At 35.5% G+C, this 72,089-nt stretch overlaps 3 protein-coding genes, 2 long non-coding RNA genes and 1 other non-coding gene across 9 annotated transcripts; 5 read left to right on the top strand and 1 right to left on the bottom strand.

Annotated features, from left to right (window-relative positions):
• Positions 1-10,217: 10,217 nt before the first annotated feature.
• LOC131655998 (uncharacterized) lies at positions 10,218-12,667 on the top strand. The gene is made up of 5 exons (XR_009299940.1): positions 10,218-10,732; positions 11,420-11,725; positions 11,968-12,127; positions 12,424-12,491; positions 12,583-12,667. It is a non-coding gene; the product is annotated as an uncharacterized LOC131655998 (long non-coding RNA).
• Positions 12,668-13,026: 359 nt separating this feature from the next.
• On the top strand, positions 13,027-15,461 carry LOC131655997 (uncharacterized). Its single transcript, XR_009299939.1, has 5 exons — positions 13,027-13,527; positions 14,215-14,520; positions 14,762-14,921; positions 15,218-15,285; positions 15,377-15,461. It is a non-coding gene; the product is annotated as an uncharacterized LOC131655997 (long non-coding RNA).
• Positions 15,462-23,986: 8,525 nt separating this feature from the next.
• Positions 23,987-24,983, top strand: LOC131655996 (NDR1/HIN1-like protein 13). Its single transcript, XM_058925786.1, has one exon. It carries the CDS (start codon positions 24,024-24,026, stop codon positions 24,876-24,878), a length of 855 nt encoding a protein of 284 aa, XP_058781769.1. The 5' UTR covers positions 23,987-24,023; the 3' UTR covers positions 24,879-24,983.
• A 16,601-nt stretch (positions 24,984-41,584) lies between these two features.
• Positions 41,585-45,875, top strand: LOC131655995 (uncharacterized). The gene is made up of 10 exons (XM_058925785.1): positions 41,585-41,721; positions 41,892-42,017; positions 42,449-42,585; positions 42,968-43,034; positions 43,485-43,537; positions 44,734-44,788; positions 44,873-44,947; positions 45,039-45,156; positions 45,320-45,366; positions 45,472-45,875. The coding sequence occupies exons 2-10, from the start codon at positions 41,922-41,924 to the stop codon at positions 45,574-45,576; spliced, it is 753 nt and encodes a 250-aa protein (XP_058781768.1). The 5' UTR covers positions 41,585-41,721; positions 41,892-41,921; the 3' UTR covers positions 45,577-45,875.
• Positions 45,876-63,799: 17,924 nt separating this feature from the next.
• Positions 63,800-63,883, top strand: TRNAL-CAA (transfer RNA leucine (anticodon CAA)). Its single transcript has one exon. It is a non-coding gene; the product is annotated as a tRNA-Leu (tRNA).
• Positions 63,884-63,921: 38 nt separating this feature from the next.
• Positions 63,922-68,408, bottom strand: LOC131661727 (protein ROLLING AND ERECT LEAF 2-like). Of its 4 annotated transcripts, none has more exons than XM_058931333.1 (6): positions 68,230-68,408; positions 66,412-67,571; positions 66,118-66,189; positions 65,550-65,764; positions 65,069-65,292; positions 63,922-64,984 (listed from the first exon to the last, which is right to left on the bottom strand). In XM_058931333.1, exons 2-6 carry the CDS (start codon positions 67,520-67,522, stop codon positions 64,231-64,233), a joined length of 2,376 nt encoding a protein of 791 aa, XP_058787316.1. In that variant the 5' UTR covers positions 67,523-67,571; positions 68,230-68,408; the 3' UTR covers positions 63,922-64,230. The 4 variants fall into 4 exon arrangements, with proteins under 4 accessions (XP_058787316.1, XP_058787314.1, XP_058787317.1 ...); XM_058931331.1 differs by having other exon boundaries at positions 66,412-67,564; positions 68,230-68,407; XM_058931334.1 differs by lacking the exon at positions 68,230-68,408 and adding an exon at positions 68,061-68,202 and having other exon boundaries at positions 66,412-67,564.
• Positions 68,409-72,089: the final 3,681 nt, after the last annotated feature.

Genomic DNA, 72,089 nt, shown 5'->3' with positions numbered 1-72,089 from the left:
AGTAAACCATTCAGGGCCTATCGTTCTGTGTACAAATGGGGCCATAGAAGGATCGAACTGGTCACGCCGAGCAAACATCATCGAATACGCCAGGAAATGTTCATGAAGCTTTCCCATTTCTTCTTTTGGAGTTAGGTAAGCTAACCTGGTCCCCTCTATAGTTCGATTTTTGATTGTGCTATCCTCCTCATTGACATCTCCTCGAAAGGGAAGATGAGTTTTGAATGTAGCATTAAGCCACAATTGCAATAGCCATAAGGGACCAGCGTAAAGTAAACTACCAGATTTGAAATTCTTGGTAAGGTTTGCAGCTTCACTAAGGTTTTCATAAAGAGACCCTAGAAGTAGTTGGCTGAGGTTGAGCTTTTTCCCAGCATGCAATTGATTAGCCATGCAAAGGTACCTTTTCGCAACTTGGATAGACCTTGAACAAAAGGCACATCGTGAAATCCATAATGCTAGAAAAGCAATATGCTCTTCATCAGATACTGTCGCTTCAGTGGTAATATGATGCTTCTGGATGAATGCCGTATAAGTGACTTGCGAATCGTTAAAACCAATAGTGCCATTGTCCATCTCATTGGGGTCGAAGGTTTCACCAGTTGGTCGAAGTCCTGTAATAGCGGCCACGTCGAAAAGCGTGGGGGTAACCATTCCACATGGGAGATGGAAGGTGTTGTGAGAAGCATCCCAAAAATGAACCGCTGCTACTAACATGGGTTGGTTGTATTCTAAACCCGTTCTTGACAGTTGGATCAAATCGTATATTCCTAATGTTTTCCAGAAGGATCCTTTTTGTTTCTCTACCCTTTCTAGCCAGGCATAGTACAAGTCAGGATCTTTGGCTAAAGGGATTGACCTAAACACTTTTACAGAATTGGTCATATAGTTTAACCTAATTTTGTTTAAAGCTAAAGGGATTGTGGTTGAAGTTTCCTCAATATTAGCAGATTTGTCTAAAGGAGAGCGACCGTCTTCATCTATCTTAACTTTGCTAACTAATGGTCTAGTCTTGTAGTAAGCAGGAAAAAACTTATTCATAGATTGGATATTTTCACTCGGTAACGGACCCATAAAAGCAAGAGTTTTTCCAGAAAGTTCAAAGGGAATGATTACCTGGGAAGCGTAAATAGCGCGTATCTCTTCAGTGTTAGGGTTTGGAACGAACTCTCGTTCCCCAGAACGTGTTGTTGATTGGAGCTTCAAAGCGGGTTGAAGAACATTTGAAGATGAAGCCATGAAGAAATTTTTGATTAAAAGAACAAGATTCTGAAAAGAGTGAAGATGTTTAAATTTTTTGGTGAAGAAGATGAATGAAAGGCGGTATAGAGACACAAGATCAAGTATTTAAAGGTTTAACGGAAACCTTTTTAAAATCTTTTGGGTAAAACCCGAGAGACACGTGGCGGCTGGTGATTTAATCCAACGGCGGTCAAATGAGTTAGCTTCACTCCTAGTATGTAGGAGTAATGATCAGGAAGTAAGGTTAAAACGTGGGAATGTAGGTTATGAGAAGACATCTTTGAAAATGACAAGACGTTTCGGAAATAGTGTTATCAGTGATTATGACGCTAGTCAGCAGTCTTGGAACTTTCAAGGATCATAAAAACGAAATCTTATAATGGCAAGAAACGCCTATTTCTGTTGATTCTCGAAACAGGCATTTATTGGGGGCAATTTGTTAGCTGAAGATTTCGTTTTATGTTGTTTATCCTTCGAAGGAGTTGAGAATCGAAGGAAAGATGGTTACTGATGACCATCCCTTAAAAAATGGCTACTGATGGTCATGCTTCGGAAAAATAAAGACTTCTAAGTTCGATGAAGATAAGTGAACGCTGAAAGATTAATGAAAGCATATGTCTTCGGGACTTAGACAAAATTCATAGAATATGTATTCAAGTATTACTACTTAGCGTGTTTTTTAGTAGTGTTTGTTTAATACACTGCCACGCGTCGAAGATGGACTCAGGCGGGAAGATTTGAAATTCGAAGACGGTTTCGTAACCGTTCAACAACAGATGGCTTCGCTGGAAGTTCTGATGAGAAACGTGGCAGCAGATTAGTGTAGGACCGTTAAGGTCGAAACTAGTATAAATAGGGGTCTTTATGTTAGGATTCCGTGTGTTCATTTTGTACAAATCACTCACATATTTACTCAAGTATCAAGCGTTAAGAGAAAGAGTTCGCTGAGAAAATGTACGTATGACACCACCATTTTAATACATGTGTATTATCTTTTTGTTTTTATCTTTCAGAATTACTGCATTTCGTTTACTTCTTGCCATTTACGTTTCTGCATCTTTACTTTAACGTCATTTACTTTCGAATTACTTTCATGCTATTTACTTTCAAAGTCTTTTATATTTCTGCAGTTTAAGATTCTTTACGTTTCAATTGTCTTTTTAATTTTTTATGTCATGTCACTTCGATGAAGTCACATTTATATGTAACAAAGTGATTGTCAAGACTATTTGTTCTGTTAATCGAACAACGCTTATTGAAGAAGACAAAATAATGAATATGGCTCGAACAAACATTGATAACAATCTTCTTGACTATGTGTCCTAGGATCAATCTAGTCGATCCTGCAAGTAACCAAATCATATTTATTATAGTTTGGAAGACTAGCGGTTGTTTACCGGAAATCACCGTAAACAGGCGGCCACCCCAAGCTATGTGGCCCCCGCCCCTAAAGCCCACATCATAAATATTATTTTAACACAAAGTGGGGGTGTGGGGCGCCCACCCCTTAAGCTTATGGCCCCGTCACAAGTTGTTTTTACTTGTTCAAAATTCTTCCACGTTTATGTGCATAACGGTGCTTTTTAGCTTCCTCTTTTCTCCGAAGAATTCTCAGGAACCGATTCTTCAGACGACATTCTCCTCTCCTAAATTCTCTCAAGGGAGTTACAAACTCTGGCTATAAAAAAGAAGCAGAAAATTCATTAAGGGGTTCAGATGTTTACACCCAGTTTTGGCAATACCGTTGTTCAGAGCAATTCCTTCTAGTTTTCCTCAAGCATTTCAAACCCATAATCCAACCTTGCAATAGATTTCTACACTGGAAATTTATAGCCTGTTTAGTTTTATTTCAGACTTCCAAATTTTGATTTAGGTTTTTACTGTTATTTAATTTTTCTGCAATTGTTTTTGTACTCGGAGGAGAAGCGAGATCCTACCAGCCTGTGGAGGACTGCCGATTGATACTCGAAGTACCGTTTCAAGTCTTGTTCAATTTTATTTCCAAATTCAAATTTTATATGTTTTTACTGTTTTATTTTGTAATTGGAATTATGTTTGGATTTCTGTTTGTTTACTGTTACTCCAGTTCTGTATCAAACACTGTGTCTAGCTAAACCTAATAACTCTGGTATGTAAGTCATAAACCGAAGGGATTCGGTAACGAATTGGCACTGATATTTTATAAAACAATTCTTTTTTTGGTTTGATTTCCATTATTAATATTAAAAATTGTTTTGTTACGAGAGTAAAAAGACAAAATAGAAGTTAAAATTAATAAGAACGAGAGTTTGAGATTTTAACCGGACAGTGGGAATAAGACATTAACTTTAAATACAGCGAGAGCGCTTTAAAGTTAACTGAACTCTATTTGTTTTCAAAAATTATTTTTGGGTTTTAAATGAGACAGCGAGAGCAATCATCTAGGTCTAATTATATAATCGGAATCAATAAACACGAGAGTGTGAGACAAAGAATTTTAAACCAATAGTTCTCACTGAAATATGTTTGTAATATTTAAAGTAGTGCCAATAAGTTACTGAACCCATGAAGTCAGACAATTACATACCGGTGTTCATCTCTAATTAATTCAGAACCCTAATTAATCCTTTTTCCCTATAATCACCAACTGAATATTATTAGCGCTAGATTTACATAGTAACACTAGATAACGATAAGTTTGATTTTTGGTCCCTTGGGTTCGATAATCTTTAAAACTACGTGATACGACTGTGCACTTGCAGTCACGAATCTATAGACATACTAAGTCCCGACCAAAAACCAAATTAAACTTAAATGCAAATGGAAGTTAGATGCAAAATTTGAATTTGAATAACATCTAACACCATCCCTTAATTCGTATTCAGTCAATTAAATCCAACAACACCAATTACATCCCTCAAATTGATGAAGTGTTCAATTTTTATTGTCTTGGTCAGCACATCTGTAAGTTGCTTCTGAGTACTACAGTGAACAACTTCAAGCACTCCATTATGAACTTGATTTCGCAGAAAATGATACTTAGTATTTATATGCTTGCTTCTCCCATGCAACATTGGGTTCTTGACAAGGTTTATTACTGACTAGTTATCAATCATAAGCTTGACTGGTTTGCTCACATTAAACTTCATTTTTTGCAGCAAATTCATTAGTAAAACAGCTTGACAAGCTAACAAAGCTACATCAATGTATTCAGTTTCACAGGTTGACAATGCAACCATTGGTTGTTTCTTGAAACACCGAGATATGGGAGCACCTAAATACATAAACATGGAACCTACAATGCTTCTTTTGTTAACTTTGTCTCCACACCAGCCAGAGTTTGAATAGAAAATGAGCTCAGCAACATTTAACATTATATATGGAAACTTAATTACATGCTTTAGAGTTTCCTTTACATACTTGAGGATTCTGACTGCAGCTTGGTAATGTGACCACTTTGGTTTACTCATAAACCTACCCATCATTCCAATTACATAACATATGTCAGGTATGGTATTGCATAACATACTTCAGATGGATCACAGTTTGCTTTCTTCTAGTCCATTTCTCCAAAGGAAATACTTTCTTTAGCTTCTTAGTTGGACAGCTATTGAGCACATAAGTTGCAGTAGCAATAGCTTCTCCCCATAATGTGTGAGGCAAATTCTTTTCTTTCAACATGCTTCTGGTCATGTCAAGCAGTGTTCTATTTCTTATTTCAGTAAGACCGTTATGTTATAGAGTGTATGGAGCAGTCACCTAATGCTCGATACTATTCTCCTCACAAGACTTCTTGAACTCTCCAGAGTTGAACTCACCTCCACCATCAATTCTGAGGATTTTCAACATTTCTCCACTTTGATTTTTGGCCTTCACTTTAAACTTATTGAACTCAACAAGCACCTCATGTTTGAACTTTATCAGTGATACCCATGTATTTTTTTTAGTAAATTCGTCCACAAATGACATAAAGTACTTGTTCCCTCCTAGTGAAGGTACTCCAAAATATACCACATACATTAGAATGCACCACACCGAGAGCATGAGTTGCTCATGGAGGCAATTCTGATGAGAAAAGAAACCTTAGTTGCTTGCCTTTCATGCATACATCACATGATTTCTCTGGTGCCACAATCTTTAGAATTCCAAGTATTTGATTATTTGAATTTAGATACCCTAAGCTTTTGAAGTTCAGATATCTCAATCTCTTTTGCCACATCTCACTCTCCTTTATAACATTTGTTGCACTAAGTTATTGTGTGTCTACTGCTTCAACATTCACTTTGAATTTTCTATTTCTTCCTAGTTCAGACTGCATAATTAGCTTCTGATTACAGTCATACAACTTCAAGAGATTGTCCTTCATGGTTATTAAAAACCTTTTACAATTAGCTGACCTACACTCATCAAATTGCTATTCATGCCAGGAACATACCATACATCCTTGATCATAGCAGCTTTGCCATTCTAGAACTTCACTCTGACATTTTTCATTCCTTCAGCGTTCAAATACTTATCATCAACACATTTGATCTTGGTATTTCTACCAGAGTCTAAATCAACAAGCCATTGCTTGTTTCCAATTAGATGATTTGAGCAATTAGTGTCCATATACCACAAGTCTACCATGTTTTCACCTTCATTCTTGGATGTCACCAATAGCACAAGTTCATCCTCTGAATCTACTCTGGCTATATTTGCTTGTTCACACTTGTTTTCTTTATTTTACCAGCAATCAGAAGCAATGTGGCCAAATCTGTTACAGTTGTAGCACTGAAAATTTCTCTTATCAAACTTTTCTTTTCCCTTTTTGAACATTCTTTTGTTTCTTCTCTTCTGAAGAAGAAGCTTTTGACTTCTGAACATTATTTTTCTTATTTTCTAGAAATATGTGCTTCTTGTTCTTTTAAACAAAAGAAGCCTTCAGATCCTGTTCAGACTCCCTTTTGGAGTTTCTTTCAGTCAAATGCAACTCTTGTGCCTTTAAACTCTTATGAAGTTTCTCAACTCCCATGGTGCTAGTGTCTTTAAGATATTCTATGGATACAACTATGTAATCAAACTGAGGAGTAAGGGATCTGAGTATCTTTTCAATGATTAATTGTTTTGAAATATTTTCTGCACAAGCCTTCACCTTATTCGTCATTTGAGTCACTTTGGAGATGTAATGTGGTACCTTCTCGTTGTTCTTCGAGTTGAAATTCATCAATAAATTGTTCACTATAATAATAATATATTACATAATTTTTTTAAACGAATAAAATATTATATTCAATAATCGTTTTATTTTTGTATAGCATAAATATCTTAATAAACAATATATATGAATTTAAAAAATATATAAAAAATTATCTTAATAGTTTGTAAAAATATCAGTTTTTTTTACAACAACTTAACAAATTTGTAATTAAAAATATTTTTCAGAATGGTTTAATTATCTCAAAAATTGAAATAAATATAACTAAAAAATTATTAAAATTAATTTGATTATACTTCCAAAATATTTTATTTAAAATTAAATTATTATTAAATTTTCTTTATTTTCAAAATTGTTTATTATTATTGTCAAAATATTTCTGATGGGTATTTTGATAGAATTTTTTAAAAAGAACAATTGAATAAATATTTTGTAAACAAAACAAAATTTCAATATTATACATATCATGACTAAATAGATTTTTTTTTCTTAATATGTATTAGAATAATTAAAAAGCAACATAAATTTATAATTTTTAAATTAATGAATTTATGATTTAAACTAAAACTCCAAGTATATAATAATAATAATAATAATAATAATAATAATAATAATAATAATAATAATAATAATAAGGGTTAAATACCTTTTACCCCCTGTCAAATGAGCGTGTTTTGGTTTTGTCCCCCTAAAAATATTTTTTTATTGCACGGACCTTACCATATTTTTTTATTGCACTTTGCACCCTGATCCATGTTTTTACCTAAGATCACAAGTTACCATCCTACGTGTTTGTTACATTGTTAATGAATGTTTTAAATTTGTCACGTTGCTCTGATTATAAAAGGCATGGTCCTAAAGTAGGAATTTAAATGTCTCAATTCACCCCCTAGAAAAGCTAGGGTTTATTTGCAGACAAAATAGAAACTTGAAAATGGCAAAGAAGCCGACGCAGTCAAGCCAGTCGAAGAAATCAAAGGTAGCAAAGCAAGCGAACGAAGCTACAAAAGCAATTAAACGGACATACATGAAGAAGAAGAAGAAGAAGAAGAAGAAAAAGAAAAAGAAGAAGTATATGAACCTCGAAAGGTTCATTTTTTTATCCGTGTATTTCCAGGTCACAAATAGTCTTCGAAGGTTAGGTCTTAATCCGTTTTTTCTTTAAAAATTTCAGAATAAGCAATTATTCAGTGTTGTTTTCCATCATGGAGGGGAATTTGTGAGCATGAATGAGGGGTTATGATTTACAAGGGAGGTGTGACGACATTAGTTAGTAACATTCACATTGATAAGATTACAACGGATAGCGTTAAGAAGATGTTGAATGGGTGGGGTTACAATCAAGGGACATATATGGTATGGACTAAGGTTATTGAAATTGATTTGAACTTTTTCCATATTAGGAGAGATGATGATTGTTACGATTTTGCTGCATATTCTTGTGCCAATGAGGTTGAGGATGAAATCTTTATGGAGCATGATGTAGTAAATATTTCAGTGTCAGTAAGAAGTCCTAGATGTGTGAATGAAATAGTTAAAATGGATAGATGTGATGAAGATGGAGTAGAAAGGTGTGAGGATAGTGAGGATGAACGTGCCACTGCCTTGCTTGATAGGTTTGAAGGCATTGATGTTATTGTACCTATTAATGAAGCACCTTCCTCGGTTGGGTTTATGAGTGGTTCAAAAAAGAAAGAAGTGGAAGATGATGATGAATATGTAAGTGATGAATTGGATAGCTCAGACCCTGATATACCAGATGAGGAGAAAGTACCAAAGTTTAAAAATTATAAGAAGGAGCATTTCAATAAGAATTTTAAATTTGAATGGGGTATGGAATTCAGTTGTCTTGATGACATTAGAGAAGCAATACGTGAGTGGTCAGTATTGAATAATAGGAAAATAAATTTTCTGAAAAACGAGAGCTACAGGGTAAGGGTAGAATGTAGAGTCAAATGTGGATTTTTAATACTTTGTTCAAAAGTGGGCCATAAGCACACTTTTGCTATAAAAACAATATTTGACAAACACACATGTGCTAGGATTTTAGATAACAGATTTGCAAGCTCGAGGTGGGTGGCTAAAGTTATGGTTAAAAATATGCAAACATGTGAGAATGTTAGGATATGTGACATAATTCAAGACATGAGGCAGAATTTTTCTATTGGTATTATTGTGGCTAGGGCATGGAAGGTAAAGCTCATAGCAAAGAGGATTATAGAGGGAGATGCAGACAAGCAATATGCTAATTTGAGGAGGTATGCAACTGAGTTACATAGAGTTAATCCTGGGAATACTTTGAGTATTACTCTCAACAGACCAAATCTATCCATACAACCAAGGTTTGGGGCTTTTTATTTTTGTTTTGATGGTTGCAAAAAGGGTTTCACTAATGGTTGCAGACCCTTTGTTTGGGTAGATGGTTGTCATTTAAAAACTAAATATAGGGGTCAGTTGCTAATTGCTATGGGTAGGGGCCCTAATGACCAGTATTTTCCTTTAGCATTTGGGGTAGTTGAAATAGAAACAAAGGAGACATGGAGATGGTTTATTGACCTGTTGATGGGATACATTGGGCTGGACAAGAGATATGTTTTTATATCTGATCAACAAAAGGTCAATGGTATTACCTCTATCTGTTAGTAAAATTCCATGTTATTTATGTACTGATATGAGTTTGTTTTTACAGGGACTAGTTTCTGTTTTTGAAGAGATGAATGAAAGGGTAGAACATAGGTTGTGCCTGAGGCATCTGTATGCAAATTTCAAAAAAAAAATGGTGGGGGAGCTTTGATTAGAGACTTGATGATGGGGGCTGCAAAAGCAACATACTACCAAGGATGGTTGACCAAGATGAATGAGGTTAAGGAAGTTGACCCAAAGGCATGGAGTTGGCTCATGGGAGTTCCTCCCAAAAGTTGGTATAAGCATGCTTTCAATTTTTATCCAAAGTGTGATGTTCTTATGAATAACATTTCTAAGTCTTTCAATGCAACAATATTAGCTGCTAGGGATAAACCATTTTTGACCATGTCAGAACGGATTAGAAAATATTTAATGAATAGGTGCTCAACTTCTATATTGAAACTGGAAAAATGGCCACACAAGGTGATGTCAATTCCTAGGAAAAGACTAGACAATAAGGTTGTCATGAATGGCCAATGGTTTCCTATTTGGGCAATGAATGAACAATTTCAAGTAACACACTCTTTCAATACTCAGGAATTTATATATGATATTTCCGAAAGGTCATGTACATGAAACCTCTGGGAATTGATTGGCATTCCTTGTAGGCATGCTATAGCAGCATTAGGTTTTAGACAACAAAACCCTGAGGATTTTGTGGATGCATGTTACTCTAGAGAAAAATATAAAATGTGTTATGGTTTTGCTTTCAGTCCAAATAATGGTCAGGATATGTGGCCTGAGGTAGAATTAGAAGAATTGTTGCCACCAATGTTTAAAAAAGATCCAGGGAAGCCTAGAAAGCTAAGGATTAGAGAGAGTGGTGAAGAGGGTGCAAGAAGAAGGTTGTCAAATGTTTCTTATAGATGTACAAAATGTGACAAGTTTGGTCACAATGTACAATCATGTAAAGCACTACTCAAGATCCAAATGGTCTCAAAAGAAAGGTATACACTACAAGAAATTATCCATTTTGCGACAACTGCATTGCGACACTTGAGAAAAACTGCCCTTATTCCATATCTAGGACGGTTGTTGCAACAGTTGTAAGCAACTGCCTCAAAGTTTTTAAAACAAAATTAGGTCCTTTTCACTTTAAGATCCACGACGGTTACCCAAACTGCCTCTGCCTAGGTATTAGGACGGTCTTCAAGTGCTTATAGGCCAACTGTCGCTATTTTTATGAATAATTGGAAATAGTAATCCACCTCTTCAAATCCTGCGGCAGTTGCACGAACTGACCTCACTCATTATCCGCGACCGTTCACCTACTACCGTCGTATTACACGTAAATTAAAAGAGTGTTTCAACATAATTTGGTGCCCGCCTAAACGTTTTTATTTTTTTGTTTTTTCACATATCTTTCAAAAGCCCTAAATCATCTCTCTAGTACGATTGAATCAACAAAATCCCAAAATTTATATTCCTCTTAAATCTCTTTCGTTCTTCTTTAGCATATCAAGTCTGTCCTCTCATTATATCAAATCTCTTCACCTCCTTCTGCTTTTGACGCAACTGGAAAGAAAGCCGTCGGTGAGAAAATCCAGGTTTTCCTCTTCTTTCTTTCGGATTTTCTTTCCCCTCTCCCGGTGTTGCTTTGTGGCGCCCGCGACCATGCGGTTCCATACGGTAAGCGGCCAGGATAGCACCATGTAGTTGTAGAGCTTCACTCCACCTAGCGAGTGCATACTAATGCCGCGATTTGTAGTTTCGAATTGGTATGCAATATATAAAACTTCAGCATCTTCAGTTTTACAGTCATGAACTAAATTTGCTAGATTCTTCATACTAAACCAATAAAATATCAGTTTTATTTTTCGTCAATCGAGGTACTCTTTTCTACCCATCTCTTTATATATAGTTGTCCGAAATTCAACATGTTATTGTAACAAATAGAATTAGAAATGTTTATTATGTGCACTCGCAAGCTGTTTGTGAGAATGTCTCAATGAGTTTCACACGATTATTGTTTTAAATGTTTGTATATTCTGCAAAGCTCGTTGCCATGACTGTGACATGCCTAATTGCCTATTGTGTTAAAGTCTCACAAGCAGAGAAGAAACAACGAGTTCTGAATTTGGTTGTGGATGATAAAACTAAATATTAAGAATATTGATGCCGCTTGTGTATTGGAGTATCAATTTTACATGTGTAGTCTTTATGTGGGAACCATTTTTTTCTATATGTAAGCTTTTGCTGCAAGATTTGATATGGTCTATGTGTGATAAATCATTAGTTTTCAATCTGTGATATGGTCTTTATGTGTCGTGTTTAATTGATATGGTTTTCATTTGATATGGTTTTTATGTTTTTCAGCTACTCTGGTGGTCTCTGAGCACTAACATATATATTAATCTTTATGCGCTAATATCTTGCCGCCGGGAGAGGGGAAGGAAAACTCGGACAAAAGAAGAAGAAGAAAACATGGATTATCCTCACATTTGTAACACTCGACACCAAATATGCATGAAGCATCCCAAGATAAACACATCTGCTCCGTTATTATTATCACAAACCATACAACATGGGAACATATGTTGTAAGTTTGCTATGAATCTAAAGGGATGATGAGATAAATGAACGCAACTTTGATGCGCTGAAAATTAGCTCTATAAAGTTTAGGTCAGCTCTAACGAGGGGAACTCCGCCCAACCCCATTTCTCCTTTTAGTAATTTTAGACTGTGATTCACCAATTTATCCTTCAATTGTGAATTTGTTACCCTATCTTTTGATTTTAAACTTATCTATCGATTCTTGTTTGGTTTGAACTGGTATATAGATCTCTAACTGGCACCTATATATGAGTGTTGTTTTCTATTCACACACAGTGACAAATAATTTTTTTTTTCATGTACATTTGTAGATCTAATACATCATATCTTGCTCAAAGAAGAATTCCATATTTCAAAGAAGCAAGGAACTTACTCACATGTTGGGTTTTCTTTTGAAGCAAATGTCAAAGAAGAATTCCATATTTCAGATGCTGATGATGATGAAGATGCAGCATATTTTTGATCTAGAAGGTATAGCATTAGCAATTCACAATCAAATTAATTTTCCATATAACTCACTCTTGTGAAGGGAATTCTCCACCGCGATCTCCTACATCTGGAGTTGATACACTAAACCGGTTGGAGCATTGGACCTTTATTTATTGCCAAGATAGATTGGACACTCTTTTCTCCGAGCAGCATATAACCCATGGTGTTTCCTGAGCTAATTTTTTCTGGTTCATAATAGATCTAGGATTGTCAAGGTAGCTAATAGAAAAATGGATGATGCTTCCTATTTGAACTCTCAATGTTCTACTGTCTTGCAGGTTATAATCTGATTGCATACTCAAGGCATTGCATGTCAATCCCGCTTCTGGTGTATCTATTAATAAAGGTGATGAAGTCTTGAAGCCATCTTTACGGTATATACTGTAGCTCCATGGAAATATTAAAATTATTTTATCTGAACCTCTACTGTCTTGCAGGTTATCATCGTCACATTACATGTTGATCCTGCTTCCGGTGTATCTATTGATAAAGGTGCTAAAGTCTTGAAGCCATCTGTAAGGTATATACAATCACTCTGCACTTTGGGCACCAATATTCCCTAAACAAATAAAAAACATAAGCATCAACCAAGTTCGAAACTTTCACAATGCATTCAAACACAGTATAGACCCTAAACCCTATCTAATGATTCTAACAATCATAAACTCACTATCTTAATACATCTACTACATCACATAATCAATATTACGAATCAAACATTTGAAAACTGCTTATAAACTGAACAATCATTACAAGAAACTGCCCTTATTCCATATCTAGGACGGTTGTTGCAACAGTTGTAAGCAACTGCCTCAAAGTTTTTAAAACAAAATTAGGTCCTTTTCACTTTAAGATCCACGACGGTTACCCAAACTGCCTCTGCCTAGGTATTAGGACGGTCTTCAAGTGCTTATAGGCCAACTGTCGCTATTTTTATGAATAATTGGAAATAGTAATCCACCTCTTCAAATCCTGCGGCAGTTGCACGAACTGACCTCACTCATTATCCGCGACCGTTCACCTACTACCGTCGTATTACACGTAAATTAAAAGAGTGTTTCAACATAATTTGGTGCCCGCCTAAACGTTTTTATTTTTTTGTTTTTTCACATATCTTTCAAAAGCCCTAAATCATCTCTCTAGTACGATTGAATCAACAAAATCCCAAAATTTATATTCCTCTTAAATCTCTTTCGTTCTTCTTTAGCATATCAAGTCTGTCCTCTCATTATATCAAATCTCTTCACCTCCTTCTGCTTTTGACGCAACTGGAAAGAAAGCCGTCGGTGAGAAAATCCAGGTTTTCCTCTTCTTTCTTTCGGATTTTCTTTCCCCTCTCCCGGTGTTGCTTTGTGGCGCCCGCGACCATGCGGTTCCATACGGTAAGCGGCCAGGATAGCACCATGTAGTTGTAGAGCTTCACTCCACCTAGCGAGTGCATACTAATGCCGCGATTTGTAGTTTCGAATTGGTATGCAATATATAAAACTTCAGCATCTTCAGTTTTACAGTCATGAACTAAATTTGCTAGATTCTTCATACTAAACCAATAAAATATCAGTTTTATTTTTCGTCAATCGAGGTACTCTTTTCTACCCATCTCTTTATATATAGTTGTCCGAAATTCAACATGTTATTGTAACAAATAGAATTAGAAATGTTTATTATGTGCACTCGCAAGCTGTTTGTGAGAATGTCTCAATGAGTTTCACACGATTATTGTTTTAAATGTTTGTATATTCTGCAAAGCTCGTTGCCATGACTGTGACATGCCTAATTGCCTATTGTGTTAAAGTCTCACAAGCAGAGAAGAAACAACGAGTTCTGAATTTGGTTGTGGATGATAAAACTAAATATTAAGAATATTGATGCCGCTTGTGTATTGGAGTATCAATTTTACATGTGTAGTCTTTATGTGGGAACCATTTTTTTCTATATGTAAGCTTTTGCTGCAAGATTTGATATGGTCTATGTGTGATAAATCATTAGTTTTCAATCTGTGATATGGTCTTTATGTGTCGTGTTTAATTGATATGGTTTTCATTTGATATGGTTTTTATGTTTTTCAGCTACTCTGGTGGTCTCTGAGCACTAACATATATATTAATCTTTATGCGCTAATATCTTGCCGCCGGGAGAGGGGAAGGAAAACTCGGACAAAAGAAGAAGAAGAAAACATGGATTATCCTCACATTTGTAACACTCGACACCAAATATGCATGAAGCATCCCAAGATAAACACATCTGCTCCGTTATTATTATCACAAACCATACAACATGGGAACATATGTTGTAAGTTTGCTATGAATCTAAAGGGATGATGAGATAAATGAACGCAACTTTGATGCGCTGAAAATTAGCTCTATAAAGTTTAGGTCAGCTCTAACGAGGGGAACTCCGCCCAACCCCATTTCTCCTTTTAGTAATTTTAGACTGTGATTCACCAATTTATCCTTCAATTGTGAATTTGTTACCCTATCTTTTGATTTTAAACTTATCTATCGATTCTTGTTTGGTTTGAACTGGTATATAGATCTCTAACTGGCACCTATATATGAGTGTTGTTTTCTATTCACACACAGTGACAAATAATTTTTTTTTCATGTACATTTGTAGATCTAATACATCATATCTTGCTCAAAGAAGAATTCCATATTTCAAAGAAGCAAGGAACTTACTCACATGTTGGGTTTTCTTTTGAAGCAAATGTCAAAGAAGAATTCCATATTTCAGATGCTGATGATGATGAAGATGCAGCATATTTTTGATCTAGAAGGTATAGCATTAGCAATTCACAATCAAATTAATTTTCCATATAACTCACTCTTGTGAAGGGAATTCTCCACCGCGATCTCCTACATCTGGAGTTGATACACTAAACCGGTTGGAGCATTGGACCTTTATTTATTGCCAAGATAGATTGGACACTCTTTTCTCCGAGCAGCATATAACCCATAGTGTTTCCTGAGCTAATTTTTTCTGGTTCATAATAGATCTAGGATTGTCAAGGTAGCTAATAGAAAAATGGATGATGCTTCCTATTTGAACTCTCAATGTTCTACTGTCTTGCAGGTTATAATCTGATTGCATACTCAAGGCATTGCATGTCAATCCCGCTTCTGGTGTATCTATTAATAAAGGTGATGAAGTCTTGAAGCCATCTTTACGGTATATACTGTAGCTCCATGGAAATATTAAAATTATTTTATCTGAACCTCTACTGTCTTGCAGGTTATCATCGTCACATTACATGTTGATCCTGCTTCCGGTGTATCTATTGATAAAGGTGCTAAAGTCTTGAAGCCATCTGTAAGGTATATACAATCACTCTGCACTTTGGGCACCAATATTCCCTAAACAAATAAAAAACATAAGCATCAACCAAGTTCGAAACTTTCACAATGCATTCAAACACAGTATAGACCCTAAACCCTATCTAATGATTCTAACAATCATAAACTCACTATCTTAATACATCTACTACATCACATAATCAATATTACGAATCAAACATTTGAAAACTGCTTATAAACTGAACAATCATTACAAGAAACTGCCCTTATTCCATATCTAGGACGGTTGTTGCAACAGTTGTAAGCAACTGCCTCAAAGTTTTTAAAACAAAATTAGGTCCTTTTCACTTTAAGATCCACGACGGTTACCCAAACTGCCTCTGCCTAGGTATTAGGACGGTCTTCAAGTGCTTATAGGCCAACTGTCGCTATTTTTATGAATAATTGGAAATAGTAATCCACCTCTTCAAATCCTGCGGCAGTTGCACGAACTGACCTCACTCATTATCCGCGACCGTTCACCTACTACCGTCGTATTACACGTAAATTAAAAGAGTGTTTCAACATAATTTGGTGCCCGCCTAAACGTTTTTATTTTTTTGTTTTTTCACATATCTTTCAAAAGCCCTAAATCATCTCTCTAGTACGATTGAATCAACAAAATCCCAAAATTTATATTCCTCTTAAATCTCTTTCGTTCTTCTTTAGCATATCAAGTCTGTCCTCTCATTATATCAAATCTCTTCACCTCCTTCTGCTTTTGACGCAACTGGAAAGAAAGCCGTCGGTGAGAAAATCCAGGTTTTCCTCTTCTTTCTTTCGGATTTTCTTTCCCCTCTCCCGGTGTTGCTTTGTGGCGCCCGCGACCATGCGGTTCCATACGGTAAGCGGCCAGGATAGCACCATGTAGTTGTAGAGCTTCACTCCACCTAGCGAGTGCATATAACCCATAGTGTTTCCTGAGCTAATTTTTTCTGGTTCATAATAGATCTAGGATTGTCAAGGTAGCTAATAGAAAAATGGATGATGCTTCCTATTTGAACTCTCAATGTTCTACTGTCTTGCAGGTTATAATCTGATTGCATACTCAAGGCATTGCATGTCAATCCCGCTTCTGGTGTATCTATTAATAAAGGTGATGAAGTCTTGAAGCCATCTTTACGGTATATACTGTAGCTCCATGGAAATATTAAAATTATTTTATCTGAACCTCTACTGTCTTGCAGGTTATCATCGTCACATTACATGTTGATCCTGCTTCCGGTGTATCTATTGATAAAGGTGCTAAAGTCTTGAAGCCATCTGTAAGGTATATACAATCACTCAACCACTTACTGTTACTGTTTGTTTTGTTTGTTTGTGGACATTGTTGAGTGTTCTTTATGTTTCTAATATCAGCGATGACTTCATTCACATATGCTAAGATTCTAACGTATTAGGTGAATTAGTGCTTCTATATGTGTGGTGGGTCAAGATGGATTCTTATATTTTCAAACTAAGTGGGCTCCCAGATGGGTAGTGATTATGCACTTTGAATTCTCATAGATCTTTATTAGTTCTAACTTCTAATTAGTCAACCACAATATATAATAGACTTTTTGCAAATGAACTGCTCTTTTTGATAAACACTTGTAGGTAGGACAATAGATGACTCCAACCCTTTGGCTTCTAACTAAATGATTCTGAAATTCTATAAGATTTTGAAATTCTGCTACCACAATACACACAAATCCTCATGAAGTGATTGAGAACAAGAGAACAAATTAACATAGTGATTGTTTATTTTTAAAGGACATCACTAATTCTTTCTCTCAGATGATGATGGTAGCTATGTTGAAAAATATTGATTTTTGATTTTAAAATATGGACATATCAATTCCTCCCAATATCATTGAGCAGACAAATGTGAACATATCAGCCCAATAATAATCTTTCCTAAGACATTTACCAACCTCCAATTGAGAGGGAATAGCCTTCAACTTTCCAGGTGACATCAAATGGGGCACTTGCAGAAAAGATAACCTTATTTTCTTTTCATCTAGACTGACATTTTTAAGTGGTTTGTTTTTAACTTGAACAGTATATCTTTTGTATTTTATATTGCCACACATCATTTTATTAATACATAAATAGTTATTGATGTATGTTATATGTAAGGAACTTGAAATTCCTCGTATTGCTTCAGGACATTGCAAGGAAAATTTATATACCTTTTTTTCATCATAAATGCCATTTTTTTCTTTCACATTTCTAATCCTATAGATTTAAATGACTAGGTTGAAGTTGTTTCACTTTCTAGCTATGAAGAAAAGGAAGAGCAATTTAAAAAGCATGTATGTTTCTACCTAATTTCTCTATATTCCTTAGATAATATTTGTAATAAGAGCTTTACGAGGTTATAAATTTCATCTAAGTTGAATAATGCATACAATTTATGAATGAACTTTTCTGGTATTGAGTAAAACAGCCATTTCAAGTTATCCACATTCTCTGGCAGATGAATATTTTGGTTTTTTGGCAGGTTTTGATGCAGACTCGTAACGAGAAGACGCGAACTAGAATATTGGGCCTGAGGATTATTAAACATTTTGTAGATAACTTGAAAGAAGAATATTTAGTATTATTAGCGGAAACAATCCCCCACCTTGGTGAACTTCATGAGGATGTGGAGCTTTGAGTTAAATCTCTTGCTCAAGAAATTCTACAGGAAATGAAGTCTATGAGTGGGGAGAGCCTTCGGCAATACTTATGATCTTTAGATTAGGAAGATAGTTTTCAGTTGTGATGTGATGAGTGTGAGCAGAAATGTGTAATCAAATATAGAGAAATCGTATTGTAGTTCAATGTACATTATGTCCGTTTTAAAGGAAGGTGTCATTTTTTTTATACTAATAAAAGTTAAGTTCAATTATTTTTTTGACATTATAATGCTTATTTGATATTAGAAGAATAAAATAATAATAATTAAAAAAAAACTGTCGCAACCCAAACTGAAAAAAGAATTCAAATTGATAATCACGACAGTTTTTAACTGTCGCGAACATGAACAAAAAATAAAATATATTTACGACGGTTTTTAACCGTCGCGAACAATAACATTAACAAAAAATCAAACATATTCACGACGGTTTTTAACCGTCGCCATTTCTAGTTTAAGTCAGTTCCAACCTGTCGTGAACTAGCGCGACGGTTGGTACGACGGTTTTGACAACCGTCGCGAAACAGGTTGGGGACACACGATTCTGCGACTGTGCTGCAACCGTCGTAGATTGTAAATTGCAGCGGTTTTAACCGTCGTAATCTGCCAAAATAGCCGTCGCAATCTGCCAATTTTCTTGTAGTGATAATATATATGTCATATAACTGTCTACTTATTATGAGTGTATGATACATATGTATGTTATGCCATATAAATGTATTTGTGCTGTTTTTTGATAGAAAAAGGTCAACACACACCCAACTCAAACTGCCACAAGTCAAACTGATAGAGATGTTACAACTCAAACTGATGGAAATCTAACTGATGTCACTCAAACTGCTGCAAGTCAAACCGATGTCGTTCCAACTACTGCAAATCAAAATGATGTCACTTCAACTAATGCAACTCAAACTGATGTCTTTACAACTGATTCCACTCAAACTGCTGCAAATCCATATGATGCCACTCCAACTGATGCAACTCAAACTGATGTCAATCCAAATGATGCAACTTAAATTGCTGCAACTCAAACTACTGCATCTCAAGTAATTGATACTTTGATGGCATAACTGATGACATAATTTCAAGCCTACCAGACTTCAACACATCTCAGGCACCTACTAAAGTATGCAAAGCTACCAAAACAACAACAAAAAAAGGGAAAGAGGTGAAGCCATTGAAAAGGAGGTCTAGTGAGAGGATTAAGATCAACTGGTTTAAAATACCAAAACCATTCACAGGGCCTAGATCAAGCAGTGACCAGCGTATGTCTCTAAAAGATGAAGAAGAGGGAAGAGGTTCACAAAGAGCAAGGAAGAAACTTAGGAAATAGAATGTTATGACTTTATTATGAATATGTTATGATTTGTATGTTGGAACCTTTTAAGTGTTTTAAATATGCTCAGACCTTATGTATTGTCCAATATTTTATGTACTACATTTTGCTTATGGCCAATGTAAGGCTTATGTGTAATGCTCAGACCTTATGTAATATCTACTACATTTTGGGAAAGACTTATGTCCAATGTTATGTACTGAATTATTCCTTCTGTCATTATTATGCCTTCTGTCATTATTATGGCTTCATTTCAACATTTATCAACTCATTGAAAACATCATATTACATAACTTGTAAACCCAACTATCTGGTATACAACAACATATTAATTTGAAAACAACATATTGCATTAATAAACTTAACTGAATTTTACATAACTTATAACAACAAAACCCATGATAGCCTTTTACAATAAAATAACAAAATCCTAATTCTACATTTTTGTTACATAAACTTGTACACCACTACCTACAAGAACCAACACAACCATAAGGCCAGTTTCATTTGAAAGTTCTTCTTCTGCATAATGGCAAACTTCAACTTGGCTTTTTCTAGCTTTTTTGCTGTGAATTCAAACATCACTGTTGAAGCAAGCATATCGACAAGCAACAAAAGATTTGGAAATATTCATCTGGGATTTATCGTGTCCACAGAGATAGTGGAATGCCATTCAACAATTTATGTGGTTTCGAGCTTCGGTTTGAATGAACAAAAAGGTAAAAAGATATAGACAGGAAAAAATAAACACATTCTTAAAAGAGAAATAACTTATCAGGAATGCAAATATACTCACTCGTCACAAACTTAAGCTTATCGACCAGTTATACTCAACCCACGATACTCATCTATATCATCACGTATCTCTCGCATCAGCGTCCATCTTTGGAGCACCTACAAGATCAACTCACAACCAAGGTTATCTCTAACGCAAAGTCACAAGAACATTTGTATTCTTGCGTCGGCGATCTCTCGCACGCCGCTCAAACACGTAAGCATTAAGGACAAATACAAACAGCGAATGTTAGCTCTAAATCTATCTCTAGAGTTCAGAAACTAACAGATAAGCATCCTAGATAAAGATTCAAGAATTTTATCTCTAAAGCAACCTAAATCCCTAGCACAAAGCAAAAATCCAAGACAACAATCAACACAGATTTGTAAAGCAAGTTTTATATAACGCCATGAGCGATAAATATACATAAGATTCGAGTAACTATACAAACAAAACCCAACACAAAATAAATACACAAAGAAGATAAGAGAATAGCTAAACCAAACATCTCGCGGGTTGTCAGCTCCGATTTATGAGAAATCCACCTCCGATCATTCAAGTGCATGACCCAGTGTTGTTTTCTAAGCTAATCCTAATTTAAGAATGGAGGTGATGAATTTGGGACCAAAAAATCCCCAAACCCATAACCTAAAAAATGTGATTTTTGCCCCTTTTAACGAGCTGCTGTCTCAGGCAATCTTTCTTAGCGAGCTTAGCTCGCTAAGCGAGTAGCAGAAAAAACCAAATTTTGTTTTTGCCATAACTTGAGAACCGTAACTCCGAATTGCGTCTGGTTCGAAGCGTTGGAAAGTTTATTCAATGCTCTATCTAACAATGAATAAATGGAAACCAAATTGATGATTTTTCTCATCCTTATTTTGAGCCTATGGAAGCGCGCTTGAAGGTGGCTAAGCGAGCTTCTGCATGATTTTCATTTTATTGCTCCAAAACTGCGAAATCAAAGTCGTGCCTTATACACTTTATTCCTCGAGGCTCCGATATGCATAAATACCTATAAAACAAAGGAAAAACTATCAAACGGTACACAAAATGAATCAAAACTCAAGAATATGAATATTTACACAAAAGTTGGGATTTTATTACCAAAATCAAAAGAATAGAATCGATAAGTGCCACAATTATATAGTCAAAATAACGATATTTTGCCACTTATCACCAATGCCACATCACATTTCTTACATTCACCAATATCACTCTTTGTGCATTCATTCATGGCTAAAGCAAGTTCATCATCCCATATAAACAAGTTACAGCAATTCAGATTCTGCAAACACAAAACACATATAATTTAATGGAATAAAAATTGTATTCAAATTATATACGTAAATCACGAAACTCCTTACCCCGGCATTACGATATTTCCAAAACTTCTTATTTCTGTTTTGCACTGTATTCACGACCCACATCTTCATAGGCTGACGACAACCACACTTGGGAACGCTTGAAATCTCATAGGAATTGTTGCTTCCACGGCTGTTACTTGGATCCATGTCTCGCAGTTGACGAAGTAGAAGACGAAAACACAACCTTAGGCTAGTTGACAATAAAGAGGATGATGAACTGGTGACGGTGTAAAAGACGGAAACTTAACCTAGGTTTCCTGAGTTTTGAATTGGAAAAAATGGAGTTGTGAACGAGGAAGAATAAGTGATGTCATTCCAACGTGGCAAATGTAACTGACACGTAGGATGGTAACTTGTGATCTTAGGTAAAAACATGGATCAGGGTGTAAAGTGTTGGAATATTTATTTGGTAAGGTCTGCGCAATAAAAAAATATTTTAAGGAGGTAAAATCAAAATACGCTGATTTGGCATAGGGTAAAAGGTATTTAACTATAATAATAATAATAATAATAATAATAATAATAATAATAATAATAATAATAATAATGGAATAAATAATAGAGATATCGTGAATATTAAACAAGGAAATAAATTATATTGATTAAATAAAATAAATTCAAAATTAAAAGATAAATATGAGTGTTTGGATTTTAAAAAAGGAATAGACAAGATTTGGTATCAAAATCAACTAATCCTAGCTCATATTTTAAATTGCTTATTAAAAAAACTCATATTTTAAATAATTTTAACTTTTTACTTAGTTTATTAAATAAAAAAAGTTTTCGTTTAAATTTTATTAGAAAATAATCTCTTTTTTTAATCAAAAAGGTGAATGTATTAATTATATATATAATAGAAAATAATTTTATTACTTCGTCAATAAGATATTAGTCCATTTAAATACATTTTATATATATATATATATATATATATATATATATATATATATATATATATATATATATATATATATATATATATATATATATATATATATATATATATATATATATATATATATATATATATATATGAGGAGGGATCAAATTACACCCGAAGAGTTACACCACGAGTTACACTCGTTCAATAACCACATCTCGAATTAATATTTTTTTAAATTCAACCGTTGGATTGAAACATAATATCATATAGATCATACCTATAAAGTTTGAGCTTAATTTATAATGATTTACTATGTCATTGAATTACATCAAAATTAACGTTATATGAAAGCTCATTTTGACGTTAATCTTTGGATATCTTGATGATATAGTAAATCATTATAGATTAAGCTCAAACTTTATAGGTATGATCTATATGATATTATGTTTCAATCCAACGGTTAAATTTAAAAAATATTAATTCGAGATGTAGTTATTGAACGAGTGTAACTCGTGGTGTAACTCTTCGGGTGTAATTTGATCCCTCCTCTATATATATATATATATATATATATATATATATATATATATATATATATATATATATATATATATATATATATATATATATATATATATATATATATATATATATATATATATACACATTGAGATTAAATTTAATTATTTATTTACCTTCAATTTCCTATTAATTTTGATTTCATAAAAATAATACATTTGTATCTATCTCTTACAAATGACATGTCATTATGCATCATCAACTTTAAATATAAAAATGTACGATGGAATCAAAACTATCTAAATTTAAAATTTAGAAACTATTTATGTGAATAAAATAAAATAAAATAAATCATAACTATAGTTTTATTGATAAAATAAAATGATTATTTATAAAAATTTAACAAATTAATCAAATAAATATCTAAAATTTATTTTTAATATTAAGGAAAATCAATTAAATTTAATTAATTAAAGAGACCAATAGATATGTACCGACTATCATCCAATAAAAGTATAATACATTGTATTATTAAAGTAATTTTAAAATTTAAGTATAACTCAATTATAAAAAAAATATTAATATAACTTAATTGAATACATGTGGTTGATTGGTTGTAAATATAAAATAGTTTTAAAATTTAAATATAACTCATCAATGATTTTATTGCTGACTGTGTATATTTTTTTCTCTTAATTAAAAGTCAGATACTATGATTTGCTTTCAAAGAACAAAAATTCTTCTATATTCGGAAATATTTTAAACAAACATGTGAAATTGAGATTAGAACTTTGCACCTTTATTGTTTATTTTTGTTAAAAAAATATACTAATAGAAAAAAAATCATAAAAATATAAAAGAAAGGAAAAAAAATCAAAAGTGTAAAGATATGTCTGTATTTCCGCGTAGTGCAGAGCATTGATTATACGCGGACACGGTTTCTTTTTCTTTTCATATTTAAAGACTTCACAACTACCGAAATGTGCAAACCACTACACTAACCCCAATCAATGGCTGATCGAGTTCACCCAAACACCTCTCCACCCTCAAACGACTCTAAAACGACGTCGTCTGAGAAAACCACCCCAATGGCTGATCGAGTTCATCCAAAAACGACGTCGTCTGAGAAACCCGCTACCAAAGAAGCTCCATCCGCTCCCAAAGAGGCTCCACCGCTAGGAGCCTATGTCGTCCAGTTACCAAAAGAGCAGGTCTACCGCTACCCTCCGCCGGAGAATGCCGTTCGTTTTGCTAACTACACTCGCCGGAAAAATAGAAGATGCCGCTGCTGTTGTTGTCTCTGTTGGTTCATCGGCATCATTGTAGCTTTAGCCGTGCTTCTCGCCATTGCCGCCGGTGTTTTCTACTTGGTGTTCCGGCCGGAAGCTCCTAATTATTCAATCAAACGCGTCTCCGTCAAGGGAATGAACCTCACCTCGCAGTCTCCGATCTCGCCGGAGTTTGACGTCTCTGTTAACGCTGATAACGGTAACCGTAAGATCGGAATCTACTACAACAAGGATAGCACTGTTGAACTGTTTTACAGAGACGTTAACCTCTGTAACGGCGCAATACCGACTTTCTATCAGCCGTCGAATAATGTAACGGTGTTTCAGACGGTGTTGAAGGGTAAAGGCGTGATGGTTGCTGGATCTGATCGGAAAGCGTTACTGAATGCTGTTAAGAAACAGAGCGTGCCGTTAACATTGAAGCTGAGGGTTCCGGTGAAATTCAAAGTGGGATCTGTGAAGACATGGACGTTCAACGTTAAGGTTCACTGTGTTGTGACGGTGGATGAGTTAACGGAGAAAGCGGAGATTGTTAATAGAGATTGCAGTTACGGATTGGATGTTTGGAAATGGTGATGAAATTCATTATTTGAATTTAGCCATTTAGGGATTAGGATGAAAGCGTTTAGAGATTATACTTTTTGGTTTGGTATTTTTTTTTCAATGCGTTTTTTTCCGACAGATATTGTGAATTTTTATTACGACTTTGCTAATATTTTTATTTTTTTCCGCTGATATAATTAACCAATTTGATTTTCGTTGAATATAATAAAAACTCTTTTTTGACAGAATAAAAACTTTTATTAAGAAATTCCGCTTTTCAGGTTTATCTTTTAAAATTGTCCACTCCAGTCTCCAGATCTATTTCCTTTGATCTTAGTCCCACGGTTGAAGATAAATAAATTTACTTTCCATTTTATTTTATAACTAAAAAATATTAAACAATATTAATCTTGTAATCGAACCAATTTGATTATAATCAAATTATTATAGATATAATTGGATCATTATAGACATTTATTATAGATATAATCAAATTAATCAAATTATTGTAGATATTTGGCTGATTGACCGCATCAAATTGCGTTCTAATATGAGACATGGATTACTTTGTTAAAAAAACGACACATGTCATTCTTTAATGAATTTAATTGAAATTCAATTACAGTCTATAAATAATTAATTTTTTTAATTCATAAACATATAAGACCTATTAAAATTGTTTGGTGAAAGAATAAATATTAAAATTGGATCAAAAGTAATTTAGCCCAATTTTTTTTTTTTAAAAGGAGTGCAAAAACAAGTACAAAAAATTATTCCGAAAAATTATTCCAACGATTTCTTAGGGTCTAAGGAAAGATTCAACCAGCCCTTTTGAGATAGTCCAACGGTATTTAGATCAATATATCTTAGGCTTAAAAAAAAAAGAGATCCTATCTTCCACCCTCACAACTACTATACATAACATTTTTTTTTATTTTTTTACATTTCACTCAAAATTATATTTTTTTTGTTTTTTTAATTGATATAAAACTAAATATTTTTAAAATCAAACACAGTACCATACAAACACAAATCATTAAAAAAAAATAGTAATAACTTTATCAATTAACTACTTAAGATTAGTTCATGCCTCCAATATTTTTAAAATGCTTAGAAATTTTTTAAAACTCAAAAGGTGATCATGTGCACAGTTTCTCTAATTTCATTGGGGAAGATGATGCACACCCTTTTGAATTCATAGGTCCTATGATGGTTGGCTCGAATCTGATAGCATGCTTGTCATGTAAGCATTTTTCAATGCTGCTCTTGTTATTAATGTTGTTTTGTGTTTTTTTATGTGCATCTAGCAAGTATTTATGGTTCTTTAATTATCACTTAATATTAAGTAATGTGGTTGGGCCTAACTCAACCCTACAAAACCAGATAGTAGGGTAAGGATTGTTCCCACTTATAAACACATGAGACCATATATTGTCTGATGTGTGACTGTTAACACACTCTCTCACGCCCAAGACTAGACAATTGGAGCGTGGAAGTAAATGATGGGTGGCCCAATAGCGGAAACCTGATAGTTTGTGGCCCACCAGATCTTAAACCAGACTCTGATACCATGTTAGAAAATGTGGTTGGAGTTAACTCAACCCTACAAAATCGACTAGTAGGGTGGGGATTGTCCCTACTTATAAACACATGTTCAGGCCATATATTGTTTGATGTACTCTTAACACTTAAAGCTTCGAGAAATGGTTAGTTATTAAGTTCTCCAAACCTATGTTAATTAATTGATGTTTTTGTTGATAACTGTTGTTAGTGAGTTTGTTATATCATATGCGATTTCTTGTTTCACTAACCCCTCATTGAACTTGCATTCATTTAAATATATTTTTAAGATAATAATTAAATAAATTAAATTATTCTTGAAAATCAACTTAAACAATCCAATGTTTTTTCAAATTGTATTCTTCTTGTAAACCATAATTTCCCCTTTAGCGTATAGAATCTCATTCAATGCCACAAACTCTTCAAAATAAGGTTGAGAAATGAATGTCAGTTTGTGTCTTTCACACAAATTTTGATGTTTGAAAAATAAACTAGATAAAAGAGGAAATCAAATTTTGTGTGAAAGATTCGTATTGACATCCTTTCATCAACATTACTTTGAAGAATTTGGGATTGAATTAAATCCTATAGGCTAAAGAGGGAATCATGATTTACAAGAGGCATGCAATTCGAAAAACATTGGATCGTTTAATTTGTTTTTCAAGAATAATTTAAATTTTTTTATTATTATCTCAAAAATTTATTTGAATGGATGTATATGGTTAATGAGGGGCAGGGAAAAACAAGTAATCTCATATTTTATAATAAAATCTTACATATACCACAACGGTTGGAACTTATAACCGTGGTGAAATATTATTTTTTATGCGCTTTAATTTTGTTTGTAGCTAGGTATCAAACCCATGATACTATATTTATGGCAACAGTTGTTTACATAAACCGTTGTGATAGATAGCGTGTTACATAGTTTATCACAACGATCACGCACCAGTGGCTGAAACAACAAACTTATGATCACACGCTACTTCACAACAATATGTCAAGCTTGATGGTACCCCTTTTCCAATCGTTGTAAAAAGGATTTTCTATAGTAGTGATTAAAGAAGATGGAGGTCTTCAATGGCTTCCAAAGCTCTTTAAATTGTCACTTTCGTATTTATGGTCGTCACTTTCTCTCTCAAAATTGGAACCCTACAAAAGTAGCCAACATTCTCTATTTAAAATTGCAAAACGTGTAAGAATTTTTCGCAGCATCGCACCAAGATGGGACTTTCATCGCGCCATGATGAGATGCATCCCGTGCACGTGAAATTTAGAAGCTAAAGTTGTTTTTTCTTATCTTTTTCTTTAGAATTTTCCCGAGTCCCAATTCTTCCACTCTTTGCAGTTTTTGCTTTATTCTTCATACTTTGGCTTCACTTTTGATCCAATTTCATCTGAATTTGCTCGTAAAGATCATGTTATGAATATTGTTATCACCAACGTTGCATTGCGATATGGATAAGATGAAGACGAGAATCAGTGGTTATCATGCAACCCATCATATGCTTTTTTTATTGTTGTTTTGTTTCATTTGGATTTAGTTGTATTTTGCGTATAAAATTATCATGTATTTAGATTGACATGTTACATTACATGTGATTTTATATTTTTTTCTTTCAATTATTTTTTGAAGTTTAGTTATTATTTATGTTGATGTATTTTATAAGTGTTTTGATCAAATAAATGAACTCTAATATTGTAATACATAATTTTAGATTCTATAATTCATACTCATTCACAAGGGTTTTGACCTAGTTGGATTTTATAATTTGGACCCATACTGAAGTTTTTTTGACATGCGCTCAGTTCTACAATTTGAACCCTTAAAATTGTCTAAATTATATAATCCTTAACATATCATTTACTTCTATTACATGAAATAGATTGCACTGACACTTTTTATGGACTATATAATGCACAAAAATTGTATAAAATGACGTGTTTGATTTATTTGCAGTTCACATTAGAAAAACAATAAACTCATTTTACCCATATTCAGTTAGAATAAACTCTAACATAGTTATACTTTACTATAATAAGGGGACACATCCCTATTTGTTTAGAATAAATGTCGATGTTACACTTTCTGATATGGAGCACCAACTATATGAAATGAATCCATGTCTCAACCACTGCGGCACAAGAATGGTGATCAAGGTTGAGTATTGTTGTTCGTCATTTGATGTTGATAAATGTATTTGCTTCACCAACATACAACTACAATATGACGAAGATGTGAGAATCATATTTGTAATATTTAGTTAGTATTGTTCCTTGCGACCTATCTAATTAGACGCTGCCCTAATAACATATCTTGATGTTATTTGTTTAAGTATGATTCGTTTAAGGAGATTTAATGAGATCATGGCGTGCATACTTTTTTAATAAGGTCTAAAATATATTAAAAATAAAATAAAAGAGTACGAAGAGGAGGGGGACAAATCCAAAACCCTCAAGAATAACAAAGCGAAAAGGAAAAATAAAAAGATAGACAACAAAAACACATGAGATAACTCATGTCAAAGAAACCAGTGAGGCGTACGATTGAAGGCACCCACCTTGAAACCTTTGCATGCCTCAGGCGGTTTCTTCTTGTTCTTGCATTTTCTTGGAACTACCAATTAAAATGATTGACTTGAATTTTGATCCAAATAAACAATCTCATCTCTCTTATCCATGTTAGCCCAAAATTCCCTTAGAAAATTCATTGCTTGTTGGGCATCTGAATCTGAATCTCCATCGTGATTTTTGTCAATGTTACCTTGATCAATTGTATATATATATAAGCTAAACCATGCAAATTTTTATTACCTTGGGCACCCAATTCTCCTTGATGCAAGGCATCAATACTCACAACATCATCATCTGTTAGAACAAGATTTGTTCTGATCAATATTCTTAGTTTTGATGATAACAAGGATATGAATTTTGTGTGAGATAATGTGGTACTCTAATACATTGCAATTTCCCTTTCAGGAAATATATAAAGAGTATGCACAAATCAGCGCTTAGAAGCTTTGTCTCAGAAGGTTCAGCATGCAACGTCAGAACATGGTCTGGCAAGACATCAGAAGATGGTCAAGGCAGAATCAGAACATGGGTCTATGGAAGCATCAGAAGAACTTGAGATCAGAAGCAGAAGCACTGAAGTTCTCATGGTATCACGCTCAGAAGCACTTCAAGGTCAGAAGACAAGAAGATGTTATGCACCAAGCTGTTTGACTCTGATGATATTCAAACGTTTTATTCATAAACATCAGATCAGAAGAAAGTACAGGTGGCAGGCTACGCTGACTGACAAAAGGAACGTTGGAAGCTATTAAAGGCAACGTCAGTAGACACAGCGTGAACAAGGCTCGAGGTAGTTGACAAAAGCGTGAAACATTAAATGCAATGCTGTACGGAAGACGCAAAGCATTAAATGCTCCCAACGGTCATCTTCTCAAGTGCCTATAAATATGAAGTTCTGATGAGAAGCAAGGTTACCAATTCTGAACAAACCTATTCTGAAAAACTTGCTGAAACGCTGTTCAAATTCAAAGCTCAGAAACTTCATCTTCATCAAAGCTCACTACATTGCTGTTGTAATATATTAGTGAGATTAAGCTTAAACGTTAAGAGAAATATCATTGTTGTGATTATAGCTTTTCAGAAGCATTGTAATACTCTTAGAATTGATTACATTAATTTGTAAGTAACTAGAGTGATCAAGTGTTGATCAGGATACTCTTGGAAGTCTTAGCTTGTGTCTAAGCAGTTGTAATTAGAGTGATCACGTGGTGGTCAGGATACTCTAAGAAAGTCTTAGCTTGTGTCTAAGCATTTGTTCCTAGAGTGATCAAGTTGTGATCAGGATACTCTAGAAGACTTAGTCGTGGGCTAAGTGGAAAACCAGTGTAATCTGTTGCGATTAGTGGATTAAATCCTCAGGTGAGGTAAATCACTCCGTGGGGGTGAACTGGAGTAGTTTAGTTAACAACAAACCAGGATAAAAATAACTGTGCAATTTGTTTTTATCGTTCAAGTTTTTAAGACTACACTTATTCAAACCCCCCCCTTTCTAAGTGTTTTTCTATCCTTCAATTGGCATCAGAGCGCCGGTTCTAAGGTGCAAGCACTTAACCGTGTTTAGAAAAGATTCAGGAAGAGAAAAACGCTTCAGTAAAAGATGGCTGGTGAAGTTCAAACAAATCCAACTGCATCTACATCTGGCTCTGCTGAGCAATACAATGGTAACAATGGTTATACTAGACCATCAGTATTTGATGGTGAAAACTTTGAATACTGGAAAGATAAACTGGAAAGTTACTTTCTTGGTCTAGATGGTGAATTATGGGATCTTCTGATAGATGGTTACAAACATCCAGTGAAAGCCAGTGGCGTAAGGCTTACAAGGCAAGAAATGGATGATGATCAAAAGAAGATTTTCAAGAATCATCGTAAATGTAGGACTGTTTTGCTGAATGCTATCTCTCATGCTGAGTATGAGAAGATATCTAACAGGGAAACTGCCCATGATATATATGAGTCATTGAAAATGACCCATGAGAGAAATGCTCAAGTCAAGGAGACTAAAGCTCTTTCTCTAATCCAGAAATATGAAGCCTTCAAGATGGAGGATGATGAAGATATTGAGAAGGTGTTATCAAGATTTCAAACTCTAACTGCTGGATTGAGAGTTCTGGATAAAGGCTACACCAAGGCTGATCATGTAAAGAAGATTATCAGAAGCTTACCCAGAAGATGGGGCCCAATGGTGACTGCATTTAAGATTGCGAAGAATTTGAATGAAGTTTCTTTGGAAGAGCTGATCAGTGCCCTGAGGAGACATAAGATTGAACTTGATGCAAATGAACCTCAGAAGAAAGGTAAGTCTATTGCGTTAAAATCAAATGTTAAAAAATGTACTAACGCTTTTCAGGCTAGAGAAGAAGATCCTGAAGAATCAGAATCTGAAGAAGAAGATGAACTGCCCATGATCTCCAGAAGGGTAAACCAACTCTGGAAGAGCAAGCAAAGGAAGTTCAGAGGCTTCAGAAGTTCAAAGAGATTTGAACGAGGAGAATCTTCTGGTGACAGAAGATCTGACAAGAAGAAGGTTGTCTGCTATGAGTGCAATGAGCCTGGACATTACAAGAACGAGTGTCCAGAACTTCAGAAGGAGAATCCCAAGAAGAAGTTTCATAAGAAGAAAGGTCTTATGGCAACATGGGATGATTCTGAATCAGAATCAGAATCAGACTCTGAAGGAGAGCAGGCCAACTTCGCGTTGATGGCTACAGAAGATGATGGATCAGAATCTACATCAGAATCAGATTCTGAAGAGGTATTTTCTGAACTATCTAGAGAAGAGTTAGTTTCCAGTTTAACAGAACTTCTGGAACTCAAGGCTCATCTTAGTATCAAATACAAAAAGCTGAAAAAGCAGTTTGAATTTGAAATTAAGAAGTTGGAATTGGAAAATTATGAACTGAAGGAAAAAGTTTTAAATCTATCCAAAGATAGTGGATCTCCTTCTGAATCAGAAAAATCCATTCCTAGCATGAACCATATTCTGAAAGAATATGACTCGAGCTTCAGAAAGTTTTTATCTAGAAGTATTGGCAGAAGTCATCTTGCTTCTATGATATATGGTGTTTCTGGAAACAGAAGGTTTGGTTTTGGCTATGAGGGTGATACCTCACATAAATTTGAACCTATTGATGATCTGAAGATCACATACACGCCATTGTATGATCAGTTCAAATATGGCCATGCACATGATATTAGGCTCACTTCACATGCACAGAAGTTTAACACTGTTCACACCAAGAAGCTTGTGACACATCCTAAGAAATATCATGCTAACAAACCTAAAGAATATCATGCTGTTCCTCCTGTTAAATATTTTGCTAAACCCAAGTTCAATCAGAACTTGAGGAGAACTAACAAGAAAGGACCCAAGAAATTGTGGGTACCTAAGGAGAAGATAATTTCTGTTGCAGATATCCTTGGCAGCAAAGAGGACAAAAAGCAAAATGTCATGGTACCTGGACTCTGGGTGCTCGCGACACATGACGGGAAGAAGGTCTACATTCCAAGACCTGGTGCTTAAACCATGTGGAGAAGTCAAGTTTGGAGGAGATCAGAAGGGCAAAATCATTGGCTCTGGAACTATAAGTCTTGGTAACTCTCCTTCCATAACTAATGTACTTCTTGTTGAAGGATTAACACATAACTTATTGCCCATAAGTCAATTAAGTGACAATGGTTATGATATAATCTTCAATCAAAAGTCTTGCAAGGCTGTAAGTCAGAAGGATGGCTCAATCCTATTTACAGGCAAGAGGAAGAACAACATTTATAAGATTGATCTTTCTGATCTTGAGAAGCAGAAGGTGACTTGTCTTATGTCTGTTTCTGAAGAGCAATGGGTCTGGCACAGAAGATTAGGTCATGCTAGTTTGAGAAAGATTTCTCAGATTAACAAACTAAATCTGGTCAGAGGACTCCCCAATCTGAAATTCAAATCAGATGCTCTTTGTGAAGCATGTCAGAAGGGCAAGTTCTCCAGACCTGCATTCAAGTCTAAGAATGTTGTTTCTACCTCAAGGCCGTTAGAACTCTTGCACATTGATCTGTTTGGCCCAGTCAAAACAGCATCTGTCAGAGGGAAGAAATATGGATTAGTCATCGTTGATGATTATAGCCGCTGGACTTGGGTAAAGTTCTTGAAACACAAGGATGAGTCTCATTCAGTGTTCTTTGAATTATGCACTCAGATCCAATCTGAGAAAGAGTGTAAAATCCTAAAGGTTAGAAGTGATCATGGTGGTGGATTTGAGAACAAATTCTTTGAGGAGTTCTTCAAAGAAAATGGTATTGCCCATGATTTCTCTTGTCCTAGAAATCCACAACAAAATGGAGTTGTAGAGCGAAAGAATAGGACTCTACAAGAAATGGCCAGAACCATGATCAATGAAACCAATATGGCTAAGCATTTCTGGGCAGAAGCAATAAACACTGCGTGTTATATTCATAATAGAATATCTATAAGACCTATTCTAAATAAGACTCCTTATGAATTGTGGAAGAACAGAAAGCCCAACATTTCATATTTCCATCCTTTTGGATGTGTATGTTTTATTCTGAATACTAAAGATCATCTTGGTAAGTTTGATTCTAAAGCACAAAAGTGTTTCCTTCTTGGATATTCTGAACGCTCTAAAGGCTACAGAGTATACAATACTGAAACATTGATTGTAGAAGAATCAATCAATATCAGGTTTGATGATAATCTTGGTCTTGAAAAACCAACGCAGTTTGAGAATTTTGCAGATATAGATATTGATATATCAGAAGCTGTAGAACCAAGAAGCAATGCTGCAGAAGCTGGAAGTCTCAGAAGCAATGGATCAGAAGATCAAGTTGCTGCATCTTTAGAGAATCTCAGGATTTCTGAAGAGCCAACAGTCAGAAGATCACCTAGACTTGCTTCAGCTCATTCAGAAGATGTGATCCTTGGGAAGAAAGATGATCCCATCAGAACAAGGGCATTCCTTAAGAACAATGCAGAATGTCAATTAGGTCTGGTTTCTTTGATCGAGCCAACTTCTGTTGATCAAGCTCTAGAAGATCCAGACTGGATAATTGCCATGTAAGAAGAACTAAATCAGTTTACAAGGAATGACGTATGGGACTTGGTTCCTAGACCAAAAGGATTTAACATCATCGGCACTATGTGGGTGTTCAGAAACAAGCTAAGCGAGAAGGGAGAAGTGGTAAGAAACAAAGCTAGACTGGTTGCTCAAGGTTATAGTCAGCAAGAAGGGATTGACTACACAGAAACCTTTGCACCAGTGGCCAGGTTAGAATCTATTCGTCTATTAATTTCTTTTGCCACTCAACACAACATCACTCTTTATCAGATGGATGTTAAGAGTGCCTTCTTAAATGGCTATATAGATGAAGAAGTTTATGTCCATCAACCTCCTGGTTTTGAAGACTTCAAGTCTCCAAATCATGTTTTTAAATTAAAGAAATCATTATACGGATTGAAGCAAGCTCCTAGAGCTTGGTATGAACGTTTAAGTTCTTTCCTTCTGGAAAATGGTTTCACTAGAGGAAAAGTGGACACTACTCTCTTCTGTAAAACATTTAAAAAGGATATTTTAATTTGTCAAATATATGTTGATGATATTATCTTTGGAACATCTAATGCTACACTTGGAAAGGAGTTTGCTGAGTCTATGCAGGCTGAATTTGAAATGAGCATGATGGGAGAACTCAAGTATTTCCTTGGGATTCAAATCAACCAAACTTCTGATGGAACCTATGTTCATCAAATGAAGTATGTGAAAGAAATTCTGAAGAAGTTTAATCTTTCTGAAAGCAAAGAAGCCAAAACTCTTATGCATCCAACATGTGTCCTAGGTAAGGATAAGGTAAGTAAGAAGGTAGATCAGAAGTTGTACAGAGGTATGATTGGATCTCTTCTATACCTAACTGCTTCTAGACCTGACATTCTCTTCAGTGTTTGTTTGTGTGCTAGATTCCAATCAGATCCGAGAGAATCTCATTTAACTGCAGTTAAGAGAATTCTGAGGTATCTGAAAGGTACTACTAATGTTGGTTTAGTTTACAGAAGATCCAAAGATTACAACTTAGTAGGATTCTGTGATGCTGACTATGCTGGAGATAGAATAGAAAGAAAGAGCACTTCTGGAAGTTGTCAATTTCTTGGAAGTCATCTGATCTCATGGTACAGCAAGAAGCAAGCTACAATTGCCCTCTCAACAACAGAAGCAGAATATGTTGCTGCTGCTGGTTGTAGCACACAAATGCTCTGGATGAGAAGTCAGCTAGAAGATTATCAGATATATGAGAGTAACATTCCTATTTTCTGTGATAATACTTCTGCTATATGTTTATCTAAGAATCCTATCTTACATTCAAAAGCTAAACATATTGAGATTAAACATCATTTCATAAGGGACTATGTTCAGAAGGGCGTTATATCTTTAAACTTTGTGGATACAGACCATCAATGGGCTGATATCTTTACAAAACCCCTCGCTGAAGATAGGTTTAAGTTTATTCTGAAGAATATCAGTATGGACTTATGCCCAGAATGAGAAGATGAGAAGATCTTATGTATGAGTATCTTCTGAAATGAAATTGGATTAGTTATGATTGTAATCAATTAGAAGTAGTGATTCAGTTATTACTAACGTTTCATTGTCTAAGTTGATTCAGAATCTCTTTAAAAGTAAAACAGCTGTAACTGGCTATCCAGATGGTAAACACGTGTTCACTATTTCTGGACAAACGTGCGTGTAGTTGAGGGGACGCCTACTTAGGTAACTGTGCTAATCACTTCTTTTGTCATTATTATCTCTCCTCACGTCATGTAACATTAAATGTCATTCATCATTTCAGTTTCTTTTTATACTCTTCAAACGTCTCTTTTCCCTCTTATAATTCTCTTTCTTGCATTCAGTTTCCTTTTTGCTCTCTCTCTCTCTCTCTCTCTCTCTCTCTCTCTCTCTCTCTTTGCATTCATATCATAAACCCTAGCGGTTCTCACTATCTGCAAAGTCACCATGAATCCTTCGTCAAGCTCCTCAAATCAAGACTCTGATCGAAAACAAAAGAGAAAGGCATCTGATGAACCTGAAAACAAACCAAAAAGGGTAAGGATCACCTACGATCCTCTCAAGGTGAATCCTTTTGAAGCTATGATGTCTGGAAACTACCCTAGACGTGTGTATCAACCCCTTGAAGGTATCCCTGAATCACCTCCCTCTTCACAGACCTCCACCACCTCTTCTTTTTCTTTCACCTCTCTGGAACCACCATCTTCACCATCTGATATCCTTTCTCCCTCTACCCATCTCACAGATATCTCCTCACCACTCTCACACCCTTTTCCCACCAGAACACCTAACCCCTACAATTTTGTGTTTCCCGACTCCAGGTTCACTGTCAACCCTCCAACACCTACCACTCAATCATTTCTAGAGCTTTTACATTTTGATGTAAATAGCTGGTTGGAGATTTTGGGCGCTGCTCACCTTAACCATCTGGATGAGTATGCTACTTGCAACCTCTGGGATGCATTTCGTCAGGAGTTTCTGGTCAAGGCTACGGATGTCCAGAGAAGGATCATGTCTGACGCACCTGGTGTTCGTGGTCGTCTCTTGGAAGTTGGTGAAAGCAGCTATCACCATCTCATCAGGAACAGAAGAGTTCTTGAAGAGAGGATACCTGCAGATGAGATGGAAGAAGAAAATCTCTGCAGAGACATCGTGGTTTGGAGACCATGGTACCCTGTGCTGACTGGAGATTTTCAGTGGTTGTTTGATTGGTTCAGAATGAACCCTTCTGAAAGTGCTCCTCACATGGTCTTTCCAAAAGTGGTTTATCCTGCTGAAGTTGCTGGTCCTACTCCTCCAACAAACCAAGCAGCTATTCTTCAGGCGTTGGAAGTTGGAGCTTCTGTGTTGCCTGAACCAGAATATGCTGAGGCTGGTCCTGAGTCAGACTCAGATGTTTAGATGGAAGGTACAGAAGCTGAAGACCTCCCAGAAGATCGTCCTGCTGAGATTGCTGTCCCTGTTGGCAGAAATTATGGTGCTTCTTCTTCTGGTGTACCCTCAGCTCTGATGGAGACCTTGGAAGCTCTGCATCAGAATCAGGCTATGCTGGCTTCTCGTTTGGATGCGCAAGAAGCAGCCAACACTGAGTTTCGCTCCTTCATGGCAAGACAAACTGAAAGCACTGATGGGGTTCATGACATTCTGGCGCAGATTATGTCTAAGCTAGGGTTGTAGTCCTTAAGTCTTTGTAGTTTTCCTTCCTTGTTGCATCTGTTTTCTGCATACATCTTTTGTAATCCTGTTTGTTTAATCAATGAAAAATTTATTTCTGTTTCTTTCCTTTGTCGTTTTCTTCATCTGAATCTTTTATATTCCTTTTGATGATATGACAAAAAGGGGGAGAAAATATATGATAAATGATTTGATTAATATTATCAGTTACCGGGTAAAAAGGCCCCACATTACTAACAGAACTTGCAAAGTTCTATTCTTTAAGTTGTGTTGTTGCAGGAATTGAAGATTCTCTTTAAAGATCAACATAAGAAGCAACAAGATGATGAAGCAACTCTTTAGAGAATCAAGTTCTTGGATTCTTGAAGCAAGCTGAGTGCTATGAAGCTTCAGAATCAGAAGCAGAAGCAGAAGCAAGAATGTTCAGATATTCTGATACATTCTATATGGCTTATATGGCTCTGATACATATTATGTGTTCTGAAACATATTTTATGTTCTGATTCATTCATGCTGACTTTTGTCGTTTAGTTTTGTTCTGTAACATTTCAGGATGTAGAGATGCTCTGATGATGCTCTGGTACATTCAACAATGTTCTGATACAATCTAGCATGAAGTGATGAAAGAAGAAATTCAAGCTCTGAAGCTGTCCAAATGGAAGCAAGAATCAGATGCTGTGAATGGTCCGAAGATCAAAGAAATTCAAGTTCTGAAGCTGTCCGATGGAAGCAGGAATCAGAAGCTGTGAATGTTCTGAAGATCAAAGAAATTCAAGTTCTGAAGCTGTCCGATGGAAGCAGGAATCAGAAGCTGTGAATGTTCTGAAGATCAAAGAAATTCTAGTTCTGAAGCTGTCCGATGGAAGCAGGAATCAGAAGCTGTGAATGTTTTGAAGATCAAAGAAATTCAAGTTTTGAAGCTGTCCTATGGAAGCAGAAATCAGAAGTCATGAATGTTCTGAAGATCAAGCACATGTGAACGTCTCTACCGAAATAATCAGGGAAGTCTTTTATTATTAAAATTCTTCTAGTATTAATTTCAGGGGGAGATTATTCATCCCAGGGGGAGATTGTTAATCTCAGGGGGAGACATATTCACATGCTTATGCTATAGCTGTGTAATTGTCTTTAGCCGTCTGCTCTTTCTGATTGCAAATTCATATCATTTATATATGTTTTTGTCATCATCAAAAAGGGGGAGATTGTTAGAACAAGATTTGTTCTGATCAATATTCTTAGTTTTGATGATAACAAGGATATGAATTTTGTGTGAGATAATGTGATACTCTAATACATTGCAATTTCCCTTTCAGGAAATATATAAAGAGTATGCACAAATCAGCGCTTAGAAGCTTTGTCTCAGAAGGTTCAGCATGCAACATCAGAACATGGTCTGGCAAGACATCGGAAGATGGTCAAGGCAGAATCAGAACATGGGTCTATGGAAGCATTAGAAGAACTTGAGATCAGAAGCAGAAGCACTGAAGTTCTCATGGTATCACGCTCAGAAGCACTTCAAGGTCAGAAGACAAGAAGATGCTATGCACCAAGCTGTTTGACTCTGATGATATTCAAACGTTTTATTCATAAACATCAGATCAGAAGAAAGTACAAGTGGCAGGCTACGCTGACTGACAAAAGGAACGTTGGAAGCTATTAAAGGCAACGTCAGTAGACACATCGTGAACAAGGCTCGAGGTAGTTGACAAAAGCGTGAAACATTAAATGCAATGCTGTACGGAACACGCAAAGCATTAAATGCTCCCAACGGTCATCTTCTCAAGTGCCTATAAATATGAAGTTCTGATGAGAAGCAAGGTTACCAATTCTGAACAAACCTATTCTGAAAAACTTGCTGAAACGCTGTTCAAATTCAAAGCTCAGAAACTTCATCTTCATCAAAGCTCACTACATTGTTGTTGTAATATATTAGTGAGATTAAGCTTAAACGTTAAGAGAAATATCACTGTTGTGATTATAGCTTTTCAGAAGCATTGTAATACTCTTAGAATTGATTACATTAATTTGTAAGTAACTAGAGTGATCAAGTGTTGATCAGGATACTCTAGGAAGTCTTAGCTTGTGTCTAAGCAGTTGTAATTAGAGTGATCACGTGGTGGTCAGGATACTCTAAGAAAGTCTTAGCTTGTGTCTAAGCATTTGTTCCTAGAGTGATCAGGTTGTGATCAGGATACTCTAGAAGACTTAGTCGTGGGCTAAGTGGAAAACCATTGTAATCTGTTGCGATTAGTGGATTAAATCCTCAGGTGAGGTAAATCACTCCGTGGGGGTGGACTGGAGTAGTTTAGTTAACAACGAACCAGGATAAAAATAACTGTGCAATTTGTTTTTATCGTTCAAGTTTTTAAGACTACACTTATTCAAACCCCCCTTTCTAAGTGTTTTTCTATCCTTCATCATCAACAATAGTTTTCAAACAATCAACAAATCATAAGAGGATTATTATCAACACATGTAGCATTTTCACATTTAACTGATTCCTTTCTTAAATCTCCATTCTGATATTTATTCCTTGTGCGTTTATGCTTCTCCTTAGTTACCCTTTTCTCTTGATCCATTTTAACACGTTTACAAGACGAAAAACTATGACCAATGTTATGACAATGAGAACAAAAAAGAGGCAAATTTTCATATTCAACGTTGACAAAGAAAGCATAATATTCTCTTTAAACCCACAATTTATGCCTGGTTTTAGAAGATAAATCAATATCAACTAAAACTCTAGTAAAATGTCCAAAAGATTTCTCTAGAAGGCACTTACTTGTTGCAGCATCCAAACACATTGGAGTTCCGAGACAACTAGCAAGCGCAAAGATAATATTAAGACTCCAATATTCCCTAGGCAAAACAAGAAAATGAACCCAACATTAAACTATTGTCTGTTTGTGGTTATTAGGATTAAAGTCAGGAGTCCAAGCGAAAAGTTTGAGAAAACCAGACTTTAGACTCCAAGAAAACACCACATGAACACATTGTACATCCTATATCGAAGAAAAAACAAATTCATAAAAACCTCTTCCTAAAAAAATAATTCTCCATTTACTTAAAGGTTTCCAAAGGGTGTCTAGTTTACCACGCAAGTCTTGAAGTTTCAGAGGAGGTCTCCTTTAGACAAAACCAACCTTCCATGAAGATGACTTTTGCATGATTCGAGACTAATCTTGTAATCTTCCTCGATTTTTTTTATAGCTATGTCTTCTCCTTTCAACCTAGATCTCGAAAATTGACCATAAGGGATAATAACACATATCTTACTCAACACTCGAGCAAAAAAATTTGCACTTGTACCCTTCGATTTAAGAACCACAGCTTCACCTATGACATTTGAATATATATCCAATGCAGACACCGGATTTTCAAAAGAATTCACAACATTTGTAAATGTCGAATTTTCAACATTATGTACAACATTTGTTAAATTAACCCAAGGCACACACAAAGGTGACCCAGCAAGTTCATTCTTATTCAGAAGAGAACCAAAGTATTCTTGTTCTTCACTAAAATCTCTAATCCAACTCCAAGATATAAATAGAAGCAGCAAACCCACATAAACCCAAAATAAAATTCACAACAATAACAACTCTGAAAAACGAAAGCAAACCTATGAAACCAGCAGGGAAACACTGGGGTTGAAAGCACCGTCTGATTATAAAGTGTCGTCGGAGCTGTTCCCAAATCTCATCATGAAGAAGAACGAACTTCCGCCCCTTTTATCATATGAAGATTCTGTATCCAAGAATCAAATAACTAGAGCGAGATTTGTTCAGGTTCAAAACCTTCAACAATTCTGTGAATAATATGATCTGTGTCTGGCAAGTCCACCGCGTTCCTACGGAAGCTCTTGTCAAGAAGAACCGTCACAGGTTTGAAAGGTCCATCTAGAGTGGTTGGAAAACGAACTCCATTGTCAACAATTTAACTTTTACGAATGGAGAATGCAGCATGGCGTGCATATTTGAGTTTGAGGAATAAGCAATTAATTTGTCTAATGAATGTTCTTGTTTGTATTTAATTAATGTTTTTAATTATTCACAACTCAATGTTGATGTTTGACATGAACAAGTCGTTGAATTTCATATAATTTAACGAAATATTCCCATTTATCGGATTTATTCATGAATTAAATTATTTGAAATTTTAAAATTTGAGGTCTAAACACATTCCAAATTCTTAAATTTTAAGATTTTTTTTGTCAATTCTAAAAGTTTACCTAGAAGATTTAAAGGATGGAAAAGAAAATCAATAAAAAAGGTAAAAACATAATCCAATCTATCAAATTTAAAAAGTTCAAAAAAATCAAATAAATTTGTTAATTGGGCCAATCCCAACCCAACACTCTAAAGCCCACCATAACCCACCCAAATCCAAACCCAACCCTCCCAAGCCAGCCGTAGCAAGAACTCTCCAGAGTGACTTTTTCTCTTCCACTGAACCCTGTCACCGATCGCTCCCAGCCGCTCCTTCCCCTTCGCGAGTCTGTTCCGGTAAGCATCTTTCTCTATTCAAACGCATAGTTATTTTACTTTTTCAGACCCTGTGTTGTATTTTATTCTATCTTTCTCTATTTGCATAAGAGTAATGTGATTGTATTCAACAATAAGGTTAACTTTTTCTCTTCCACCGTATCTGAATTCTAAACGCATTGTTTTGTTAGGTTCAAAACCAATTTGATTTATTTCTCAAAATGATGAAGCATGAAAGCAGAATCCCAACTTCCACTGAAAATTACGAGGAGGGTGAGACTGATGAGTCACTGTCTTCTTCTAGTTCATCAGAAGATGTGGGTAACTTCAAACCATAGGTTATTTATTTTATTTTTCTTTTTTTAAAAATAAACCTAGGTCATAGTAAGCCTGTGTTTGGTTATGCGGTAAGAAAATGAATTTGGAGTGAATTGATTATGTAAAATTGATTCTGGTTAAAAGCGAGTTGAAGATAAATTGATTTATGTTTGGATAAATTAATGCAAAAGTGAGTTGAACAATATATTTCAGTGTAAAAATTATGCGTAGACTAAAAAACTACAAATCCTAGTTTCAAGTATAATCAGTTCTACTGGAGAGCAACCAAACATGTCAGAATCAATTCTACTCGAGAGCAACCAAACATGTCATAATCAATTCTACACATTGAGAATCAATTTTGGGTGTTACAAACGTGAAACCAAACATGCGACTAAGTTTTTATTGTTACTGATTTTGGTAATTATAGGATGAAGAGGAAGAGATAGAGAAGGTGCTTGCTGATGTAACTTTTGAGGAGTTGCAAAAAGCTCGATCGAATGGGGCACATGCGGTTTTCAAGAAAAGTGGAGAAGCCAAGAAGTTAAAAAGGGCCAATAAGAATAGGTATTGTATTTGTAACTTAGTAGTTAATTCTTAAGTTTCATTATAAGTGTCTATTTGAATTGTGCTTGGTTCTTAAGAAAAGAATTAGTTGTACTGATTTCAATGATAAAACAAATTTCATCAGCTACATGGATCAACTTTCGCCATAATGTTCTATCAAGGATTATGCTTCTATCCAAATAGTTAATCTCGAGATCTTTCTTAGTTAGTAAAAAACATAATTAATGTTTCATTGATATTCTTAAGTGACAGTTAATTTGAAACATAAATATTGGAAAGAAGACACTTATAATGAGACAGAGCGTGTATTTATTTGAAAGAGTTGTTTTTCTTCTATTCTAATCCCTGTGTGCAAATAAAATAATTTCTAATGTTTGACTAGGCCAATGGAAGCTAGTAGCAAAAAGCCAGTTCCTGCGTTTAGAGATGTCATCCAAGCTCCTAAGAAGGTGGGACTGTTTGTTACTTGTGTAGACTCTATTGATCTCTGCTGCTATCTTGTGTTGATCATTGACACATTAAATTGAGTAGTTTCAAATTTCAAAATCATTATTTATGAATGCCATTAGCCTGCGTTGTTTTTTTTCAAGGGTAATACTTTGACCCATTTCCTGGAAAGCAATTTGCGGGCTCATGGAGTGGAAGAAAACCAACTGCTTATTGTTTCCTTGTTCTCCACATGCACCCACTTTTTCAGTTTCAGTTGCAGTTGAGACTTTAGGTCCACTATTAATGTATGAATACTTTGAAATAATCAAAATTTATGGGTTGTTCTATATGATATGAAATTTGTGTTGAGTTTGAAAATGAGCCTGGATATGATTCATGAATATGATCTTTCAGTTTTGATATATTTGGGTGATTTTTGCTGAACTATGCATGCCTTCATAAATTTTCAGGTTGTACGCGACCCGCGATTTGAATCTCTTTGTGGTACACTCGATCCTGATGGGTATGTTCACATCTGGATGTGTGCTTTTTGTTCTACCTTTTACTTGTTTTGTTCATTTGAGTTGAGAAATGCCATTATTTCAATTGCAATCATGATGAAGAGTTTAAGCATTTCCATATATCGTAAAGTCATGCAACTTTTTACTGTGTTTTCCATTTTAGAGCATGCCTAACTAAGTGATGTTACTTCACTGTTTTTGTTCTAATTAAGAGCTAGTTATCACTTACCTGGACAGAAGAACACAAAGTAAATCCATAAAATGTGTTAATACCTTTCTATTAAAAAACTTCAAATTCTGACTCAAAATATTACTCTTTACTTTGCATTAGACTCTGTTTGGTAGTATCGAAGGATCTTTATGTTGGTTTTTATTTTAATGAATCACAAAGAAGCATGAAGTTATTGATAAATTTGCACGCACTTGCAATCTTCATATAAATTTTAAGCATTTTTATACTGGAGTAAATCCTGCTGATTTTGATTGTGTTTTCATATTTAGAGCATGCCTAGCCCAGAGTGCCTTTTCTGATTATTTTTATTTAAGAGTTTTTTTGTCCCTGTCACGAAGGAATCAACTTATTGAAAATGGTTAAAGGCGTTAAATCCATGAAGCAAATTCTTTATTCTGACTCAACATGTATTATGCCTTACCCTTCATTAGAATCTAATACTGAAAGATCTTTATGATGATTATTTTTAGTGCATGCTAATTCATGTTATATACTATGTAGACCATTTAACATTGATTCAACACCCAAATTAAAGCATGCTTTTGGAGCATGTTTGATATTATGTTGTTCATACCATTGTGTGTGTGTGCGCGCACACACATAGGCTTGTATCTTTAGGTGTTTACTTAGGAAGTGGCATTTGGTATCTCCTTTTTGGGTATTACTAGTTAGTTCCTTATAATTCTCAGTTTCTTCAATGTCGTCTCCTCTCCGTAGGTACTATTTGCTTGGAAAGTAGTATTCAATAATCAGATTTATAGTTTTAACCCCGCACATAGGTTCATTGGCTGTTTAGTTGGTTTTGTTTAATTTTTTATGAATTGTACTGCTGAACAATTTAATACAAGTGTTTTTTATGTCGCGATTTTATTTTGAGCAACTGGGTTTAACTAAATCTCGAAGCTTCTCGTGTTTTTCGTTATATTGTGTAGCACTAAATAATATTATGTGTGCTTGGACTTGCAGGTTTAGAAAGAGATATAATTTCTTATATGAAAAGGATCTTCCTGCTGAAAGACAGGTAGACTTACAGATTGTAACGGCATAATTTGGTCTATTACTAATTTTATGACCTTCCTCCAATGACATCTTATGGGTGTAACAGGCTCTTAAAATGGAAATGAAAAAACAGAAAGATCCTGAGCGGAAAAGTGAAATAGAAGAACGCATATTGTGGGTTGTAAGTATGCATGTCTGTTGGAAGTTTTGCTTCACCGTCCAAAAGTGTGACATTCATTAATTTACTTGATCACATTTGCATGTGTTTTCAGGATAAACAGTTGAAATCTGATTCATCAAAAAATGTTGAGACAAATATTTTAGCTAAACACAAGAAGAAAGAAAGAGAAGCAGCAAAGCAGGGAAAACGTCCTTTCTATCTCAAGAAATGTAATTTTTCTCTTCTTTCCACACCATTTTATCTCTTTTTTCTCCACTTTCCATATGTTTAGAAACACAATCAAACAAATGGATTGAAAAACACATCGAACAAATATGTTTTAATAAAATGAAATATCAACTATATATAATGACATATTGTTTTGTTTTTCAGCTGAAATCCGAAAACAAAGGCTTATTGAAAAATATGAGGATCTCAAGGTATGCATCTTAGAACATCTTTGTCCCCCTTCACCTTGTTTTCATTGTATAATCTTATTTATTGCTTGTATTTTCCATTAATTCAATCTTATTCACCATTTTCAGACGTCTGGAAAACTTGAATCATATATCGAGAAAAAGAGGAAGAGGAATGCTGCCAAGGACCATAAGCTCATGCCATATCGTAGATTTGGTGACAACAAAGAGTAAGGTTGTTGTAACCTTGTACTGGAATGTAGCACCCAAAAAATAGTTATATACATTTTCTACACCATCTTTGGATTTTGATGATGATCCTTTGTTGAGCACCCCCAAGTTCTGGTTTTTAGGTTATTTATGTAGTGTTGTATATTCTGCAAGATTTACTAACAACCACATTTTTGGGGCCAAGATAAGAGTCTTTTCTTTTTGAAAATGGGGCAGAGATTTTGCAATTACATAGGTCCCTTGTTTTTGTAATTCTTTCATGATGAATATGCTTTAATTTAATAGAGTATTTTTTATAATTATGACCATTTCAATTGATGAATAATTTCTCATGTTTGTCAGAATATAAAATAGGATTTCAAGGGTTTTATGATCATGGAGATTATATTTGTGTTATTGATTACATGTTTTTAGTCTTCATAAGGTAATGCTCATTTTAGCCTCTAAAAGTAGTTATGATTAGGACTGTTGAAAAAAACTGTGAACCGAACCGAGGAACCAAATCAAACTGAAGTAATTATTGAACAATTATGTTTGGTTAGTGAACTAAATCATATTGTACAAACAGTTTTAAAGCCAAACCATGTGACAAGTAAATTGAATAGAAACCGAATCAAGTTGAAATTAAAAAAATAAAAACTAAAACTGAAAAACTAAAATCAAGTTTTAAATTAAAAAAAATAAAAGTAAAAATTGTTTAATAGTTTGGTTCGAGTAAACGTTTACTATAGTTTGGTTCAGTTAAATCTGAACCTTACATACCTTAAATAATTTAAGCCATGTTTTTCAAAATTTTCTACACATGATCATCCCTTGTACCTTTAACATACACATCAGTTCTGTTAGAGTAAATTTTTACTATAGTTTGGTTCAGTTAATTTGTTCGAGTAAATTTTTATTATAGTTTAGTTCGATTTGATTCGGTTAAGTTGAATGTTAGAGTAAATTTTTACTATAGTTTGGTTCAGTTAATTTGTTCGAGTAAAGTTTTATTATAGTTTAGTTCGATTTGATTCGGTTAAGTTGAACCCTGCATACTTTAAATGTGGCCATGTTTTTCAAAATGTTCTACGCATGATCATCCCCTAAACCCTTAACATACACATGCTCACCTCAACATAAGCTACACAACCAATATCTTAACCAATGCTCACCTAACATAAGCTACATAACCAAGCTACACAACCAATATCTTAACCAATGTCTTGTTTAAGATTTTTGCCTTGATTATAAAATAGGAGACTATACATGTTTTTATTCTTTAAATTAGGAGTGAAAATAGGATGGGTCGAGCTAGGCTTTGCTAAGCCTGAGCTTGGCCTGTCAAAAATATCGAAGTATAAGTCTGGCGTATAGCCTGTCGTAGACTTATTTTTAGGCTTTAGTCTGGCCTTTTTGAATGTCTGGTTAGCATGTTAGCTTACATAAAAGCCTATTTATTTTAGACATGTGTAAATAAACAATTAAAATAATGTTTAAATAGACTAACTAACTAAAAAATCACGAGATTAAAAATTTGTTTGACTATAATGTTTAAATAGACTAACAAAAAAAATCTATTCAGATAAGTTCTGTGAGACTATTTATTTAAGAAAACTTATGTAAACAATGACCATCGAGTGTTTTCATCTTATTTTTACAAGTTAGATAATCAAGTTTTATTTATGTATTTTAATTCAAAGTATAAAACATAACATAATAATAATAAAAAAATTATTTATATTTATTTAAATAGATTGACCTGATAGACTTAAAAGACTTTTTTTTGAGCCTGAGACCTGCCCTTTTAACTAAATAAGCTTATAAAAAAACCTAGGCCTTTTCTATTTAAAAAAATGTGTGGCCTGACCTGAGCCTGTATAGGCTAGTCTGTAGACCCCTGTTATCCGTCCGGCCTATTTTCACCCCTACTTTAAATATATCAATTTTATTTATTAATTTATCTATAGCTTTTAATATTAAATCGCTCAATCAAATATTAAATAGTTAAATTATTATCTTAATAATATTTTGAAGTCTTAAAAAATGAGATATCATTTTAAAAAGTCACTTGGAACAAATGATATGAACTTTTATATACAAACAAAGACTAAAAGTGGTATGAAAAATTTGAGATTAAAGAACGAAGGAAATTTTTAGAAATTAAAAGAAATAAAAGTTGATACAATTAGAAGGATCTAAAATATATTTACCCCTACATAGGGGTGGGAATAGGCCAGGCCGACTAACAGGGGCCTACAGCCTAGCCTACATAGGCCTAGGTCAGGTAAGACTTTTTAGATAAATAGAAAAGGCTTAGGCTTTTTGTGAGATATTGGATCGAACTCTAGTATTGTCGAAGGGTAGCTTATTGGTTCGACAGTTCGACAGAGTTAAGCATGAAGTCGAAGGATTGTTCACATGCTGGTGTCGAAGTGTGCATGCTGTAGTCGAAGATGGGTCTAGCATGCAGATGTCGAAGATGCTAGGGTTGTTAGCATGTTAAATTAGGTTTTAGTGTTTAAACCCTAATTTGTTAAGTTAGCTTGTTTATTAAGTTGGCTTGTGTAATGGGCCTTGCTGAAAAAGCCCATTAGTTAGTATGTTAGGTTTTATTATAAATAGCATACTAGTCTCTCATCATTGCTAAGCTGCAAATCCTAATTTAGGGTGAGAGAGGTTATTTGTTATTCTTGTAAACTTGTAATCTTGTTTTAAGAGAAAGTGAAAGAATAGCAGTTATAACCAATTCTTGTGTTCTTATTCTCTTCCCTAATTCCCTATTATACTTTGTTATTGGTATCATTTTTCACAACAAATTGGTGCGGTGAGCGTGGAGAAGATGCCTTCAACAAAGTATGAGATTGAAAAGTTCACCGGAGTGAATGATTTCGGTCTGTGGCGCTTGAAGATGAAAGCCCTACTGGTTCAACAGGGTTGTTTGGAAGCGTTGAAGGGAGAGGCAGCCATGAATGCAGAATTGACGGCAGCGGAGAAGACAAATATGATCGAGAAAGCACACAGCGCAATTTTGTTGAGCCTTGGTGATAAGGTTCTCCGGCAGGTATCAAAGGAGACGACGGCATCAGGGTTATGGGTGAAACTTGAAAGTTTGTATATGACCAAATCGCTGGTAAATCGACTCTACCTGAAGCAAGCTTTGTATTCATTCAAGATGATTGAAGACAAAGTATTGGCTGAGCAGTTGGATATGTTCAACAAGGTGATTCTTGATCTTGAAAATATTGATGTGAAGATCGATGATGAAGATCAAGCGCTGTTACTATTGTGTTCTTTGCCTCGATCACATGCTCACTTCAAAGAAACTCTCTTGTATGGAAGGGAGTCCCTGACGTTTGAAGAAGTTCAATCAGCCTTGTACTCTAAGGACTTGAATGAACGAAAGGAGCATAAACCTTCGACTGTTGGCGAAGGTTTGGCCGTTAAAGGAAAACTCTTACGAAAGGATGGTAAGTTCGACAAGAAGAAAGGCAAAAGCCAGTCGAAGACTTACAGTGGCGAAGCATTTGGCATTCGATGCTACCATTGTAAGAAGGAGGGTCACACAAGAAAGGTGTGCCCTGAACGCTTGAAATATCATGGAGGTAAGGATAATGGCAACGCTGCCATTGTTCAAGATGATTTCAAATCATCTGATGTTCTTGTGGTTTCAAGCAGTGACTCTAAGAAGGAGTGGATTATGGATTCAGGTTGCACTTGGCACATGACTCCAAACAAAGACTTGTTCGAGGAATTATGTGATCAAGATGGTGGATCAGTATTGCTGGGAAACAACAAGGCTTGCAAGATTGCAGGTGTTGGATCTGTGAGATTCAAGCTCCATGATGAGTCAATAAGGTTGTTGACTGAAGTCAGGTATGTTCCTGATTTGAAGAGAAATCTGCTTTCTCTTGGTGAATTCGACAAGAAAGGATATGTTTTCCAAGGAGAGAAAAACATCCTAAGAGTCATGAAGGGTTCGAAGGAAGTCTTGAGAGGCGTGAAGAAACAAGGCTTGTATACCCTTGAGGCTGAAGTTGTAAGTGGTTCGACAAATGTTGCATCCACGAAACCTTTGTCGAAAACAGAAATCTGGCACATGAGATTGGGCCATGTCAGTGAAAGGGGTCTGGTCGAATTAGGGAAACAAAATCTGCTTGGTGGAGACAAAATCGAAAAGCTGAAGTTTTGTGAACCCTGTGTACTTGGAAAATCTTGCAGAGTGAAGTTCAACAAAGGCAAACAAAGAACACATGGATCCATTGATTACATCCATGCTGATCTTTGGGGGCCTGCAAGGTGTCCATCACATTCAGGAGCAAGGTATTTTCTATCCATAGTAGATGATTATTCCAGAAAATTATGGGTATTCATCCAGAAAACTAAGGATGAAACTTTTGAGAATTTCAAAAGTTGGAAGACTCTGGTTGAAAATCAGACTGGCAGAAAGGTCAAGAGATTGAGAACCGACAATGGCCTTGAATTTTGCAATGAGGCATTCGACAGTTTTTGTGCTGCCTCTGGTATTGCAAGGCATAGAACTACTACAGGTACTCCACAGCAAAATGGTTTGGCTGAAAGGTTTAATCGAACTATTTTGGAGAGAGTCAGATGCATGTTGACTAGTGCCGGTTTAAAGAAGGTGTTCTGGGCTGAGGCTGTTTCGACAGCAACATATCTGATAAACAGATGTCCTTCGACAGCGTTAGATATGAAGACACCTGAAGAAGTTTGGTCGGGACATCCACCAGATCTCGACAAACTGAGAGTATTTGGCTGCATAGCCTATGCTCACATTAGGCAAGACAAGGTCGAACCTAGAGCTCTGAAATGCATGTTCATGGGATACCCTGAAGGAGTCAAAGCTTATAGGCTATGGTGCCTAGAGCCAGGTCACAAGAGGTGTATCACCAGTCGAGATGTAGTTTTCAATGAAGCTGAAATGGCTTTTAAGAAAACTGATGATGTTGGTCGAAGTACAGAAACATCTGACGAAGAGCTGGAACAGGTAGAGATTCCTGTTGAGGTGGAGCATGTTGATGCTGAATTGCATATCCCAGATGAAGTCGAAGAAGAAGCAGAAGATGCTGAAGTTGAGGAAACTGACGATGACTACCTATTGTCGAGAGATAGGTCGAGAAGAGTCATCAAGCCACCTCAGAGACTTGGATATGCAGATCTTATAGCTTATGCCTTAATCTCTGCAAGTGAGGTTCTAGACGAAGAACCTAGAGACTATAAGGAAGTTATGAGGAGTCGAAATAAGACTGAATGGCTGAAGGCCATGGATGATGAGATGAAATCTCTTCATGATAATCATACTTGGGAACTGATCAAGAAACCTGTTGGGGCAAGGTTAGTCAGCTGTAAATGGATTTTCAAAGTTAAGGAAGGAATTGAAGGAGTGACGTCGAAAAGATACAAGGCAAGGTTAGTTGCAAGGGGTTTCACTCAGAAAGAAGGTGTCGACTTCAATGATGTGTTTTCTCCTGTTGTGAAGCATAGGTCCATTCGAATGTTGCTTGCCATGGTGGCACAGTTCGATCTTGAACTGGAACAGATGGATGTGAAGACTGCATTCTTGTATGGTGATCTAGATGAAACGATCCTGATGAGGCAACCTGAAGGGTATGTCGAAAAGGGGAAGGAAGATTATGTGTGCAAGTTAAAGAGATCTTTGTATGGGCTGAAACAATCTCCTCGACAGTGGAATAGGAGATTCGACAAGTTCATGGCACGCATAAGTTTCATTAGAAGTCAGTTCGACCACTGCGTTTACTTCAGATTTCGACCTGGTAATTCATTTGTTATTTTGTTGCTTTATGTGGATGATATTCTCATAGCTAGCAACAGTGTTGAAGATGTGATGAGGGTGAAGGCTGAACTCAATAAGGAGTTCGATATGAAGGATCTGGGAGCTGCTTCCAGGATTCTTGGAATTGACATTCGAAGAGATAGAAAGAAGTCGAAGTTATGCTTATCTCAAAAGGCATATCTACGGAAGATTCTTGAAAAGTTTGGTATGTCGAATTCGAAGCCAGTTGTGACTCCAACAAACCCTCAATTCAAGCTGAGTATTGATCAGTGTCCCAGTACTGATGTCGAAAGAGCCTATATGAATAGCATCCCATATGCTAATATAGTCGGTTCTTTGATGTATGATATGGTCTGTACTAGACCCGACATAGCATACGCAGTAAGTCTTGTAAGAAGGTACATGGCGAATCCTGGAAAGGCTCACTAGCAAGCATTGAAGTGGATTTTAAGGTACATAAATGGATCTCTAAACAGAGTCTTAATTTATGGTGGAGCCTTGGGTGAAGATAGTAAAGCAGCAATAGAAGGATATGTCGACTCTGATTATGCAGGTTGTATGGATTTTAGAAAGTCTATTTCTGGATATGTTTTCACTATGTTTGGCACAGCAATTAGTTGGAAAGCAACTCTTCAGAAGGTTGTTGCTCTATCAACCACTGAAGCGGAATATATTGCTCTCACTGAAGCTGTGAAAGAAGCATTGTGGCTTGAAGGTTTTGCGAAAGAGCTGAAACTTCAAGGTCGAGGTATCACTGTTAAATGTGATAGTCAAAGTGCAATACACCTGTCAAAGAATTCAGCCTATCATGAGCGAACTAAGCACATTGATGTGAGGCTGCATTTCGTCAGAGGAGTAATCGAGCGTGGAGAAGTCCAAGTGCTGAAGGTTTCGAATGAAGACAATGCTGCTGATATGATCACCAAGACATTGCCGAGTTGCAAGTTTTTCCACTGTATGCAGTTGATAAAGCTGCATGAAGAAAGCTAGTCTGTTCCTTGACGTTGTAGAGTTAGGTCCAAGGTGGAGATTTGTGAGATATTGGATCGAACTCTAGTATTGTCGAAGGGTAGCTTCTTGGTTCGACAGTTCGACAGAGTTAAGCATGAAGTCGAAGGATTGTTCACATGCTGGTGTCGAAGTGTGCATGCTGTAGTCGAAGATGGGTCTAGCATGCAGATGTCGAAGATGCTAGGGTTGTTAGCATGTTAAATTAGGTTTTAGTGTTTAAACCCTAATTTGTTAAGTTAGCTTGTTTATTAAGTTGGCTTGTGTAATGGGCCTTGCTGAAAAAGCCCATTAGTTAGTATGTTAGGTTTTATTATAAATAGCATACTAGTCTCTCATCATTGCTAAGCTGCAAATCCTAATTTAGGGTGAGAGAGGTTATTTGTTATTCTTGTAAACTTGTAATCTTGTTTTAAGAGAAAGTGAAAGAATAGCAGTTATAACCAATTCTTGTGTTCTTATTCTCTTCCCTAATTCCCTATTATACTTTGTTATTGGTATCATTTTTCACAACACTTTTTATAAGCCTATTTAGCTAAAAAGGCTAGACCAAAGACCACATAAAAAGCCTCTTAAGCCTAAGAGGCCGGCCTATTTAAATAAATATGAATAATTTTATTATTATTATATTTTATTTTTTTCCTTTGAATTAAAATATAAAAATAAATCTTAGTTATCTTGAAGAAATTATGAAAATAAGATGAAAAAAATCTTATGAACAATGTCATAAGTTGTTTCGATAAGTTCTCTCAAACAAATAATATCACAAAATTTATGCTACTAGGTAAACTCAAATAAACTAATGCAAACAAACATTTAATCTCAATGATCTTTTAGTTTGTTAGTATATATAAAGACGACTTATTTTCAAATGTTCAAATGAAATAGGCTTTTAAGTAGGCTAATAGGTCAATCAGGCCTTCAAAAAGGCCAGGCCCAGGCCAAAAAAATAAGCCTATGATAGGCTATAGGCCAGACTTAGGCTTTGAATATTTTAGCTGGCCAGACTCAGGCTTGGCAAAGCCTAACTCGGCCCAACCTATTCTCACCCCTACCCCTAGAATATATTGTAGTTTTAATATATTTTTAAAAAAATTGAAATTTTTGCGCACACTTCTGAACTGCGTGACATAATCAATATAAGACTTCCCTGTAGAAGAATTTGGTATAACATTCTAAGCTTCCGTTATGGATTCCACAATTTATTTAGTTTTGAAAAATTTCTAATCCTTAGCTTTGATATTTTTTATTCTTACCAACAACTTACATCTAGCTATAGCATTTCAATTTATGTGATACTGACACAGTAAAGCATATGATGTAGAAATATTATCTGTGACAATATCATTTACCTCCTTAAGTATTATAATCAATTACAATTACTTGGGGAATATTATCCGGGTCCTTCAACAAGTTACAACACATTTCTAGATCAAAAGTAACGTTATTCTTTTTTCATATTCCATAAAATAAAGTATAACTGAATATTTCATAATTGTAGAAATAAAACGAACAAACTCAAGCAAAGTTATTTTGTATTTATTAGTTTTATTTTTAGAATCCATTATCAATATAATGGTAAATGTATAAATAATTTAATGGATTCTGGATGCGTTCAAAATGTATCGGAAATGAATTTTCTTTTCCTAAGCATTATGTACCTAGAAACATAATGATGTTTGTTAGGAATCATGAGAGGCCCATTAGAAAGAAGACCCAATCAATATTGTTAAAGGATTTTCATTTAAATTAGGAGCTATTTAAGTAGTTTATTTTAATTGGGTTGTTTTGTTATTCCAATTAAGTGGCCCATGGCCCTTTTAGCTATCTTTACCCTAGCTATATATTGTAATTCTCTTGGAGGCAGAATTAAGAAGAAAGTTGTTTTATCATTTTTATCTCTTATGCATTTTAGATCTAGTGTTATCTTAGTGTAGTCTATCATTGGTGCTCTCATTTAGAACTCATGGCTCCTCCCAAACCTACCCAACCTTCTCCTCAAGATATTATTGAACAAGCTGTTCAAGCATCTCATCTTCATCTAGACACCGCTATGCTTCACACTCAGCAACAAATGGATGAAAGATTTGATAAGGTGCAATCAGAATTGGCTGAAACAAAGCAGCAGCTCGGTCAGATTCACACACAGATGGAGAACGAAAGGCATGTGGAAGATTCTCGCTATGAATCACTAATGGCAGCGCTGAACCAGATTTTTACCCAAAAAGAACAACAACAGCTAGCCGCTGCAGCAGCTGCTGGTTTCTCCCCTGCTGAATCTTCAGGTACTACCCACAACCAAACTTCTATTTCTGCAGCTACAGTCCCTATTCCCCAACCTCTGACCCCAGCCAATACACCTTTACGTCAACCTCCACCATTTTCCCACTCACCCACACAACCTACACCTACAGCCATCCACACTACACTTGCACCACCAGATCCGCCTCCCTTTCAACCCCAAAACCCTAACCAATCACCTTTTACCCAACCCAATCCCTACCCGCCACCTCATAATACTCATTTTACCCAACCCAATCCCTACCCCCCTATACCTACTATGGCCCCCTTACCACCTTTTCGAACTCCGAAATTAGAATTAGCTATGTTTGATGGGTCTAACCCATTAGAATGGTTATTTCAAGCGGATCAGTTTTTCCTATTTTACAATTTACCACCAGAAAGCAGATTGTCATTAATGTCCTTTTATATGAAGGGTGATGCCTTAAGTTGGTTTAAGTGGATGTTTCAAAATCAATTGTTAACAGATTGGTTTTCGTTTAAAAGAGCCCTTGAATTACGATTTGGCCCTTCTACTTATGCAAATCATCAAGCTGAGCTATTTAAATTAAAACAAGAGGGGTCTGTTACTCAATATCAAACCCAATTTGAAAAGTTAGGTAATCAAGTCCTTGGATTACCTCCGGATGCAATTTTAAATTGTTTTATTAGTGGATTAAACCTTGAAATTCGGAATGAGATGGCAATCCACCGACCCTCCACTATTTCCCAAGCTATTGGGCTTGCTAAACTTATTGAATCTAAACTCAAAGACTCAAAGCCCAAATACTCCAAACCCTTTACCCCATACCCTCCAAAACCGAATTCTGTTACTAACACTCAGCAAAACCCTTCCCAAGGAACTCTTCAATACAAATCTCCGTCCACAACAATACCCCCTAAACTACCCATCAAAAGATTGTCCCAAGCCCAAATTCAAGAACGCCGCGCTCAAGGCCTTTGCTTTAATTGTGACGAAAAATTTGTAGTTGGACACAAATGTGCTACTAGCAGATTTCTAATATTGCTGGCAGAGGAAGATGTAGTGGATATTCCGCTAGAGTCAGATTGTGAGATTTTTGAACAAACTCATGAACTTGAGGACACTTACTTCCAGCTCTCTCCTCAAGCATTAACAGGTCAATTTTCACCCCAAACATTGAAATTTCAAGGACATATTGGGGGACTACCAGTCATGGTGTTAATTGATACCGGTAGTACACATAATATCTTACAACCTCGAATAGCTCACCACCTTCACCTAACAGCAACTCCTATCACTCAGTTTTTGGTCATGGTGGGCAATGGATCGCATCTGCAATGTGAAGGCATTTGCCATGAAGTACCCTTAACTCTCAACAATAACTCATTCACTCTTCCCTTTTATCTCTTACCAATTGAGGGAGCAGATGTCGTGCTTGGAATGGCATGGCTTAGAACATTGGGCCAGATTCAAGCTGATTTTTCCATTCCATCTATTACATTTTTACATAATAAAAAAACAATTACTCTCAAGGGTGATCCCAAAACCCATCCCATTCATACTTCCTTTCACCAGCTTCGCCACCTCATACACACTAATTCCATAGCATCACTCCACCTCATGATTATGAATCCCCTTCCTTCTCCCTCAAACACAGCCACTCATACAATTTCCTTGGACAATTCCAACCCTCCTTTTCATCCACAAATCCGTGATCTCCTTCAATCCTATGAAACCATTTTCCAACACCCAAAAAGCCTTCCTCCTTGCAGACCTCATGACCATCACATAAATCTTTTGCCAAATACCCAACCCATCAATGTGAAGCCTTATCGTTATCCACACTCCCAAAAAGACGCTATGACAACACTAATTCATGACATGTTACAAGAAGGGACAATTATCCCTAGCAGCAGCCCTTTTTCATCACCAGTTCTCTTAGTAAAAAAAAAGGATGGAACTTGGCGTTTTTGCGTGGATTACCGAGCCCTTAACGCGGTTACTATCAAAGACCGTTTTCCCATCCCCACCATTGATGAGTTATTAGACGAATTGAGTTCTGCCACTATTTTCACTAAGATAGACTTACGCTCTGGTTATCACCAGATCCGACTTGCATCGGAAGATATGCATAAGACAGCTTTCCGGACTTTTGACGGGCATTATGAATTCCTTGTCATGCCATTCGGTTTGACAAATGCCCCATCGACTTTCCAATCAGCTATGAATGACCTACTTAGACCTCATCTACGAAAATTTGTTTTAGTTTTCTTTGATGACATTCTGATTTATAGTCCTAATTTTTCTGAGCACTTAATTCATTTGCAGGTTGTGTTGGATTTGTTAAAATCTAATTCTTTCTATGCCAAACTTTCTAAGTGTGTTTTTGCAGCAGATAAAATTGACTACTTAGGGCATGTGATATCAGCAGGTGGTGTTGCACCTGATCCAGAAAAGGTGAAGGCAATATTGGATTGGCCTCCACCACGATCACTCACGACACTCCGTGGATTTTTAGGCCTCACCGGATTTTATAGACGTTTTGTTCGTAATTACGCCACACTCGCCGCTCCCCTCACCGATTTGTTACGTTCTACTAAATTTCAATGGAGTACAGAGGCTAGTTTAGCCTTTACAGATTTAAAGCACAAGATGACCGACATGCCGGTTCTTGCCTTGCCAAATTTTACAAAAACTTTTGTTGTCGAAACAGATGCTTCCGGAGTTGCAATAGGCGCCGTGCTTTCTCAAGAAGGTCACCCCATTGCCTTCTTCAGTAAAAAGATGTGCCCAAGGATGCAGGCTGCTTCTGTCTACGTTCGAGAGATGTATGCTGTCACAGAAGCAGTAAAGAAATGGCGTCAATACCTTGTGGGACAACATTTTCACATTCACACAGATCAAAAGAGTCTACGCAGCTTATTACTACAGAAGATACAAACCCCAGAGCAGCAAAAATGGACCTCTAAGTTACAAGGTTTTAATTTTGAAATTTTTTACAAACCTGGACGCTGTAATCTTGTAGCAGATGCTCTGAGCAGGCAGTTCCCACCTGAAGATTCATTACTGTTGACTCTCTCTTCGGTTATCCCAGAAATCATTGCCAAACTCCAGCATTTTTATGCAAATACAACACAAGGTCAGAATACAATCAAAGAGTTTACTCAATCGGACAGTGACAATAACTCTTTCAGGGTCAACAAGGGTTTATTGTTATACAGAGATAAAAATTTTATACCTGATGTCCTTGGCTTTCGTCCTTCCATTCTGCATGAATTTCACAACACACCATCAGCAGGACATTCAGGGGTGAAAGCTACTATCGCCCGCCTCTCCAAATCCTTTGCATGGCCAAGACTCTACCTTGAGGTAAAAGACTTTGTGAAGCACTGTTCCACCTGCCAACATAATAAGTCTATTACTCAGAAAAAAAAAGGTTTGCTGCAACCTCTCCCAATTCCTAAACAAGTGTGGGAAGATCTTACCATGGACTTTATTACACATCTTCCGAACTCTTTCGGCCATACAGTAATTTGGGTGATTTGCGACCGCCTCACCAAGTTTGTCCATTTCCTGGCCCTTCCAACCAATTTCACCGCTAAGCACCTTGCTTCACGCTTCATGGTCGAGATCTTTCGTTTGCATGGGACACCCAAATCAATCCAGAAACTGTAATTCTTCAAGGCCCAGGGAACTACACTAAAATACAGTACCTCTTATCATCCAGAAACTGACGGCCAAACTGAAGTGGTAAACATATCGGTAGAGACTTACCTTAGATGCTTTGTCAGCGACCACCCGAAGCAATGGTACAAATTTCTACACCTCGCTGAGTTCTGGTACAACACCTCCTTTCACACAGCTACGAACATGACGCCTTTCAAAGCTCTCTACGGAAGAGACCCTCCCAGCATCACAGATTACCTCACAGACCCGACACACATCGACCCTTTGGGTGATTCTCTGCAACAACACACAGACATTCTTGTTACGCTTAAAGAGAATTTACAGAAGAGTAGAACTGTAATGGAAAAACAGGCGAATAAGAAAAGAATCGACTACACCTTTCTTCCAAACGATCTGGTACTTCTGAAACTTCAGCCATACCGCCAAAATACTGTCCAAAAGAGAACATCAGAAAAACTGGCAAAACGTTTCTTTGGACCATTTAAGATCATTAAGCGTATAGGGGAAGTGGCTTATCTGTTAGATTTACCGTCGTCTTCGCGCATCCACCCTGTTGTGCATATCTCGCTGCTACGACCTTACTACGGCAAGGAACCACAAGTGGATTTTCAACCGCCCCCCTTCGACAGCCTGACCGAATTTTTCGAACCTTTTTTTGAAGACGTTCCACCATCTGCGCCACCACTTTTGGAAGGATCTGAAACAAACACAAACGTCATTCAACCGACACAACCCAGCAAGATAAACAAAGAAAAGGAACGACCATCACTTACTTCTCAACAGAGAGGCCAGGGGGCGAAGCCACCACTTAGTGAAGGAGACATAGTTCCTAAGTGTTTAGACCAAAAGAAAGTGAATAATGCAAGGGAGGAAATTTCTGGAAACTTAGAGAAACAAAATGTAAAGGCAAGTGTTAACTTTAACTCTGGCAAGTGGAGAGTATCAAGTAAAGTAAACCCATGTGATTCTGTACTTTCAAATACCACTTCACGCAACATATTTACTCCCACAGAGTCACGTGAGATTCGTGAGATGCAAGTGGATGCTGCGGTCCACTCTTCGGCCGCCACGTGTCCCATGCGTGGCCCTCACTTGAGTAATTCCCAACGTCTCTCTGTTGAACAGCCAGCAATTGATGTTTCCAACTCATTACAGCCTGTCATTAGCCGTTTCCCCTCACATGCTGGCACACGGCCCGAGAATTCTTTGACTGCAACCAGCCCCTCCGTTTTCCCAGAAAATAGCTGGCGCTTCCCATGTGTTTCTTCTGCTCCCTTATCATCTCTCCAACAATCTGCACCGTCCACAAAGATTTCCAAGATTCCTTATCCTTCTACTGCCACGCGTCCCCATCCCATGGCACCTTTTGGATTGGATTTGGTTTCTCCACCTATAAGCTGCGGCCCAATTACCTCTTTGGCTCCCAACACCTCTTTACCTATGAACCTTGAGGACAAGGTTCTTATTGAGCCAATGAGTATTGTTAGGAATCATGAGAGGCCCATTAGAAAGAAGACCCAATCAATATTGTTAAAGGATTTTCATTTAAATTACGAGCTATTTAAGTAGTTTATTTTAATTGGGCTGTTTTGTTATTCCAATTAAGTGGCCCATGGCCCTTTTAGCTATCTTTACCCTAGCTATATATTGTAATTCTCTTGGAGGCAGAATTAAGAAGAAAGTTGTTTTATCATTTTTATCTCTTATGCATTTTAGATCTAGTGTTATCTTAGTGTAGTCTATCAATGTTCATTCAAAAGTTTAAAAAAAATATTGTATTTCAGTTCTAGAATCTTTATTGTCTTGTTATTTCTGCGTTGAATATTATAAACTTGCTCAATATTTGTTACACTGTCTGACCTTTCAATATTTGTTACACTGTCTGACCTTTTTATTTTTAAAGATGTTATTATATCTTTGCAAAGAACAATGTTCAATATCATATGTATAAAAATTTTCTTCGATTCACCATCTAAACAACCAACAATCAAATAACTGCTAACTTGCAATCTAGTCTATGATTGTGTACATTATACGACATATTAAATTTTCAAACATTTTTCACCATATAGTACTTATGCAACATGAAATGATATCCACATTTTTTAATTTTTTATTTGTTTCTTTATAATCACCATCTTATAGTACTTATGCGACCAAAAAATGTTTTGAAGAAGTATTAAATTAATATCAACTTTGACCTCACATGCTAGTATTGTCAAGAAGATAAGTATCTTTATATCTAATGTATCATTTCCCTTATATTATTATACTCCTTTAGATTTTACTTTTTTTTTTCTTTTGATAATGTCAAAAAAGGAAGAAGAGAGATGATTGTTTTTGTTGTTTTTCATGATATCAAAGACATCATAGAATAAATTGCAAAACAAAAAGGGAGATATGCAAGATAAAGGGAGATATAAGAGATAGAGGAAGAAATCAAGTGGCAACCAAAAATTCTCATCAATGTGTTTTGTCATCATTAAAAAAGGGGTGATTGTGAAGAAGATGTGTTCATCACTCTTAGCTTGATTTTAATAAATATGAAAACTTAACAAAGAAATATCGAAGAATTTTTTTTGAAATAAATAATACTCATCTTTATCTCTAAAGTAAAGGAAATTGATCTTGATGCTAAGTTATATGCTCAAAAAATAACACTCATCTTCATCTCTAAAGTTTACAAATTATCATGCATAAAAATCTTTGAAGCAAAGACATAAAAAATTGATTTTTAAAAAGATGTCTGCACATTTTTAATCTGGTATGAGTATCCGATTTAACAAAACTTGTTGTTGTTTGAAATTTGAAAAATTATTTCAAATTCAAAATTCGTTATGCACTTGTTAAGTCAAGTATCCATTTAATTGACTTAAGAAGTCCTGTACAAAATTTAAAATTGTGTCTTTTCATGAACCATTGTCATCTTAATCTATTGCAAATCTTCATAAAAATGTCTCAAACTTTTAAACCAATTCATAAAGTTTTTTAGGATGTATTTAAGAAAAAATTCATCATAAATTCAAATCACCTCTTTCATACAAATTTAATACAATTCTAATTAATTTCCTAAGTGTTCATTCATTTTAAAAATGTTAAAACTTTTAGCATAACATTCAAATTATTCATAAAAGTTTCATAATATTTTTGAGCACTTAAAATTCATATATTATTTAATTGTACCTTGAAATTGATTCAAGAACAGCTTCATATATTCAAGTTTGTTCAAGTATTGTAATTGATCGCCAAGCGTATGGTGATTAATTTGTAAAGAAAGTGTGTGTACTTTCTAAAAGTGTTTGCAAATAGAAAGTGATGTGAGACTTGTACAAATATCTAACAATAGTGAAAATCTCTCATGAAGATGAAAGATAATTAGATGTACCCTTGATTGAAAATGAAAACTAGTATACATTATTGTATTCTTTATTTTTTGCATTTTACTTCAAAAGTTCATAAACATATTTTTGGAAAAATAAAAACATAAGAACATTTTTAAATTAACCGAAAAAGTCTTAAAATCTTACTCTTAAATTGCACTCTGAACTTACATTAAGTTCCTTATAGACATCAATAAAGAAATTATTAAGATTAGATTGGAGCTCTTTTGTTCTCAAAACCAATGAGCTTGCTTTCTTACTCCTAGAGTCATTATGAAAATAGGTTTTAGTTAATAATTAATATCACATATACTCCTCTATTTGGGGAGGAATAAAAAAAAACCGATGTAAAGATAACTTCATATGACTTCTTAGTGATGTGAGTTCTATTAATTTTTTTATTTTATAATTAAGTAGGGGGTGCTCTTTCTACTAACTTTATTCTGGTCTTCAATGATAAGGTGAGAGATTTCTGATCAATGAGACATCCTTGGTTCTATTATGCACATCATTCCTAATGTGTAACATGCCATCAAGATGATTATTCCTAAAGTTACATTTCATGGGAAGCTTGTTTGAATTTATAGTGAGTGCGGATGTCTCTCTCAATTTTAAATAAACTTTTAATTTCAAAGGCATCTTGGTCAAATACTTCTTGTGACCAAAATAGTTTGGCACAAAGATATTCCAATGTCTAAGTCTATCCCTATTTGAAGATTAATTCATAATAAGTTACTTACTAATAATAATTTGTGCTCTAGTGGTTGTCTCATTGTTTCCAAATATAGTCTTTATGGTCCTAGTATGGAATCATATTTACATTTTTTTTTGTGTTTTTTTTTTTCAAAAACTTTAAAGTTGGTTGCAAAATATTATTGGTATCCCTACTAACACTAGTTCTACGCAGTGTATACTCACCTCTTGCAGAAAATGTTGATCTGACCAGTATAACCTTGTCATCTAGAGTGTCATTATCAATATAGTTAAGATTGTATGGTTTTATAGGAACATTTCCAGGTTTCAAGATAAGAGAATGTATTGGAGATCTCCTATCAATATTATTAAATTTAATGTCTTCCTCAATGGAAATTATACAAATACTTTTGTTGCTCTTAAATGGCAGAATTTGCAATTCTTTAAGATTTTTATATGAAGATTCATCATTCTAAGACTCTTAAAATTGAATATATCATATGGCATTATCCTATATATAAACCAACAGCACAAGAAGTGCAAAGAAGTCTGATACAAACATGCTGAAACAAATGCAGTAAAACTAAAAAATACACAGGTAGCCAATTTAATCTTGCATATGCAAGATAACACTCCAAAACCAACACCCAGACTAAAACTAATAAAACCCACCAAACAGATAACAACCGAACAAAATGAATAGGTAGCCACATTCGCAATCCTAAGATTTCCGACACTCCATACTATACTGATAGGACAGCAACACCGACTTACAACCAGACCTGCCTCAATCCACTCTACGGTGGACGAACAGACTCCGATCAACAAATTTGAAATTAAAATCAACCGGCAGCCCCCAAACCCCGCCTTGAACTGACTCCACAAGTAGCAATTCTGCAGATGTGATTTGAAGTCCACCAATGGTGGAAACGACCGACCGACTATGGGCCCACCAAACTACATGAAAGACTCCAAACAGGTGCTAAAATCACCGCAAACAAACACACCAGCAGAAAATCGCGCCAGACAACATTCTCCAACGTAAACCGCTGCAGCTCAGCCATGATGTAATTCTCGTTACTACTATGGAAAACCGGCACCAAAAGACCTGAAAACGAATACGAACTAGCAGCAAAAACCAGTCAAACCAAGCTCAAAATTGAAGGCCCCTGATGATCGAAAACAACAAACAGGCACGGCTTCTGACAGTGCATTCTTAATCCACTCTGTAGGCCAGCACCACCAACAAAAAGACACAACATGATAAGGAATCCGCTATTACGCAAATAAGCCAACCACCAAAAAACTCAGTGCATTTGACCCGACACAGCAGAAAATCATTCTGCCACAGACCGATGCTAATTAAATAGTTTTTATATAAATTGAAATCATTTCACATGTGTCAGGATGGCCGAGTGGTCTAAGGCGCCAGACTCAAGTTCTGGTCTTCGAAAGAGGGCGTGGGTTCAAATCCCACTTCTGACATTTTTACGAAAATTTTCAAGGGGTGAGAAAAGAAAAACTCATGCAAATAAATTCATATTTTTACATCGATAAAAATTAAGTCCTACAAGACACAGTTGTGTACAAAAATGACACTTTACAAGTTCCTTCTTTTTGTATACTTAACAGAAACCCTGTAATTTACACCATTTACCTAACCTGTAAGTTCACCACTCTCTTTTATTATTGAAAAGATTAAACTGTGATATAAAGTATGATCATCCAATGAAGTTTGTATTCCCTCCTTCTCATGTGCCAATGCCACATCCAAAGGGCTTGCTTATATGAAAGTCAAAAATGCATTTCTTGTGTCTAATGCAATTATCTTTTTACTGTTTTGAATTTTGATTCTCAGACTCTTCAACTTTTGATTCTGGCTTTGAATGATCATCTTGAGTCTGAGAATTTGATCCATGATGATGATAATGAGTCTTGGAATGCTGAATGGCTTGTCTCAGTTCCGTGTACATCTTGACAGAAGACCCGGAAAAATTATTTAACTGACCGAGAAATCTTATAAAGCTTGCTCGAAATTGATCAAAACCCGACATCCAGTCCTCCGAAGCGTCGTCTCCCAATAGATTATCTGATGACTCGTTGCCGATGTCTGTGTTCCAGGATGATGCTACATGAGGATGTTTTGCAACTTTAGCATGGCTCTTCTCTTGACGCGGTAAGAATCGGGAAGTTTCGCTAGCTAAACTCCTGATGGAATCTACGACTTCTTGGGTGGGTAATTCACCGAGCTTATCCAACCAGATACCACAGGTGGCGTAAATTGGCGGACCGTACATTCTGAGGAGTGGAGGTTGAGGCCTCCTTTTTTTCTTGGCGGTTTTCTGTTGAAGAGAGACGCATTTGTTTAGCCATCCGTTTATAGCCTCTAGATAAGATTTTTGAGCTCCAACCCACTTGGTAAAACTTGATGCCAGAAAATGGAGTTCACTTTCGAGATAGGAAGCAATTTGTTTACGTGTTTCGGAATGCAAGGTGATTCTAGCATGGTTGTTGTAATATGCTGTTGACAGAATCTGAAACTGGAGCTTGTGGCATTCAAACATAGTTTCCCACATCCGACTTAACCTGAAATCGAAGCAAAATAGAATCATTGAAACACCAAGCAGAAAAAGATCCTTAGTAAAACAAGAGGAATCTAGAGAATCATACCCTTCAATTAACTCCTCAAGTTGTGGCTGAAGTTCTTTGTCCCGCAATTCCTCGATCCTCTTAGATATAGAATCTATCCTAAGAATAGCAACTCTGATTCTTGAATGCAGATCCTTAACTACAGCACGGGTTTTATCAATCGTAGAAGTCTTTTCTCCTTTTGATTCCAAATGCTGCAGGATTTTACACTTGGTGTCATATTCCTTTCTGATCACCCCACTAGCCTGCAATTAGCAGAGATAAACAATGAAATTAGCCAATATATAGAGAAATTTTCATCTTAAATTAGATTAAGAAGGTTCCACTTTTAAGGCAGCATACTGATGAAGAATAAAAAAGCTACTTTGTCTCAATTAAGAGTTTAGTAGTGGGGGCTTAAAGTAGTAGTTTCGGCCACTCGATACTCGTCATTCTATGTATCTATTGTTAAGTTAATGAAGCCAATAAAAGTTGATGATAAGAGATACAGAGTATACAGTACCTTGACTTCATCGTAGAGCTTTCTTTCCCACGCAAATAATCTATCCAAGGTCGATGCATGGCTTCCAGAGATCATACAGAAACTATCAAAGAGATTATTTGTATGGTTGTCTATATCATCTTTTGAGTTTGCTCCCAAAGGATTTCTGGATGAATTGGATCTAGATGACATTGTCCTATGCCAAGTTAAGTACTTGACCGAGTTTTGAGCAGGTTCTAAGAAAAATTTACATAAAAAGTTAGACCCACAATTCACAAAACAGTTTTCAACAAACAACAATGAGTATAATGTATGTATAAACTGTGTTTCATGAGCAACTCTATTCACATAACACGTCAAAAACTACTTAAAGACCAATATGAGAAAAAAAAAGAAAGTTAGGAACACGAATCATATTAACAAAGGCCGAAGAGAAACACACTACTATACGAATTTAATATGAAATTTCCAATAATCTCTTGAACAATTTTAACAATATCAATATCTAATAACGGCTAATGCAACAAAAGATGGTTGGCAAAGTCCGGGCAACATTAAAGAGCAAAAACAAAAAGAACAATAAAAATACCTTCTGGAACTTGACTTGGATCTTCCCCACAAGAGAAACAAGCCTTCAAAAATGAGGACCCCATCGAAGAATCTGTTACAATTAAGGATTTTCATGGTTACACATTCATCTTGAATTAAATTACATAAAAATAAATGAAAATTAAAAAAAAAAAAAAAAAAAAAAAACTCTCAGAAGTATGAATTTTTTAACCCTCAGAACAACAACAGAACATTTTCGTCATACAGGTATTAGAATCTCAATGATAGACATTTATGCAGGAACATATGGAGAATAAAGAGTTATAGGAATTACTTTCTTTGCCAGGAAATATAGGACGAAAGTGTAACTTATTTGCTTCAAGCATTCTTGGAACCTCTTTTCCAGATTCAGATGCTCTAACAAAAAGATATTCAATTTCTTTCATGCTTGCAAAAAAGTCCTTAGGTACAACTTTATTTTCAGAGTGATTTTCTTTCTCCACTGACTTATTTGTTTCAGTTGGAAGTGCTGATACAGAAGTTGCTGTCTTTAATGGTGATACATCAGGAGAGGCAAAGCTCTCCTTCTCCCCGTTCACAACCGAATCCCCTGCTTGAGGCTTATCCGTGGCATGAAATCCATTGGGTTGAACTTGGTCATTTACTCTATTAAAATTTTCAAATTTTCGGACGAGGGTATCTGTGGAAGGCTCATCATCAAATTCATCTATAGAGTCATGAGAGACCTCACTTCCTTGAGAAGAAACCTTCTCTTCATCGTCCTCCAACCCCGGAATCCCTTCCTCCTCCCTTAATCTTGTTATATCATCGGCAATTCCCATGTCTCGATGTATTCCCTTTCCTTCTTGAAAAGAAAATTGATGATCCATAGGATGAAAAAGACCGAAAAAATCCCATGGTTGAGTTCCATTTGGAAGTGAAGAATCTTCAAACGCTGAAGTTTCAGACCTTTCGGCAGAAAAGGGAGCGGCATTTTGTGGAGCAGCCGATGATGTTACTGTTCCTATAACAGGTGCAGGTGGTTTTTCTTCTACTTTTTTAGACGAACTACTGCTAAACCTCATATGATTAGCTTGGAACTTAGTAGAACTGGGAGGAGAGGGCGTTGGAGAAAAGTTTTCATGTGGATCAATGCGCTGTGATGCAGATGGTGAAGAGAATGAGAACTGAGACGGGGTTTTCTCATTAAACACAAGTGGCTCGGGTGTTGCGTTAGTCGATGTATACAAGGAAGATTCAATTGGCGCTTCAGGTTCCGTGAACTTCCTCATAGCCGTTCCTGCAATTCTCAACAACTGGACATATGAAACATAGGCCGCTGCGAGCGAGCATCGCCCATCAAGTGCCTGCCTAACAAATTTCTTCCTTTCACGGCACAGTTGGAGTGCCTTATCATCATCCAATTTGGAGCTAGACGCCCCCATTATTATCCAAATAGTAGCTTTCCTTTGAAGTGAGACTTATATCTGCAAACTAACTCAGTATCAAATGTATTCAAGAAACAATAAATCAATTATACACAAGTGGGAACAACATGAAAATCACAGCTCAGAATGCGCCGATATATCTAGAAATCATACTTCTGAAACATTATAACAGTCACTTCACTAGCATCAAGTCTAGACAAGGCATGAAATGAATATATTCCCACAAGCAAATCATCCAACCAAACCCACATAACAGAAATTCCAATATAGCATAGAAGCATAAACAAACCCCACATAACAGCAATTCCACATCAAACATGCCTTAGCAATATCACACATACATATTCTATAAAAACTATTAGGGCACTAAAATATGTATAGATAAAAAAAAAAAAAAACAGCCCAATTAAGAAAAACAGAATAACAAGAAAAAGTAAATTTCACAACACAGAAAAGCAAAGCAGAGTGATTGAAGATGCATAAAAAAGCAAACTTTAACAGTAAATAAGGCAACAAAGAGAAAGAAAACACAAACCCAGATACAAAATAGGAAAACAAAAAATGGGTAATTCTCAAAAACTGGAAAAGTTTGAATAAAACTTAAATGGCACAGTACATGTATTCGTTGGAACAAAACAGGCAGAAGAAGGAAAACAACAAAACAAAAGGAATAGAATTGAATAAAGTTTGGGAATTTGAGGTACCGAGAGTGCACTGATTCAGAGGTACACGCGGAGGAATTGGGTTCCGGCGAAAATCATGGACAGAGAAAGAGAAAGGGATTAGTGTGTTTTTTTTGTTGTTGTTTGTAGAGAGAGGAGAGAGAAAGGGAATAAGATGGATGAATCGGCTGACTAAGTGTTGATCGGTCCATGCAAAAGGCATATAATAAAAAGACATTTACATCTCAATATCTCATGTTGTGTATGTAGACCCCACTCCAAGTGTTTAAAGGGGGCCTAAAGATCATAGTCATAAGATTTTCCCCATTTCAATCCCATCTAAATTGTGTCACTTTGCTTAACCATGTAGTTATCTCTTTCTTTTATCATTCACTTTCATGTATGTTTTTGGAAAGGGATTGGATGTTGCAAATGTGTGATACTTTGAGTGGTTTCATCTAAATTAACTATTGAGATGATTGATTGTGTGAAATTAATAGTATAAAATTATATATTCGATTTTAAATCATTAGTCGAGATCAACTACATCATGAAATTGTGTGTGTGGTCTAGTGGTGAAAAACTTGGGTATTGAGAGTGTGCTTCCCTCAAAGTCTCAAGTTCAAATCTTGTTAAATCCAAATTGCCTATTAAAAAAAAACTACTATCATGAAATTAATAATAGTGTCAAATATTCGATATCAAATCAATAGTTGAGGTCAATTACAACATAAAATGACGATAATATGGAATCTAAACCTATTTTTTTTAATGTTTATGTTTGAATTTATTAATTAGTTAAATAGGACAATTAGACAACAAGTCGTATACGAGGTTAAGGTCGCTAGAGCATGACTAATTACACTATTATGATAAATTTAACAAAATCTCAAGTTAAACTTTGATTTGGATTTGATTATACTACCAAGCAAGTTATGTTATCACTAGAGTGTGCTTGTGCCGCTATAGCGGCATAGTGTGGCAAAGCGACCATTTACTACCATATTCTCTTTCTGTTTTAAAATGAGTGTCGCTTAAGATTTTTGCACACAGATTAAAAAATATAATAATAGTGTCATAAAACATTGCACTTTTACTAAATTAACCTTATTAATGTATTGGAAGTAGTGTACAACTACAAAGTAATAATTAAATGACACAGTTGTAAAAATAGCAGTAATTTCTACATTGAAAAGTGAGAATGACATTCATTTTAAAACAAATTTTTTCTCTAAAATGACACTCATTTTAAAACGAATGGAGTAATTTGTATGTCACTCGTCTTACAAAGTCGCGGCAATAACAGTTGAATTTTTTTCTCCAAACTTCCAAACAAAACCTTAAAATTAATTCTTCTATATTTAAGTTATTCTTTTAGGCTTAAATGCACTTTTGATCCTCCTAGTTTGATGATTTTTAACTTTAAGTCCCCCTATTTTAAAACCAGCTTTTTTTGTCCTTCAACTTTACATCCCTTAGAATTTAGTTGGTCTCCCCCTCTAATTTTACATAGTTTGCCTCCTCATTAATGATGTGGCTTTGCTACAGTGGAGTCGGTCATATAACAACACATTTTTAATCGAAATTATTTGTTTTCACAATTGTTATAATATTCTTAATTGAAATTAACATTTAGGTTTATAATTAAATGAAAAAAGAATTGAGTTGAAGAACAAATTGAGTTTCACGAATAACACGTCTTCTTCTTCTCCATTCTTACTGGCAATTACAACCAACCCTTGAAATCAAATCAACCACGAAGAACATATCCTTGTAGTCTTTTGTCGTATTATTCCTCCAACTCAGTTCTCCAAATTCCAAATGTCTCAAATATCAGTTTCCAACAGTAACAGTAGATTTTGTTCATTGAGGTACGAATGCCAATGTGGTCTTGATGCTTTATGATTGTAGGATTATAAGGTATGATTTTGTGTATGCTAATTTTGATGTTGTTTTGTTTTAACCAGGTCACCGGTGATGTATCTTCTTTCTTCTCCATTGGTGTATCCTACATGTTTCATTTTTTAGATCAACACAATAGGTCTCAATGTCATTGGTTACACCAAATATTACAATATCATTATCACCATGCCATGTTGGAGTTCACCCATCTGCTAGTTTTTTTCTCAATGACTAGCATGATTCTAGGACATATACTCCACTATACCTTTGTAACAACCCCTTATGGATGGTTATTGTAATACGGTGAACTGACTTTATTGAAATTTGATGTTGCGGATAGCATGAGTCGCCACCGACTTTTATTTTATCCAATTAGGAAAGGCTAAAAGAACAGGAAAGACCTTTTTGAAAAGATTTTGAGTTCGGGGGTAAGTTATACAAAGGGAAGGTGTAAAGCACCCTTTGTATCCATGGTTATCCATGGGCTCTTAATTGCTTAGCTCACTTTTTTTAAAAACGTTTGAATTGTTTGAAAAGAGGAGTGTGAACATGAAAAGGTTTCGAAGAAGAACTTTAGCTTGTAAATAAGCGTAGTCTTTTTGAATTTGATTTTGAAGAAGAGGTGTGAAAAGTAATTTGAATTTTTAGAGCAAGCAATTAGTAGCAACTACCCTAAGTTTGAAAAAATCGTTCTTTTAGCCTTTCGGGCGAAAGGATCTATCCATACCATAAGAGGGCAGGAAGTCTTTCAATTGGACGTTGAAGGGTCATCGAGATTATCGTTCGCCATAAGACTGTCCCATGCCATAAAGAGGACAGGTAGTCTAAGGGAAGGATATAATAGTCATTAATCTTTTTAGGCATCATGCGAGGATACCTTAGCAATTGGGACAATCATATTTTACCGAGGCAACTTCGAGGGACTAGATGATTTTTATTCTTTAAGGCAACCTTGCTTTAGGTATCCTCGGAATCGAGGGACTTGACTATTTAGTATAATTAGAGGCAACAGTAATAAGGCAACAAGGCAACCAGAGGGGTTATCCTAAAGGTGCGTGTGTGGTACAATCACGTGGTTAACTTCGATGACATTTATCTTGTAATTAGGTGATCTAGATTCGGTTAACAGTCTTGCACTCCCTAGGATTACTAACCATGGCGGAAAAGTAAAGCAGTTTAAATGTCCTACGCTATTACAATAAACACCTGCGGGGACGGGGATTACAATAAAAACCTGTAGGGGAACGCAGAAATTAAAAGGCGGAAAAAATAAGAGGGATCAATAATTATCTTTGAACGCTTTGATCTTCTCGAACTCTTGATCAACTCTGAAAATTAAAATAAAAAATAATAGGGGTGAGTCTAAGAAATTCATTGACTATTTAAAATAAACCCTATTTTGGGCAAAGGCGAAATAAGAAAATTAAAATGATATTTAAACAGCAGAAGGATTAAAAACTTAGCTTTTCGATTGGTTTGGCGCGTGGCTGAAGAATCCTGATTAATCCTGAAAATTAGCCACGAAGAAGAAAAATGTTAGTGCATGAGTGATCTCAATAATTATAACGTGGCAGATCAAAAAATAAAAATAATAATAATTTAGGCAAACAAAAAGGGCATGGCAGATGGCACGCCCTGAATGAGCCAAAAGTTAAACAGGGTTAATGGGCAACACCTACCAGTAAACCTAAGGCTAACAGGGTTTATAAATGGATCGAAGTTAACAAAATTTAAAGGTATATACAAAAATGATAGTTTTTATTGTTTAAAAAAACAATTATTGATAGGATTGTAGAAAAATCGAGTTTTCGATTAAAATTAATAATTAAAATAAAACATTATTTTAGTTAATGTGTTTTTCTAAAAAAGAAAATAATAATTATTAGTTAATAAAAACAAAAGAAAATAGTTTGCTAAAAAAAGAGGAAATATGTAATTAAATAAAATAAAAAAATAGAAAAAAACTTAGCTCTGGTATGGTGTGATGAGCTTGTGGGTGT

Source organism: Vicia villosa, linkage group LG3 (genome assembly GCF_029867415.1).
Source record: "Vicia villosa cultivar HV-30 ecotype Madison, WI linkage group LG3, Vvil1.0, whole genome shotgun sequence".
In the NCBI taxonomy this organism is placed as follows: Eukaryota; Viridiplantae; Streptophyta; class Magnoliopsida; order Fabales; family Fabaceae; genus Vicia; species Vicia villosa.
Note: the sequence above shows the minus strand (reverse complement) of the source record. Positions and strands in the feature narration are given on the sequence as shown.

What these genes read in the sequence shown, in the direction of transcription:
- LOC131655995 (XM_058925785.1), top strand. Translation starts at nt 41,922, where the DNA reads ATGATGAAGCATGAAAGCAGAATCCCAACTTCCACTGAAAATTACGAG. An exon ending in AAAAGGGCCAATAAGAATAG is followed by an intron (nt 42,586 to 42,967) that starts GTATTGTATTTG and finishes ATGTTTGACTAG; the next exon opens with GCCAATGGAAGCTAGTAGCA. An exon ending in AAGAACGCATATTGTGGGTT is followed by an intron (nt 44,948 to 45,038) that starts GTAAGTATGCAT and finishes ATGTGTTTTCAG; the next exon opens with GATAAACAGTTGAAATCTGA.
- LOC131661727 (XM_058931333.1), bottom strand. Translation starts at nt 67,522, where the DNA reads ATGGGGGCGTCTAGCTCCAAATTGGATGATGATAAGGCACTCCAACTG. An exon ending in TATATTTCCTGGCAAAGAAA is followed by an intron (nt 66,190 to 66,411) that starts GTAATTCCTATA and finishes TAATTGTAACAG; the next exon opens with ATTCTTCGATGGGGTCCTCA. An exon ending in AGCTCTACGATGAAGTCAAG is followed by an intron (nt 65,293 to 65,549) that starts GTACTGTATACT and finishes TGCTAATTGCAG; the next exon opens with GCTAGTGGGGTGATCAGAAA.
- LOC131655996 (XM_058925786.1), top strand. Translation starts at nt 24,024, where the DNA reads ATGGCTGATCGAGTTCACCCAAACACCTCTCCACCCTCAAACGACTCT.